This window comes from Equus asinus, chromosome 19 (assembly GCF_041296235.1).
Source record: "Equus asinus isolate D_3611 breed Donkey chromosome 19, EquAss-T2T_v2, whole genome shotgun sequence".
NCBI lineage: Eukaryota > Metazoa > Chordata > Mammalia > Perissodactyla > Equidae > Equus > Equus asinus.
The window spans coordinates 7053860-7125948 of record NC_091808.1 but is presented as its reverse complement, the minus strand read 5'-3'; the positions used below and the strand labels follow the sequence as shown (position 1 = coordinate 7125948).

The 72089-nt window shown below is 43.9% G+C and overlaps 2 long non-coding RNA genes across 4 annotated transcripts; one reads left to right on the top strand and one right to left on the bottom strand.

Moving 5' to 3' along the window:
* Positions 1-15086: 15086 nt before the first annotated feature.
* On the bottom strand, positions 15087-49993 carry LOC139041033 (uncharacterized). The gene is made up of 4 exons (XR_011495499.1): positions 49865-49993; positions 48541-49645; positions 48034-48125; positions 15087-31232 (listed from the first exon to the last, which is right to left on the bottom strand). It is a non-coding gene; the product is annotated as an uncharacterized lncRNA (long non-coding RNA).
* A 1249-nt stretch (positions 49994-51242) lies between these two features.
* On the top strand, positions 51243-59514 carry LOC139041034 (uncharacterized). Of its 3 annotated transcripts, none has more exons than XR_011495502.1 (3): positions 51243-51376; positions 55682-56297; positions 56620-59514. It is a non-coding gene; the product is annotated as an uncharacterized lncRNA (long non-coding RNA). The 3 variants fall into 3 exon arrangements; XR_011495501.1 differs by lacking the exon at positions 51243-51376 and adding an exon at positions 54682-55361 and having other exon boundaries at positions 55710-56297; XR_011495500.1 differs by lacking the exon at positions 51243-51376 and adding an exon at positions 54685-55361.
* Positions 59515-72089: the final 12575 nt, after the last annotated feature.

The window sequence follows — 72089 nt, the reverse complement described above, 5'->3', positions numbered from 1 at the left end:
TGGTGTTGGGGTTAGCATGATAGAAGCTCTTCCACGTAATAGTCCTGGGCGGGTGTTCAGGTTGGTGGTCCCTCAGAGACCCAGGCTGAAGAAGGCTCTCCCATCCTCAGCACACGGATTCCGAAGCCACCACGTTTTTTCTCGTCCCAGCCAACTGGAAGAGAGGAAGAGCATGGAGGAGGGCACTGAGGAACTTAAAGGGTCAGGCCTGAAGAGAGGCACGTATCTGTCTTCACATTCCACTGTCTAGAACCATCACATGGCCTCAGTCACTGCAAGGGAGGCTGGGAAATGAGGTCTGTTGGTATACCCAGGAAGAAGGAGAAATGCATTTTGATGAACAGCTGTGTTTTATATCCAGGGACAATGTTTAGTGGAGAGTAAGTACTCAACAAATGCTTGCTGAATGAAGGGGTCCTGTTAAGAATTTAGGAAGTTCGCATGGTGGTGGGCAGCACTAACAGGAAGATGGTCTTCCGAGACTCTGTCAAACGTTGTTGATTTTCTGCCCACAGTTCCTACGCATCTCACCAGTTATGAAGACATTTCATTGAACTCTTATTGTGTCCTCTCTGTCCTGGGCACTAAGCTACATGCTAAAGATCCCTTCAGAATAACAGCAAGTTCCCACCGTTGAGTTGGTTACAGCCTACGTAACTCAGGGTATCCAACATCTTTGTATTAAACTGGTTACATTTGCATCGGAGAGCCAGAGACTGTTATATTCATAACCAGAGTTGCATCCTCCTCAACGGATTCATCTCAAATCCTTTAGACACAGAACCATACGCTGAAACCCTCAATGGAATATTAATCAAAATTTTTTTTCTGGGCCTGGAGCCCTGATTGAAAATGCATCTGTATAAGTAGCCTTTTTTGCAAAATTTCATATCTTACATTGAAACAAGCAATCAAGTCTTCCCACTACTTCTCAACAGAAAAGCAGAGATGACAGCTTATCCAAATGAAAAGTAGGATGATTTTGTTCTAATGAGAATGCAAGGCTGGACCCATTACAAACAAGCGTGCAAAGTTGTGGAGTTCTTCTTTCTTCTGTTCTGGTGAGTAGTTATATGAAAATATCCTAAAGCTTTCTCACTGCCTTGTGAGGATCAGAACTGGCTCTCGATGTATTTGAATATAATCATGAGTACATCTTCCTGCGTCCATTTCCGCTTTACAAAGGAGATGTGTCCTCAGGAACAGTGAAGATGTGAAATCTGAGAGTCATGAGGAGAAGCAACACTCGGAGGTAGAAACGAGCTGACATCAGGGACGGCCCAGTACGAGATCATCTAGCACATTGCCTTTCTGCATAGACACCCCTTCAGGTTAAACGGGAAGCTTAATTCAGCCAAGAACTTGAAGAACGATGGAAGAAAATTCTGGAAGCTCTGCTACTCTTACTCATCTTTAGGAAGAATAAATTTGATTCACATTTATGCCTTCCTTTACGTGTCTATCTTAGCATATACAGCCGTCCATCTAGGTGGTCGATTTTAGGATTGGTGTAGGACTTTATTAACTTTGACCGGTACAAAACAATGCAAGGTTGGGCACACACATAAAATCCTTGGATCTACTCCTCACTCGGATAGGTGTTTTTTCTTTTTAATTCAGGGAGCCAGTTCAGTTTTGCCCAAGGATTGTAAAGTATCATCCCTCATTTTCATAGCGAGTTTCCCTCCTTGGCTGGAGGAGAGGGGCAAACAGGGAAGCAGAATTTAGTGTATAAAGTACATGATATTCTAGCATCCGAGAGATGTGCAGGCCAGACTTGAGCATGAAGCCGATGGAATAAACTAGGAAGAGGACCCTGAGTGCATTGACCACGCCCTAGTGGCCAGAACCTGGTAACAGAAGTTTGGAGGCAGAGTTATGAGACAAATTATCAACTGGAGAGAGAAGCGACTAGGCACGGGATGAGAATAAACTGCGAGCTGCAAAGACCTGAGGCAGGGTTGTTTTCCCCGGCTGCTTTGACTTGCTGAGGATCTTATGGCAGGTGGGAGGGTTGGCTCAATTTGAATGGCCAGGGATGGTGCAGGTGGCACCCACCTGCTTCTGGTTTCCTCCCCCCCCCCCCACCCCCCAGGTAAAGCAAGTGAGTGGAAGTGAGAGTTACACCCCCGCTCCAGGCTTAGGCCTTAAAAGGTGTCAGATGAGTTCAGCTGCCCTCTTGTGCCATAAGGAGGACATACCCTAACCATCAGCCAGGTGATCTGAGCAGGATGAGAATCACGTGGAGCAGAGCCAGACCCAACCTGCAGCTTGGAGCCGCCCAACCACGCCCAGCCTAGCACAGCTGACCCCAGTCATTGTCCTTGTTGCTCAGTAGGTTACTAAACATATTTGCAGGAGCGTACATGTGCTCTCTCATACCCATGTGGTTCATCCTTCACCTTGTACATACAGGTGTTCCAGCATGATTGCACTCAGGTACTTTGATTTATTTACCTGGACTACTTATTTATTCATGTGAGACCATCTGCTCGTTAAAGGTGGAAGCTATTTAGGGAGACTGGCACATAGAAAGCCCTTACTAAAAGGTCGTTGAGTGACTGAAGGACCTGTAGATTTTTGATAATTTAAATAATTTTTCCTTAGAATGCTGGAAAGAAACTTGTAACACATTCAGCACTTCACATTCTCTAAAGAGATACCAGCAGCATTTTGCATGTTTCCCCGATATGCAAAGTATTGAAGCATTGATAATAGATGGTATCCATCAGGGTTGATTTACTCATATAAATTATTGCCATGGAAGCAACTCAGTCAGAGACTGAAGTCTTTCGTTCCAGGAGCTCATGCCTATTTTGAAGTTTTAGAAACAACTTTTTGTAACAATATCAATGTTAATTATTTTCAGGCAAATTGCACTACTCATTTCTTACTATTCCACTTTTTTTTCTTTTTTTTCTTTGGTGACCAAGATTGGCCCTGAGCTGACATCTGTTGCCAATCTTTCTCTTTTTGCTTGAGGAAGATTGTCACTGAGCTAACATCTCTGCCAGTCTTCCTCTATTTTGTATGTGGGACACCACCACAGCGTGGATTGACAGGTGGTGCCAGGTGTGTGCCCGGGATCCGAACCTACGAACCCCAGGCAGCACAGAAAGAGCGTGAGAACTTAACCACTGTGCCACCAGGCCGGCCCCATTTTCTCGACAATTCATGCTTTACACAGAGAATTGTGTCTGAGGAAATGCATCCCTTTTCTTCATCACTTTTAGAAACAGCTTTGTATACTAAAGCATGATCATTTCTTCACCTTCATGGCCATTCAAAAACATGAAATCAAAGTCAGCAAATAAACGCAAGCTATTAATTCTTACTTTTATATGTAAATTTATGTCATCATTTAACTTTACATATCTTTGATACTCATATAAATGATGGAAAATGTAAAATTCATATCCTTCAATTTGAAACATTAGAATCATCCACAAAATGTGTGCAAATACTCGGCCTATCAAATTAGCTAAGATTTAAAACATAATACCCCAGCTTGGTGAGTACACAGGGAAATGAGCACTGCCACATTCTTTGGGAGTGTGCATTATTACACATCTTAAGAGGAGAAATTTGCAATATGTATAAAAATTTAAATCACGTAAAGTTTGAAAAATTTTGCTTCTAGGAATTTATCCTACATTAGTAAGCTTGGATATGCACAAAAATTTTGCTGTGTTGCACCAACTAAAAAAGTAAACCCACAAAACATGTCACAGGTGGGGGTTGAGTTAAATTATAGTAATCCACAGACTGAAACAAGCGCATCAATAAAAAAATATTTAAACCATATAATGCATGGAAAATTTTCATCAACTATTCAGTGGAAAAAATAGGTTTCAAACAGTGCAATCCTACTTTTGAAAAACAAAGATCTCCATCAAAGACTGACATTCATTAAAATGTTAACAGTACTTGATCTTGTAGGATTCTGAAGGATTTTGATTACTTCCATTGGTTTTTCTGAATTCTCTACTAAAAATGGTGCTAGTGATTCAAATAAATCTCAATTAAATAATTTAATTTAAAAAATAAGCATTCATGATGGAAGTGGGAGAGCTGAGGGAAAGATAATGGTGTGGGTCTGACTGCCAGCCGGAAATAGCCTGGTGACAAGAACAGGTGACAAAAACGGCAGACTGTGGATTAGAATCTCCTAACGTTTTAGCCTTTTAATCTGTAAATACGAATCTGCCGTGTCCATTTGAAGTCAAAATGTTGTCAGTGAAAAATGTCTGATTTGTGGAGGGGAAAGTATGTGTGTATGCGTGAATGTGTTTGTGTGGGGGGGGGAACTCGTGTCCCAGAGTTAGCATTAATATTTTAATTATGTAAGGGATTAATTCATTTTAAACGTATTTTCTGCCCCTGGCGTGTGCTGGCTAAGCAGCTGCTAATGACGCCAGGACTCCATTTCCCCAGGGGATCCACAGGCCTGCATCTTCAAAGTCATAAACTTCTAACCACAAAGATAGAAAACCATAGGCTGTTGGAACTCAAGTACTATGATGATTTAGAGTTTATCTAAAAGCGTTTGTTTTGTGCTTCAAGTTTTACTAAGAGATTCACACCTCCCCCACCCCTATATTTCCTATTGATGCCCGAGGAGCAAGAACCCCCCTAAAATATTCCTGAGAGGGAGAGAGAAGAGTGGAACTCATCTGCCCTAAATCTTTCAAACTCAGGTAAAAAAGAGACTTGGCTGTGTTTGGAGACATAACAAGAGCAGAGACTGCCCTCCCATACATTAATGGAGGGTCTCAGGGAGGCCACAGAGGCCGACCCCAGGCAAGGGCCACAGGAGCACGTGCATTTCACTTGGGCCACTCAGGCTGTCCTTGCAGGGCCATGCCTATGCCCACCCGTCCCAGAATTTCCTATAGTTGGGTGGGAATTAAAGGGATCTGCAAGGTCAGTACATAAGTTGAAGTGGAAAGGGAGAGATAAGAGAGTAGGGAGAGAGGGAGGGTGAGGGAGGGAGAGCATTGTGGTGAAAACAAGGTCCCTCACCATCACTGAGAGAGGGCGAGAGCCCACGGGAAGCTGCAAAACCTGCCTCCTGCTGGCCGAGGCTTTACTCCAACCCCTGGTGAAGAATTACTCTTGCCGCTACAAAGAATGTGCAAACTTGAAATTCTGGTACATGTCGTTACTTTGTAGAAAGTTTCAAGCAGCTAAAATTGCTCACACCAAAACTGAGTATCATCATTTAAAAAAAAAATCACTGGTTAATATGATAAAGTTCTTCTCATATTTACTATTCTGTTCGACTCTTTTTCCAAAGTGTCTATGCATGTCCTTTGGCAGTTTTTCTCTCATGGTGATTATCTCTTAATTATTATTTGTGAAAGTTTTTTATATAAGAAGGATATTAACTGTTGTCATTTTTGTTATAAATAATTTATCACTGACCTTTCAACTACTAACTGTGAGATATTTGGGCCATACAGAAATCACCTTATTATTATTTAATGGTTTATGTCTCAAATACACCCATTGTTTTCCTTAGGGGCTTCTGCCTTGGGAGTTAGACTTAGAAATTCATCTTCACTTTAAAATGACAGAATTATTCGTTTAAATTTTCTCCCGAGAGTTTCTTCGTTTTATCTGTTTAAATATATATATTTAAATCCTTACCGTCCGTGGACATAAGACATGAGTTTAGGATCTAAAGGGTTTTTTTTTTCCTCAAATGATTTGTTCATTTTCCGAACAACAAAACTGGATTTCTGTCTCATTTTCTGATTGATTTAAATTCACATGGATGCTTGGGCCTGTAAGTGAGCTTTCTGTCTGTTCCGGCGTTAATAGTTCTGTAGTTCTATGATTTTAGGGATGATTAAGGCATGTTCCAATCATTACTTTTCTGTTTTCAAAATTTTTTTGGCTCTCATATGTTTTCTTCTAATTAAATTTTAGATTTATATGATCTTTACTTTTTTCCGTGAAGGGCCCTTTGTGTATATGGGGTAGTCAGAATAATGCTCCTCAACCCCAAAAGATGTCCATGTCCTAATCGTCAGAACCTGGGGACATGGTAATTTACACAGTAAAAGCGACGTTGTAGACGTCATCAAATGAAGGATCTTGAGATGGGGAGATTATGGATTACCTGGGTGGGCCTGACTTAGTCACAAGGATCCTTTTAAACAGAAGAGAGAGGCAGAACAGGAGAGACAAAGGAGCTGTGATGATGGAGGAATGATCAGAGAAACGCGACTTTGCTGGCTTTGAAGATGGAAGAGAGAACCACAAAGCCAGGAATGTGAGTGAGCTCCAGGAGCAGGAAAAGGCAAAGAAGTGAAATCACCTCCAGAACCTCCAGAAAGAACTCAGCCCTGCCCACACCTTGATGTTAGAACTTCTGCTCTCTGGAACCGGAAGAGAATACATTTGTATTGCTTAAGCCACTAAGTTGGTGGTAATTTGTTACAGCAGCCATAAGAAAGTGTAACAGTGTACTTTCTAAATCCCTATATATGAGAATTCATGTTACCTTCACACCTACACAATAGCTTGATAAGTTATAGAATTCTTAGGTTATCATAATTTTCCCTCAAAATTGTAGAGATACTGATGTGTTGAGTTTTAGCTGTTTGGGCTGCAGAAAGTCAGTTTGATGCCAATCTGATTATGTGTTTACCTTTAAAATTCTTTTCCTAGATGCTAGAAAGAAATTCCCTTTACCCTTGAAATACATGGTCACTGGCGATGGGTCCCCTTCCATTTATTTTTCTTGGTGTTGGTGGGCCTTTCAATTTGAGACCATGTATCTATCTTCAAGCCAGCCCTGCTGGTCTAGTGCTTAAGATCAGATGCTCTCACCACCACGGCTGGGTTTGTTTTCCAGTCAGCAAACCACACCACCCGTCTGTCAGTTGTCGCATTGTGGTGGCTGCATGTTGCTGTGATGCTGAAAGCTACACCACTAGAATCTCAAATACCAACAGGGTCACCATGATGGACAGGTTTCAGGAGAGCTTCCAGACTAAGACAGACTGGGAAGAAGAGCCTGGCACCCACTTCTAAAAAGATGGACATGAAAATCCTATGAAGAGCAGCGGAGCATTGTCTGATAGAGCGCTGGAAGGTGAGAGGATGATGGAAAAGACCAGGCAGGGTTCACTCTGCTGTACACAGGGTCACTAGGAGTCAGAATCAACTCAATGGCACTAAGCTATCTTCAGTTATGAGAAATTTTCTTTTATTATTTCTGTGAGTATTGTTCTACTCCTTCTGCAACATTTCTGCTTCTGGAAATTCCTCTTATATTTAGAGTTGGTTTCCTATCTCTATTGTCTAAATCTCTCTTTTTTTTTCCCCCGTGGAAGATAAGCCCTGAGCTAATAACATCTTCCTTTTTGCTGAGGAAGATTGGCCCTGAGCTAACGTCTGTGCCCATCTTCCTCTATTTCATATGTGGGACGCCTGCCTCACTATGGCTTGATGAGCAGTGTGTAGGTCCACGCCTGGGATCTGAATCAGTGAGCCCTGGCCTGCCAAAGCAGAGCACGTGAACAGGACTGCTGCACCACCAGGTGGGCCCCTTGTTTTGTTATTTTTTTTTTAAAGATTTTATTTTTTTCCTTTTTCTCCCCAAAGCCCCCCAGTACATAGTTGTATATTCTTCATTGTGGGTCCTTCTAGTTGTGGCATGTGGGATGCTGCCTCAGCGTGGTTTGATGAGCAGTGCCATGTCCGCACCCAGGATTCGAACCAACGAAACACTGGGCCGCCTGCAGCGAAGCACGTGAACTTAACCACTCGGCCACGGGGCCAGCCCCTTGTTTTGTTATTTTTAATGAACTGCTCTAATACAGGGTTTTAGTACAGTTTAGTAATGCATGTCTTCCCAAACTTCCTAGGGCAAAATGAAGCAAGTTATCACAGAAGTAAAAAGCACACGAGATTACAACTCCTGAATCCATGGTATGCATGCTACAATCTAAGAGACACTAGGCTATTCTCTTACTTTCATGCCCTCCAAAATTCACTTCACATTTGCTTCATTTTGTACAAACTTATTTATCTTCAACCAATGTGATTACTAGGAAGCTAATTTCCTAATTTGCATGTTAATAGCTAAGTGAAAACAAAAATACACACAATGAAGCTGACTGAGCTTACTTTAGGCTTCCCACACAAGGAACTTCCGCCTAAAAGCATTTATAAAAGTCACATGTTCAAATACCCACTTAAATGAAGACAAATAATGGGAAATGGGAGACCAATAAAGGCATCAGGACTTTCCTAGAAATGACTCAGAAAAGGCTTCTAGGGTTTTTAATGGCCCCATGAAGTATGACCATCCTGTGACTAAGTTTGCTTGAAACCCCGCACAAGCACTTAGGTGGGCCAGGGTTCAGGATCAACTGAGGACTTGGTTTACTCTATCTAAAGGTTGGTCCCACAAAAATTATGTAGTAAATATTATTACTTGTATATGGCAAACAATCAGAAAATGCCACCTGTGTTTATTGAAAATAGACAAGAGTCATGACTTTAACAACCTCAAGTAAGCTGTGTTCTGGGGCAAAATTGTTTACAGATTGGATGATGAAATATGTTTCTTACAAAAGTCCAAACCAAATTAAACATGGGCATCAGTGGCATAAATATTACCTAAACTGTTAGGTTAGGATTTTGTTGACTTTGAAAACTTAATGCCTTCTTTTTTTCAAATCTCCCATGGAGACCTTCTAGAAACTTCTGAACCAACGAAGCATTTAGGTTACTTCAAATTGATGGAAATGTAATTGATGCACTTGTAAGTTTACAATTTAATATGGTTGTTTTGGCTCTAGGTGTGTTCCCAAGAGGGTACCAGATGTAGAAGTGCCATGGACAGTAGAGGTTGGGGCTGGGTGTCGGGTGAAGACTGGGTGCAAAGAAATCTTGTCCCCAGCACACCTCGTCCAAGATTTCTGTTGAGTCGTGTTAGGAGTGTTAAAATGATTAGGAGTGCAACTCATCTCTGAATGAACGCACTATTATCATCATTATCCACTCACACCAAAAACCTGATGGTCAGTCTTTACCCTGCCCTCTCTCACCCTCACACAATTCTGTTAGTTTTACCTCCTAAACATCTCTTGAATATATATTCTCCTCTTTATCACCACTATAACAACCTCAGGTCAAGTCTTCATAATTTCTCACCTGGCTTATTATGAGAGGCCTCTACATTAAAAATGGGTAAATGATCTGAACAGACACCTCACCAAAGAAGATAGACAATGACCAATAAACACATGAAAAGATGCTCAACGTCCTTAGTCTTCAGGGAAATGAAAATTAAGACCACAATATGATACCACTTCACATCCAAATTAAAATGAAAAAACATGGATAGCACCAAATGTTGGCCAGGATGTGGAGCAATTGGAACTCCAACACGCTGCTGGGGAGAGGGTAAAAGCATGTTCTAGAAGTGTCCGGCAATTTCTTATGAATTTGACCATAAACTTGCCTGTCTTAGCGAATCCTTTCCTAGGTATTTACCCAAGATAAATGAAAACAGATGTCTACAGGAAGCCTTGCACAAGAATGTTCGTAGCAACTTTATTTATTATAGCCAAAAACTGGAAAAAATCCAAGCATTCATTAGCAAGAGAAATGACAAACAGATTGTTGTTTATTCATACAATGGCATACATCTCAGCAATAGAAACAAATGAGCTACTGATGAATTGTGAAGACATACGGCGAGCAAAAGAAGCCAAACAGTTACATCCTGTGCAGTTCCATTGATGAGAAGTTCAAGAACAGGCAAAACTAATGTGTGTGAGAGAATCAGAATGGTGGCTGCCCCTGGGAGTAGGGATTGACTAGAAAGGAGCATGGAGGAGCTAACTGGTTTTGGAATTATTTTCTATCTTGTTTGTGTCAAAACTCATGGAATCAAACACTTAGGATCTGTGCATTTTTTTGTGTTTCACTAAAAATAAAAGCATTTATACAGAATACATTTACGTTTCTATTTTTTGGTAATTTGACTCTGTGCTCAGTGAATCTTTTCAAGGTCCAGAGATGAGTTTTTCTTAGATACAGGAATTTTTATTCTATCATATATTGTTCATCCTTTTCCACGGATTCTGATCTCTTCCACAGAAAGTCCAGTTACCCTGACATTTTCCACATTCTCCAGCGCTCGATGTTTTGTCCTTTTCCCCGCCTTCTGAGAGAACGCCTCCTCTGGTTCTCCACGGTACGGACGCCGATTCTTCCCCTTATTGCTTCCATGTGCAGACGCTAATTCTGAAACTTTATCTAGCATCTCTAAGAATATTCTTTCAGTATGCACAGCTCCCTTTCTATTTCTCCTGCTGATGTGGAAATTAAAAACACAGGCTTTGGAATCAGACAGATCTTACTCGCCTATAGAGGCACCAGCCTATATGTATGACTTAGGGCAAGTTAATTTAATTTACTAAACCTCTTTTCCTAATCTGCAAAATGAGGATCTTAGTTATAACAACTTCATAGTGTCGTTGTAACAATTTCCTGAGATACTGCTTGTACAATACTAAGTGCACTCTAGGCATAAGGTACTGAGTAAATCTTAGCCTCCATCAGCAGCAGCAGCAGCAGCAGCAGCAGCAGCGTATCTTCCACACTGTGTGCTTGCCTTCCTCTTGACAACCACGTTTCGGTTTCAAGCTATTAACTATTTACTTCTTAAGTGTTTTACACACTGGCTGACACGTGGTAAGCAACCAGGGAACATCTGTGGAAGAAAGAGATAAATTCGCTCCTTCACTTTTCCGTAGACTCTGATATTATACCACAGACTCACTATGTTTTTGTTGTCAGTGAAACTCAGTTAACGAACGCAAAAGCTGTTCTTGGAACAGATTTTAAAATAACGAATCAATTGCTTTAGACAGAAAAACATTGCTGCAATGTTAGCTTGACAGCTCTGGAACAATTGGCACATCAAGAATGGAAAACCAATGCAAGGTTAAATTCTCGCTCAGACATACGTTATAACAATACATTGGAATTCATGTTCACGAAACAGGAATTTGGGGGAAAACTTTGTGTCACTAAGTTATTAAAATTTTATTTATTTCTTAAAGATTCAAAAATTTATTTTCTAATTCTTGTTTTATTTTTTCTTTCATTAGATATCAAAATAAATTACTGGGGAGATGATAAAGAAAGGCCCCTTTCACTCAGTATGTTAAAGTTTAAGTAAATCCCAACCTCAAAAGGATAGGTACGTCTCAGGTTTTAATTTTCAAATTCCAATCTAAAGGTCCAACTTGGAAGTTCTCAACCTTTGTGGGCAGGAGAAATCAAGATCTCTCACCTTTGAGTTCACTCCATCAGTTTAAGCCTTGGGCATTCATTGGCCAATTCCTTTTAGTGCTTCGCACGGTTCTTTGCACCGTCATTGCCAATGCGCCCAGCACTTGGACTCCTAGACATTGTCTACCAAAGGCAAGGTTTGGGTGGAGCCAGTTGGAGCTGTCCCCGTCTCCCCCTGACCACCATAGCTGCTGTTACCAGGCAACCAAAATTAACACTGGTACTCAGGTCTCTCCACACCCCTATCACACCAGGATCTTTCTCTTCTGCAGCAGGTAACACACTCCTCATTGATGGCTTTCCCAGCACTACCTCCATCTCTGACACTTTGCCAACACACTGCTGCATCCATGTGGTCATGATCTCACCCCTCCTGTCTGTCTTCAATAGAGAGCTGAGCTGCAGGACCATTCCTGTATCTTGTGAGCTTCTTTCCATCCTCACCACCTCCCCAACAATTCAGTCTTACGTTTATAAGGAATTGCTTTTCCCCATCAGCCCAGTACAGTCCTAGCCACGTGGAGTCAGTACAGATCACCGGAGATGATTTAGGCATGGCTACTCTATGCCCTCAATAGCTCTGACCACTGTGTATATTAGTTATCTATTGCTACATAACAAATTATCCCCAAACTTAGCATCATAAAACAACAGGCACTCACTAACTCACACAATATCTGAGGGTCAGGCATCCAGGAGCAGCTTAGCTGGATGGTTCTGGCTCAAGGTCTACCATGACGTTGCAATCAAGCTATTGACAGGAGCTGTAGTTCCCGAAGATTTGACGGGGCTGGAAGTTCCACTTCCAAGCTCACTCACGTGGCTGTTGCAGGAGAATTCCATTTCTTGCCCTGTGGACCTCTCCACAGAGTGCTCATGACATAGCTTCCCCCAGAGTAAGCGACACAAGAGAAAGAGAGCACACCCAAGATGGGAGCTGCAGCATCTTTTATAATCGAATCTCACAGGCAGCCTTCCTTGACTTCTGCCGTGTTCTAGTTATTAGAACTGAGTCACTAAGTCCAACCAACACTCAGGGGAAGGAGAATTAAGCTCCATCTCCTTTTTTTTTTTTTTTTTTTTTTTTGCTGGGAAAGATTCACCTTGTGCTGACATCTGTTGCCAATCTTCCTCTCTGTCTCTTTTTTTTTTCCTCCCCAAAGTCCCAGTACATAGTGGTATGTTCTAGTTGTAGGTCGTTCTAGTTCTTCTATGTGGGATGCCGCCACAGCATGGCTACTGACAGACAAGTGGTGTGGATCCATACTGGGGAACCAGACCCAGGCCCCAGAAGTGGAGGGCGCAAACCTAAACCACTAGGCTATCAGGGGGGCTCTAAGTTCCATCTCTTGAAGAGAGGAATATTAAGAATTTTTGGACATGTTTTAAAAATCACCACCCTGGATTAACATCTATATCTCCTGAGGTGTACAAAAATACTGTCAAGTGAACTCATAATATGTGGGCTTTTCTTACCCTAGAATATAAGATTCCTGTAGAAAACTGCCCTCTCCTCAGAGCTGCCCCAGCCTCGGGCTGGGTTCACGGCTTTCCCATCCCTCTGATCCATTCTGGCTGCTCATTAACCCAATACAGGTGGGCCCCTGACAAAGCAGAACTAATGAATTATCTCAGTCCTAAAGGGCAAGCATATGACAAAGACCTAGAAAGGGGCAGAAATGGTTTATTTCTCCAGGCAACGCAATGGATTAACTTTTCATGGACGGAGGGATTCATCACCCTGCCACAGGCTCACTGATCTGGAAAGAAAGTCAGGTCTCTTTACTATCTTGGATGAGGGTCAAGCCAAGAGAGTCATGGCGTGTTTGAGCGTTGAAGCAATTGCATAGCGGGTCTCAGAGCTTTGCTGTGGATTAGAGTAGCTTGAGTGTTTTTGAAAAATGAGGACAATTTAAAAACACAAACCTTCCTATCTTCGCATGCTTTCTTCTTGCAAAGTGATTCTTTTCTGTTCAGTGCGCTGTGTGCCGTGTAGAATTTAGTCAGGAGCATTGACTCATGGTTTTATTAGAATGCATCCTGGGAGATGTAATATCCAGCCCGGCAGTTGCCAGAGGAAGTTAAATAGGGTTAATAAAAATAATATGGTTTAGGGGCTGCCCCGTGGCGTAGACGTTAGCTTCACACGCTCTCTGCTTCAGCAGCCCATGGTTCGCAGGTTCAGATCCTGGGGCATGGACCTAGCACCGCTCATCAAGCTACACTGTGGCATGTGCCCCATACATAAAATAGAGGAAGATGGGCATGCATGTTAGCTCAGCAACAATCTTCCTCAGCAAAAAGAGGGGGATTGAGGGTGGATGTTAGCTCAGGGCTAATCTTCCTCACAAAAACAGTAATAATAACATGCTTTATATGAAGTATGTTTGGGGTTGCTGTGGAACAATATTTCCCAAAGTGTGTTCCCCAGAGCACTAGTCCCACAAGTTACTCCATATGTAGGAAATCGTGTGATAAAATAAACATATGAAACATGTGTGAAACATCTTCAGCTAGAAAAGCGTGATATACGTGAGTATGTCAAGGCGTATGAGAACTCCTGCGGCAAAAAATCTTCTCCTTCTCCTCCTTATTATTATTAAATGTGATTTAACCCAATGTTGCCCAGATATATTTGCCTATGGAACACATTGTCTATGAAACACATGAGACTTTAAATTTTAAAAATATGCATATTTTAATCGATTTCTAACTAATTTGCATTGTTGTTAAAAAACATGATCTGTAAGATGTGGGTTTTTTTTTTAAGTTTTGAGATTTTCTTTATGGTCTGCTAGATGTTCAATTTTTGTAGATATTCCATTTGTATGTGAGAAGAATGTATATTTCCCCATTGTTGAATGCTGGGGTATCTGAACGTCAATTTAAACTGAGTTGGTTAAATAGTGTTGGACACATCTTGCATACTTGTACTAATGTTTTGTCTATTTGCTGTATCAATAATTGAGAAAGATGTGTTGAAATCTTCCACCCTGGTGAAGAATATGTCAATTTCTCCCTATAATTCTTTCAATTTTTGCTTTACGTATTGTAGCTATTTAGGATAATACAAATTTAGAATTGTTACGTCAATACACAGTAACCATTCTTATCCCCAATAATAATTTATTTTGTCTGATATTATTATAGCTGCTCCAGATTTCTTTCATATTTCCCTTGTATCTTTAACTCTTTTACTTTCAACTTACAGAATCCTCATGCTTTAGGTGTGTTTCATTTATAGGGAACAGTAGATTTTTAGCTTACTTGAAACTGATGCTCTCTGTATTTTCAGTGGAAAGTTTAATACATTTGCATCTATTGGGATTATTATATATGAAGGCTTCTTTTTCCATCTTCATCTTCCTCTGTGCTTTGTACTTGACCTGCTAATTCTCCATTTGGTTTTTCCCTTCTGTTTGAATAAGTTGATTTGTTGTTAGTGTTGTTGCTATTTTTCTACTGCTACTAATCGTTATTATTCCATTTTCCCCTCTTCTAGTTTGAAAGTCATACTCTCTATTACTTTATTTTATTTTATAATGTTTGCTTTTGGAATTCAGGCTTACTGACCCTCATATCTAAAGTTAGTCAATACCTTGTCCACGTCTGAATAACTGTCTAACCTCCAGACTTAGCTGCTCTTGTTTTCCAGTATTCTGTTCTTTGTTTAAATTATTATTATTATTTTACATAGACTTTAAAAAATGTATCCACTTCTTTCGAAGTTATTTTACTCATTATTTCTTCAAAATCGACCTTCCTTCGGGGATTGTTTCCTCTTCCTAGAGAACGTATTTTGGAGTCCTTTTGGTTAAAATCTCTTTGTGGTAAAACCATTGTTTGCCTATAAAATTATCTTCTACTTCTCATTGTTTTTATTTTATTTTTATTTATTTTATTTTTTGGTGAGGAGGATTGGCCCTGAGCTAGCATCTGTTGCCAATCTTCCTCTTTTTACTTGAGGAAGACTGGCCCTGAGCTAACATCTGAGCCAGTCTTCCTCTACTTTGTGCGTGGGATGCCTCCACAGCACGGCCTGATGAGTAGTTTGTATGTCCACACCTGGGATCTGAACAGGCGAACCCTGGGTGGCTGAGGCGGAGCACACAAGCTTAACCACTACACCACCAGGCTGGCCCCCGCCATTGTTTGTAAACGTCATTTTCCAGGGTTGACAATCCTAAGTCAGTGCTTTAAAGGCATCATTCCAATGTCTCTGGCTTCCCTTGCAGATAATAAGAAGTCTCCTGTAAGTCTAATTTTTACTTATAGATCACCGTTTTCCTCTCTTGGGCTGCTTTTAGGACCTTTTATTTCCCATTAGATTTTCTGTAACTTCACTATCATCTGGCCTGGTGTGGATTTCTTTTTATTTAACCAGCTTGGGATTCATTGTGTTTTCTGTGACTGGGGATTCATAGTCTCAGTTCTGGAAAGTTCTGAGCCATTATCTCGTCAAATACTTCTCCTTTCCCATTCTCAGTGTTCTGGAATTCTGATTAGACACATGTTATACTTTTGCACTCCCTACTTTGTATTTCTTCACTTCTTTTTCACATTTTCTATCTTCTTATTTCTCTGTACTAAATATTGGCTAATTCCTTCAAATCTGCTTTTCAGTTCTTTTTTAGCTGCATTTTATCTACTTGGAACCCATCCATTGAGTTTTTCATTTTACTAATTATAATTTCACTTGTAAAATTTGATTATTTAAAAAAATATTCCTGGAAATTTTGACTGTTATTTGTTTGTGGTCATTTTTATCCTTTCATTTCTTCAAATAAAAATAGTTACTTTGTAGTCTGCATATGATAATTCCAATAACTGAACTATTTGGAAAACAAATTCTCTTATTCATTGTTTGCTGCTTTCCCTCCTAGTGGCTTATTTCTGTGCATGTTTTGGAATTAATTCTGAATTCATATTCCTCTGCAGGTAACCCGAGGCAACCGCAAGGGTGTACGTTGAGGATGGTTTTGTCCATAGAAGATTTGCTTCTGCAGGGAGCCAGAGGCATCCACGCTCTGGGCCCTCTGCATCCCCTGCTGGGTTCCAGGCTTCCTGGAGCCTCCCACTGGTCTGCTTCCCTCCTCCCATCTTACAGAATGAGTTTCACTGATGAGAAGCTGAGAACATGGGAACGAGAGCCAGCTGCTCCTTGAACAAATTTCCCCCAGAGTGTTCTGTGGTTATTGGTGGGTTTTCCAAGACTTTGCTGGATTCAGTGGTGACTTTGAGTCCTGGCTGAGGCAGCATGATGAGCGAGTTACTGTTTTCCTGAGAAAGCCACACTTGCAGGATGAGACTGAGAGAAAGGGAAAAAATGCCTAAGTATGGTGAAACAACACATACAAACACATTCTTTATGTATGATGACACATTAATGGCATGACTCATAAACTACCTTTTTTTTCCATCTATGTTGTTGAAAGAAGCCAACATCCAGTGGAAACTCTCAAGTTTCAAGAGTTGATTTGAAAAAAGTTATTAAACATTAGCTAACCACTCAAGAGGATCTCAAAAATGTATTATACATCATTTCAATGTAGAAGACAATGTTATGCCCAATGCATATTTAAATCCAATCATATTAAATCTAACAATATGACAAGAGATGAAATAACCTAATGGAATTTCTGTTTATTCTGAGTGGCTTGATAAAAAGGACCATTTTTTTTTTCTATTTGAATAATGGACACGGTAGAGATGAGAAATTTTAATAACCACCTTAATTTTGTTGTTGTTAAAATAAGTTTGAGTTTCTTAATGAGTCAAGTCCAGGACGTAATACTCACGAAAGCAAATATTGGCTGACTGAGACCCGTGCTCTGACCTCAGCTCGGCCACGGACTTCTTGTGTGATGCAGGAAAACCACTTCTGCTCTCTGGGTCCTGGTTTGCTCATATATGAAGAGATTCTCTCTGGGGCTTCTCCCAGCCCTAGAATTCCAAGACTTTTGTGATAAATATATGTTGATCGTTGCAGTGTATGGAGTACTAAAGATTGGTCCAAAACTTTTAGTTTATTTCTGACGGAATCCAGACTTTGAAAGTTGTGGTGAGTGACTTGCTTAAAGTTACTCAGCTAGTTGGTAATCAAGTCACATAGAGGTATTTTGTTAAGAAAGAGAGAGAGAGAAGGAAGGAAGGAAGGAAAGGAGGAAGGAAGGAAGGAAGGAGGGGAGGAAGAAAGGAAGGAAGGGAGGAAGAGGAGCAGCCTTACAAAGTTGACTTAGAGATAGCACAGAAGGAGAGACAAGACCTCAACTCCAGTTGGCAGCTACTGATACCCATTATAAATATGCAAAAACCCCACTCTTCAGAAGATTGTGTTCAATGATGTCCATAATGCAAATTTTTTCAATTTCTATAAAAATGCAGTTTAAAAAGCTCCATGAGGTCGTATTTAAGGATATGCATAGTGCTCTTGCAGACAAGTGGTTTTAAATTATGTTAGATCCTAGACATGGCGATACAATAGTGCAGAATTTTTCGAGAAACTTCAATCTACAGAAAATGAGAGAAAACCAAGAAATGAAGGGACACTTTTTATAAAAATAAACTCATCGGGAGAAGAGAGGAAGTGAGTGATAAACAGGGCAACATTCCTACATGGATGAGCTTGTCTTGGGCTTTATAGTTTTTCCCAGTTAGGTATTCACATTTCTCCCATGTGTTTACACAATACCTTTTCTCTTTTCTTTTCTCACATGTCTTCTCCTGCCTCCAAAAATTCTTGAAATTCGCTTTACTCAAAGCTGCCTCCTTCCTACCAATGGCTATTCATATTTTTAGATCAATTACTCAAAACATCTACAAAAAATTTACATTTCTTTCTGTTTAACTGGGATTGGAAAAAAAATATGTTAGAGTTTTTAACACAACACAACTATATGTGTGAAAGATGCTACTAATATACAAATATACACTTGCTTTTTCTTCCATTCCAACAGACTCTGTTCAGAATGGCAATGGTCTCGTTCATCTTCTCAGCTTCCTTTGCAGCTAAGAGTGTCCGTATGACACAGTTCTGGTCATGCAATATAAGCAAAAGTCCCTGGGGAGGGCTGCCACACATATAGTTGTGTTGTGTTAAAAACTCTAACATATTTTTTTTCCAATCCCAGTTAAACAGAAAGAAATGTAAATTTTTTGTAGATGTTTTGAGTAATTGATCTAAAAATATGAATAGCCATTGGTAGGAAGGAGGCAGCTTTGAGTAAATGGACACAGTTCTGGTCATGCAATATAAGCAAAAGTCCCTGGGGAGGGCTTACCTTGTGTAATAAACAAAGCTTTGTGAGGTGAGTCCCTTTTCCCTCCACCTGCCTGGAATGCACAATGAGTGGGGAGGAACAGCGGCCATCTTGTAATCATGAGACTGAAAAATACACGCTAACGATGACAAAGATGACAGAGAAGGAAGACAAAAACAGCCTGGATCCCCAATGACTTTGTGGAGCTACCATAATATCTTTGGATGCCCTACCCTCCATCTTCTCATGGTCTGAAACGAGCTCTCCTAAGCCACTATTAAACAGATTTCCTTCACTGTATCTGAACGGAAGTTCCAACTGATATAAAAAACCTGCCTAGAAAAGACAGATCCTAAACTCTTTTAAGGATTGCTATACATGGTCAATTAGTCTTTTATTGATAGCAGGGAGTAATGGCTGGGAGGAAATTGGCATTCTCGTGGAAGTATAAATGAATAATCTCAAAATACTTCATAGTATTTGACTCTTCTTGGAACTTTTTCCAGAGAAATAATCCTTATCATACTTAAAGCTTCTGCATAAATATGTTTATTACAAAACTGTTTAAGTTACTAAATTATTGGAAATAACTTAAATGTTCAACCACACATAAACATAAGACAATTTGGTGCCTCAATAGGGTGGAATGGTTTATAGCTATTAAGAATTGTGTTTTCCCACTAACTAGAAAAGATACCTGCACCCCTTCATGTTCATAGCAGCGTTATTTACAACAGCCAAGACATGGAAACAACCTAAGTGTCCATCAATGGGTGAATGGATAAAGAAGATGTAGTGTATACAGTAGAATATTATTGGGCCACAACAAATGAGGAAATCCTACCATATGCGACAACATGGATGGACCTTGAAGGCATAATGTTAGGGGAAGTAAGTCAGACAGAGAAAGACCAAATGCTGTGTGGTCTCACTTATATGTGGAATCTAAAAAAAAAAAAAAAATCAAACTCACAGGAAAAGAGATCGGACTTGTGGTTAATAGAAGGGGAGGCTGGAGGGAGGGGGAATTGGAGGTAGGTGGTCAAAAGTTACAAACTTCCAGTTATAAGATAAATAAGTACTGTGGATGTAACGTACAACATGATGACTACAGCTAACACTGCTGTATGACATACAGGAAAGTTAACAAGAGAGTAAATCCTAAGAGTTCTCATCACAAGGAGAAAATTTCTTTCCTGTGTTCTTTCTGTTCTTCTATTGTGTCTATATGAGAAGACGGTTGTTAGCTGAACATATTGCTGTAATCGTGTCACAATATATGTAAATCAAACCATCATGCCGTACGCCTTAAACTTATACTTATACAGTGATGAATGTCAATTATTTCTCAATACAACTGGGAGAAAAAAGAATTGTGATTTTCAAAGAGATTTTAATGGCAAAAGAAAATGCATGTGCCATAATATGAAGCAAAATATGCAGGATACAAACTGTACTTTTAATATGATAACAACTACATTAAAATTCACTGGAAAATAGAAAATTCATTGTCATCGGTTGGTGTATGTATGCCTAATTTATATTTCTTCTTTATGTTTTCTTATATTTTCCAAATTTTCTACAATGAGAGAAAGCAGAAGAAAAAACTTTTTTCTTTAAGATACTTTTCTATTTCATCTTCCATTTTTTCTTCAGAAATACATCTTTCACAGAAACCCTGTAGGCTGGTCTTAAATAGGGCGAAATGGACTATTTTACAACTCATTCAAGAGTTTGTAAAGTCACAAAGTATAAGAAGGGCATATAAAATGTCCACTATTCAGCCTTGCCTAAATAAAACATGTCTTATTTGAGATGACTCCCAATTCAAGTGTCTGAGCCCAGATCTCAATACCAGCTCCTTGAGAAGTCCTGTCCAGTTCCACCTGCGTCCCAGTTCCTCCACTTCCGGTCTTTGGCAGAGCAGCCCTTCAGGACTCACTCCCGTGGGTCTCTTGGACATCTTGGTTCTTGTTCCATCCAGCTATGCCTCCTGACTCTGGAGGCAATGAAGTTGTCTTTGGTATCAAGTTCTTGGTCAATAGCTCCAAGCAACTTCAGCCTCTCTCTCTCCTCCAAGGAATTTCTTCCACCTTCCTTGGGGTACATACTGGCTGTTTCATTTGTTTTCCACCAGCACAGAGGGCTTTCTTTGGGCTGCTCACAGGTCTTCCTGGGACCATATCGAGAAAGCAGTTTCACACAAATCCACAGCAATCAACAGCACAGACTGGATGGTGCACATGGTGGCGATGGCTGGCGGGAGTGTTTATCGCAGAGCAGAGTCCACCTCACAGCATTTACAGAAGAACCTTGACTTGGCGGGACAAGAGCTTCCATGTGCCACACTACCTCCCGTCCAGTTTACGCATGGAAGCCACCTGAGGTTTTCCTTCCTTCTGTCAATCTGATTAGAAACAAGTGATGCCACCATATTTTAAAATGCGAACGAAGCCAGGCAACAGCACTTTCACTCATCAAGCATTTTTCTTAACTGACAGCTCATCCCTCAACTATTTATAGAAAAGGGCTCAGCCTGGACAAGTAAAAGCTATTCAACAATGAGAAACATTTTTAACAATAGGAAAGACAGAGTGAACCACTTATCAGAGCCCTGGGGCTGCTTGGTCCCTGGAAGCCTTAGAAGCATGTTGCAACTTCATTATTCACTTCCAACCGTCACTCTTGGTCCTTATGATGCCAACTCCAGCTCCTATTTTCCAGGTTGATTGTTCAGGTGCAGAAAATTGACCAGGACCCACAAGAAGCCTGACTTTTTAATCCATAAGCCTGCCATAGCTGACCCTAAAAACAATACTTTCTAAGGCTTGTTCACAAGTAAAACATACTTGAGATGGGGAAAGGATTCATGGAGAAGCACATGACAATATGGCTTAGGATCACTGGCTAACTTTAATCAACTGGTTTCAACACATATCAAATCAGTAGATTTGTTGATATATCATTCTCAATGTTTAAGGAAAAATAAGTGAGGGGGTAATGCAAGCATATCCACTTACCTCATTATCTACCTCCTGCCATGGTTCCTTGTCCTGGAAATGTTGTAGGTGAGGAGGTTTCTACAAGGGCGTGGAGGGGGGAAATCTGAGGATGCTGTGAGGTCACAGGATCTCACAGGTAGAGATGTCAGCCAATGCAAACAGTTCATCACAGCGTGGCCAGCCTCTAATGGGGAGCTGTGTCTCTTTTCTGCTAATGTTCTTTACCTCTTTGGCTCACAGTCTTCCCAAAAACCCATCTTCCTATCTAAGACTGAGTAGTGTAGGGAAGGAAGAACATTTCCTCTACCCATCCTAGGTCCTGCCGGCCGGGCTGCAAATTAAATTGACATGAGACAGAATAACAGGGGAAATTCAAACAAAGCTTTATAACATGTATACATGGGTGAGACCCAGAAAAACTGAGTAACTCGCCAAAATGGCGGAGGGTCTCGTCTTAAATACCATCTTCAGCTAAAGACAAAGGAGAATGTTAGGGTGGTGGTTTGGAACTTCAAGGGGGTGGAAGGTAATTTACATCGAGATGGAAATGTAAATGGGGCAACTATAGACACTGTGACCTGAGAGACACATTGTACATTACATTACAGTTATCTTACGGTAACAGCTCCTTCCTGGAACAGGCCCTCCTATTTTAAATTCTTTTAGGCAGTTATGGGGGAGGTCAAAGTTTGTTTCAGAGTCTTTTGTTCTTAAAAATAATCAAGCCAAAGAGACACATTTTGGGGTGGCCAATTCTGATCCCCCCAGTAGCATACCCCAATAACCAAGAAACTGGTGTCAGAACTAATTAAACCACTGCTGGAGGAAGTCTTTGTCAACGATTTGTCTACAGTTACAAAACAATACCAAGGTATGGTCCATTTCTGTTTGGAAAATGCAGATAGACAAATGATAGATGGAAAACAATAGGCATCGAAATCTTGAGTGGTTAGCTCTGGGTGGTGACTTGGATATGGTTCTATAAAATTGACCTAGATCTGCCGAAGTGCGTACAATACAATTAAAGCACAGTGTTTTTAAAAAAGGAGAAAATCGAAAGAGAAAAGAATGATCCCAGATCACCGTTATCACTGTTTGTGCCAATGCACATTCAATTTCCCAAGAACTGGCAGGATGCCCTGAACACTTAAAAATCCTCAGTGTCCCAGATTTATAACATTTGTTGAGAAGGACGAAGATGGCGCTAATTCCATCTGTGACCAGATTCACCTCAAGTCCAGTTCCATTTCGGGGCAATAGAGAGAAAGCAGCAGTCCACAACTGAATAGAGGAGAAAAGAGAGAAAATCTAGAGGTCTTGGGGAAAGCCCAGTGGCCATCCTCGACACCCCTGAATTACCAGAGAGTAACGAAAGTTGCCTTGTCACAGACCAGGAGGTGATGACAGTTTAAGCAGCCATGAGCCCTGCCACCTCTCACGACAGGCAGCTGTGGAACCTCCAGCCGGTGTGGGCTCCTGGTACAGTCCACTGCACCAGGCAGAGAGGTGGGCATGGTGACAAAGCCTGAAATCCTGGTTTGAATGGAGAATCAAGAGCCAAGGACAAAGCTCTGAGTCAGGGCTCGCCCCCGGACTTCCAGGCTCTGAACTGACAGGTAACCCCTGACGTTGCCTGCTTGCCCCTCCCTGCTGCCCTGGGGCTGCCCTGGAGTTCCTTCTTGAAGGGCTGTGGCAGAATCTTCTGTGCTCTCTGGCAGGGTCTAGCTGAACACACACCTGTCTGTAAGTTGACGCTGGTCAAGCACAGAACTCGCTCTGACAAGTTGACTAAAGAATCCCCAAGCCCACAGCAATTCAGCGCTCTCCCAGAAGGAGTTCCGTAGGTTCTAGAAGGCCCAGAGGGCCTGCCTTCCTTTGAAATAACTTTTCTTTAAAAAGAAGACCAAGAATAATCTTAAAGAAAATACCTAATTCGTGTTCTCAATAAGATTCAAGTAAGCATAACACTTATTGAACAACAAGAAATCTCTCTTAAAAATGCTAAAATATAAAACAAGGAATGATGACGTGAAACGGGAAGCTCAGTTGGTGGATGCAAATCCACAGTGACCACGGTGGGAAGTGAATCTGGACTGGCTCCCCATGTGACGTGCGGCTTTGAGGCTGGTTTTATGAGCTGCGCGTGACAGTTATAATCTGGTTACTTTACAATAACACATCAGAAACAAATCCCTGATGGCTTTTGAAAGGAGAGCACGGTGTGGAGGTGGCTGACAAGCAAGGTAACTTCTTTTCGATTTTTCTAAAATACAGCCTGTCACGTCCAAGCCCCCAGCCCTGGATCAGTGGCTTTCCCGGGAAAATGTAAACCTCTGACTCTGTTATTTCATTGCTTCTTTCCTTGTTTGTTTTCTTTCCGGCCAACTAGAATGTGAACCTCTGGTGTTAGTCTGGTTCACTTCCATTACCCCACCTGGGGAACCACTGTACATGGCAGAGGCTGGATGAAGAAATTGTTGTGGAAGCGGCCCGGCGATGCAGTGGTTAGGTTTGCACCTTCTGCTTTGGTGGCCCAGGGTTTGCTGGTTCAGATCCCGGGTGTGGACCTACGTACCTCTTGTCAAGGCATGCTGCATCAGGCGTCCCACATATAAAGTAGAGGAAGATGGGCACAGATGTTAGCTTGGGGCCAGTCTTCCTCAGCAAAAAGGGGAGGATTGGCAGCAGATGTTAGCTCAGGGCTAATCTTCCTCACAAAAAAAAAAAGAAAGAAAGAAATCGTCGTGGAATGAAAGAGTTGAATGCTGCTTCTGCCCATTCCTTATTCAAGAGCATCACTCAAGTGGGAAGCCAACCCTCTTTTCAACATCACGTTGCCCTCAACACTCATTAAACTGGCTATCAAACACTCGTGTGCACTGCAGAAGGAGAAATAGAGGAGGCAGCAGAAATTACAAACACACATTTAGAGATCTGAAGCAAACTAGCAATAAGATCTGCATGCCCAAGGGATAACCGGGTCTGGAAAGAGAGAGGGGCCTGGTCAACGCGGCAGGTGAGTCAGCCCAGGGGCTCCCCATCACCGCCTTTTCCTACCTTCCATTCCCGCTAAGCACTGGGCAACCAAGGCCCGCACAGAAAAACTCCAATTGTTTTAGTCTCGTCTCATTCTTGGCAGACAAACATGTGAAAATAGATGTGTCAGTCATTTACACGATTTCCAGGGTGGCTGCCAAGGAACCAGCAGGACCACGCGTGGGAACCAACGCGGTAAGCCCACACCTGCTATTTTCCCATTAACATTTCCCCGTGTGGGGGCTACAATTCTGCCAACTTGTCGGAAGATTTTATCTGTTTATATCATAATGCATGAATTCCATTTTTTTGTTGTGAAAAAAAAAAAACACACAGATGAGCCCCTCGTGATGATTGTGCCTTGGTCTTCTTTCGAACGTACATCTGCGTAAGATACAACGGTCCAGGCGGTAATTCACCCTGGCCCTAGGGTTCAAATCTGTTCTCATCATTCTTCACCAGAATGAACATCAGCCTCAACCAACTTGATAGTCATCCTCTTCTCCCGCTATCGGTATTTGGATCAACAAAAAAATCGGCGGGGGGGGGGGGGTGCTATTATGACTCCCATTTCACAGATGAGAAAGCCAAGGCCCAGCAAAGCTAGGTGCCTTGCCCAGGGTTTTGCAGCCGTAAATGGTGAAGTCAGGGTTAGACCCCCAGCAGTTTGTCCCAAGGATCCACGCTGTTAACACTCTCAACCATGCACGAGTGGAGCGTTTAGCAAAAACAAAAACCAAGCAAATAAAACAGGTTGCCCAGTTAAATTTGAATTCCATATAAGCAACCAACTTTTTTGGTATAAGCCTGTCCTATGGAATACTAAGGGCATGCTTTTACTTAAAACTTCTTGTTGTTTATCTGAAATTCAAGTTGAACTGGGTGTCCTGTGTTTTATCTGGCCACCCTAAGCAAGAGAAGCATTGGCTGAGGATTGCCAGTTTGGGGATCCAGAAGCCTAGGAGTTGGGGTGACCCGGGGAGGCGGTTGGGGTCAGTGAAGACAGACAGGTCAGTGGAGGCAGCCAGGGGCTTCGTCTCATTCTGCTCCCAGAGAGATGCTGATGGGAGCTCCAGGGAGAGTGCTCACGCCCACTGCACGCATGTGGGAGCACATATGCTTACACACACATCCCCACGTGACTGCACGCCCACATGCCCATGCCTACACACTCGCACACACGCCCACACACACACACATCCCTGGCCCTCTGCCTGAGATGCTAACCCATTAGGAGCAAGCTCCAGGCCATGGTGAAGTTTCATGGCCTCTGCTGGGCAGGGGGGAAGCAAAGCCAAATTAGGGGGCTTCAGAGAACCCCAGGTGCCCATACAGCCCATCTCCCAAGAGCCTGTGCTTTTAAATTAGAGGGTGCCAGTGGGCGTCGTCAGGGCCCAGCCTACCTCCTTAAAGGCGTATTTACCTCCGGCCAGGGAGTGTTTCTCAGCAATCAGTGGTTCGTCCTGTCTAGTCCTGTCCACAATGCGTTTGCAGAAATCCCTCAGGGATTCTGGCATGTGGCTAAGTTTTAATTTCATTTAGCAATGAGGATACATAGCGTTTCTACTTAATGATTTTAGATGTGTGCGTATGGTGGACATACAGACAGATATAGAGCTACAGATGTATAATTGTTCAAAATGATTCAAGGTGATACACATCGTAGTTGTTTAGATGAGAACAATGGTTTGTCCTCTTGTTCAGAAAACCCACATCATGTTTCATCAAGCAGACTATAAGGTCCCTAAACACGAGGACAGGTTTCCTCCATCTAATGCCCAGTGTAGAGTCTTCTCCACATTCATTCATTTTTCCATGAGTTGATTTGTAAAATCGGATTAAGCAAATACTCTTTGCTCAAAATAATTTACACTGCTCTAGGTAGCAATATTCCTCAGACAATTAATTAGATGATTAATAACTATAACTCATAATTGAATTCAAAGTCCATTTTTGCCATTCCCTAAACAGATGAGGTTTCATTGTTTATTATTATTGATGGAAAAAATTGAGTTACCTTGGCTAAACAAAAGAGGATATAGATGGCATTGGTTTCAACCACACAAAAGGAGCCTGGCCTGTGGTACATGCTCACTATGTGCCAGCTGGTTCTCTCTTGTATATCAGTGGAGAAAGGAGATGTTTATTAAAACGTTAAAATAAATATCAACAAAGTAGCAATTTGTCTTTCTATTAAAAAATTTGGCTTAGAACACAATCAGGATTTTGAGTCTGTTTGGGGCTGAGTAGAAATATATTTGAGGCCAAAATATATCTTTCTGGAAACTTCAAGAATAAACAGAGCAAAAGAAAGATTAGGATATGATTATCAGGAAGCTCTGAAATCGAAGGGATTAGACTTTCTACAATCTGTACGATATGATGAAAAAATATATACAATATGTGTAAGCCAAGAGAGCCTTCATGGTTAAACGTTGACATTTTTTATAAGAAAGCATTGAGCTTATCACTTCAGCAACTAATTATTGATACTTGAAATGCAGACTTGTGGGAACAAAGGAGGAAGAGCCACTCCTTCAAAATATAAGTATAGACATGAATTGCATTAACAATTCTAGATTCTTCTCCAATAACCCAGCCCAGTACCCCAGCATGGTCAAACTGGAAATTGAGTAGACATTGTTCATTGCAGAATACAATCAAGTGTGGCCGTTACAGAACCAATCAGAAACACCTCTGCAAGCCAAACTTTTTGGACAGATACCTGAGAAATTAGTCAAGTTTCTTGCTGAGATGTGAAAATCCTAAAAGCAAAGCAAATGTCCTGTTACAAGAGCTCCAAGTCCATCAGCCACGACCTTGTCCTTACTTCAACCAGGTCAGGGCTGGAGAAGAGGAGTGTTGGTCTAAGTGCTGGCCTTTGTTCCTAGCCTGGTCACTCTATGGCTGGATGTTGCTGGTCATTAGTTATATTGGGCAGAGAACTCTAGGTTCAGCAGGTGTGTGTGTGTGTGTGTGGTATTGTTTATACGTATATGCTAGACAGATAGATATAGATATTCATCTTTGATAAAATTCATTTTAAAAAGCCATCCTTGTCTAAGTTGAATTAAGAGACATAGAGACTGCCCACATGAGGTTCAGAAGACATAGCACCATGGGGATGCAGGGCGCGTCTAGCCCTCACCTGGTGCAGGCTGCGGGACTGGACTGAGGCATCCTGAGCCCCTGAGATGGCTGCTACAGTCAGCATGGGGGAAGGGCAGCCTGTGTTCCTCTCCTCTCAGGGCAAAGATCCCACCCTCGTGTGGCCCAGTTTGCTGATCCCACCAGGTGAGCCCCTTGTGGAGTTCTCGTCCTAGTCTAGCCACTCAAGAGATTGTGTGTCCCTCCACAAGATGGCGGGTACTATCTGTCTTGGGTTGGCCACCCTCATGGGTTTCTTTGTCACTGACTGTCAAAGTCACAGCGATCTTGCCTTCATCCCTGCTGAAACTTTAATGAAAAGTCACTTCTTTCAGGTCATCAGATGGGTGATAAATTTCACCTGTTGACAGATACCTAGGGATGGACATAGACTCTGCAGCCAGCAGGACCTGGGTTCAAACCCCTACTCAACCACTTATTGGTATGAGAACCTGGGAATCTTAGTTTCATTGGTGATATAGATGCAAATAATAACAGTGCCAACACCACAGGGTTTTACACAGGTTAAATGAGATAATCCAATGTGAAGTGTGTCACACTGGGTCTGGAATGTAAAAAGCATCCTTATAGTCATTATGGGGCAATTATATGGGTGGCTCAGGATGGGGAAAGTCAAGAGAGAAGGTTCCATTGCCTTTCTGAGCTCAGAATATTTAAAAATTAATTTTGACAAGTCAGTCAACAAAACAAATATCTGCCAAGCCCTTACCACACGTCGAGCATGATTCAAAGAGTTGGGCAAGACAGCCAGCGTCCTGCTCTCAGGAAGCTTACATTCTAATATAAATAAAGAAAAGAAAAGAAAATTAAATCACAAGGAGGTACAAGCACTGGGGCGTTACATCAGGAGTGATTTTTGCAAATCCCCTCTAGTAACCACGCAACTTAGCTTTGGTTTTGTCAGAAACCAGGAGCTTGTGAGCTTACATGGAATTCCTTATGGCTGAGGCTGGAAACGTGGACATAACATCCTCAGACCCTGCTAAGGGGTGGAAGCCAGAATAATCTCCCCCCAACAGAGTTGTTCCTCTTCAGGAAATCCCCACTGCCGCAAGCTAAGAGGGTGGATGTGAGAATGTCATCACTGGGGAAGAGCGAGCTTAAACTCAGAGACAGCATTTCTGAGGTCTCTGGGGGTCTCTGAAGGCTGTGAACACACAAGACTCTCAAGAGATTAGAAAATGCTGCTTGCACCGAGGCTTGCTCCGGCACGTTTTAAGGAGCATATGTGGGAACCGCCTCCTGACAAGAAGGCTGCCTGGCACTGGCCAAGCACGTTCGCTGTGGGACTCTCATGACTCAGATGCAGGTCCTGTGAGTCACAGGATATGAAACAGAGGGGAGGCGGGGGGCAGGGGGCAGGGATGGGGGAGAAGGAGGGAGGCAAACACCAGAGTTTGCAGCAAATGAGAGCGGGGAATATGGTCTTTCTTTTAACTTGCATCAGCCAATTTTCCCATGACATGGATCGGTTACCAAGTGGTTTTCCCTAGAGCTCTGGAAGCTTTGGGTCCTTTGATTGGGGGAATCCAAAGGCATTGAGATGAAAATCAAAGGACACGCATATTTCAATTTGTCATTTCTAATTTGTAGGAATTGGTCTAGGTCTTTGAATAATGGCGCAAATCAGTCACACGTCAGACAAGCTATAGTTTGCAGCAAAAGGAAAGGAGCTATTTGGCAAAAACTTCACCCACTTCGAAAAGAAGTAATTCACCCAGAGTCGTCTTCACTGGCAGGCGGTGAAATGTGTCAAGACAAGCCCTGGGCTGGAAGTCCAAACACGCAGATGCTGGACCTGCCCGGATGCTGATCTGGAATAGGAACAAGTCACACCAGAGCCCTCAGTCTCTCCCCTCCCCACCTGGAAATACCACGGGGACCAGTTGAAAAAGGATCTCTGAAATCCAGAGGACACAGTCGGGGGATGGAGGGCTTTTCACATTTGTGTTTTTATAACCTCCACTGAGGGCACGTTTGGTAGGGGCCCCCGAGGAGCACTGTAAACAGAGACCCGTGCACCGTGGCTATTCGAGGCTGACTCAGGGTTAGGGACAGACGTGGGCCAAAACCGACAGATTCAGATAAGAAGAAGTCGAGCCTTTCGATCGGGATAAAAACTAATTCTTTCCACCGTTATTGACACCTTCTGCACAAACTTCGTATAGGGTGATGTGCTGGGTTCTTGGGGTGACTGAGGCAGAAGCAGAAAGAGGTCCTGCTGTCAAGGAACTCAAGAATTTAGTAAAGAATATAAGATTCACGTGCATATCTATAACACAAAGTACCATGACCCGTTTTACTTAGGCCACTGCAACCAGGGATTAAAACAACCACAGCAGGGAGTGACCCTGTCTTGTGAGAGCTCGCCTCTCAGCGGCTTCCTCCCACATGGCACTGGGAGCCTCCCCGAGGTTCTCCTTGGGTGTTCTGAAAATTAGGTCTCCCCGGTCTCCTCCTTGAGATCCACCACTGTCCTCCTTTCCTGATGAGCTCTGTGGGGATGTTCCTGGAGCAGCTCTGCTCCCAAGGCCCGCAGGAGACACAGTGGTAGAGAACATCCAGTACTTTGGTCTGGAGCATCTCTGCCCACCACCCCTTCCAGTAATAGGATCCTCATTTTCTATGGGAAACTGCTTCCTCCTCTGTTGTACCCAGAGCCTTGTGGTGGGGCCATCTACTTGGAGGCCCATCCCGCTGGCCTCCTGGATTAGTCCGTGGGTGGGCACAGGGATCCTTGCCAAGCCAATCCCAGCCATGTATGTATGAAGGGTGGAGAAGGCAGTTCCTTCGGGGTGACTGGGCTAGGGGGATGGCAGGTGGAGCCAGCTGCGGCCCCATCTCCTGCTGCGTCAAGGAAAGCCCACTGCAGTCGAAGTGAATGAGCCCAGTGCAGAGAAGGAGCAGAAAGGAGACAAAACCACATCTGAGGATACCATTTGCAAGCTGGGATCCAAGCTTCTCAGAGGCTAACTCCTCCTCTGGCTTTTCTGGATGTGTGAGTCAATAAATTCTCCCTTTTGGCTTAAGCTGATCCAAGTTCGCTTTCTTCCATTTGCCAACATGGTCCCTGCTGCCTCTAGATGGCCCGGATGTCCCCACTGGAGCTGCCAACCCTGACGACCAGGCCTCTGAGGTCTGCACCCAGCTCCTGGGGCTGGTGTTCACACATGAGGTCAGTGCTGATGTGGCTGTGCATGTTTTTACAGATTCTGATGCCCAGATGTCTTCATGCCCATTGTCATCGACCTCTTGATGGGCCTCAGCTCTCTTCCCTCAGGAAGAGTTCTTGCCAGGAGGCTCCATGATCTCCCAGGGAAACAGATCCTTGAGAGGTTCACCCCTTGCATCCTGCAGACATGCCCAGGCTTGGCTGAGTGCTAAGGCGAGGAGGCTTAAGCTCAAGATGGGAGTCCTAGTGCAGACAGAGGGTTCAGAAGAAGACCTATGGCAGGCAGAGGGGAACGAGGGATGATTATGGATGACAGGAATCTGGTTGCACCATAGTTCTTGGAAGATGTGGCATTTGCAATAAGTTTGAAGGAAAGATAGGCTTCTACTACTTAAGGCATGAACAAATAAAGTGGAGGATATATGATAGCAACCAGAGAAAGAGCATGGTGGGAGACGTAGGAGCACCTGGTTACAGCTATGTCACAGAAGACCTAGAATGCCACTTGGAAGGGTTGGGTGGTGGTGTGTGGGCAGTGGGGAGCCATCAAAGTCTTTGGGGGAAGGTAAGCTTATCAGGGCTGTTTCAAGCAGACTTATGTGGGTTCCAGTTGCAACTTGACCTGAGTCTACCTCTGGCTGGACCCCTTTCCTCCCACCCCTGGACCATTCATCCCAAGCCAGCTGGCTCGGCCCCAGCCGAAGTCCAGGAGCAGCCTGGCAAAGATGGAAGGCTTGCACACTGGGACTCAGCATTGTCCAGCTTCTTCCTGTAGGACCAGGTGGACTCAGAACACAGGACACCTTTGGTAGGGCGACGGGGATGAGCGGACTCAGAGAAGAGGCTCCCAGAGGGGCTGAAGGGCTGGCATCTTTCTGGAGCCAGAGCATCACGGCCAGAGTGGCTGCTGGCTGGAGAGGAGCCATCTAGGTTGTCTAGGTTGGCATCCCAACTCTGCTCCCCATCCCCACCCCTCACCCCTCCTTGATTAGAAAAATAAATCTTCCACACTTTCTGCTAATACTTACATAGTTGTTACAGCATTTAGATCTCTGATCCAAGAGGAGATTGCTTTGCATGTTGTCTGAGGAGGGTATCTAACTACATTTTTCCAAATAGATCATTAACTATAACAGTGATATTTATTTGATAATTTATCCTTCTTTCCTTCAGTGTTTAGAAATGCCACATTTTCCCAATATTAAATTCATATATATTATAATTTTTTTGTGTATTTTCTTCCACTTACCGTCTATTCTTAGAATAGTACCGCCCTGTTTTGAACAGAATAGCTGAACACATACCCCTTGACCCCATAATGACACTGCCAAGAATCCATCCTATGAAAATAATAGCTCAGATATGTTCCAGGATGTTCAGTATTGTTAGATTGCTAGGAAATAAATGGGAAAAATACAGGAAAAAACTGGGAAAGCATCTCCATTTCTAACAGAAGAGGATGACGGAATAAATTACTATATAGTTGAATAGAAGAATGCTATGAAGCCATTAAAAATGAGGTAAAGCTGCACATACTGATCTAGAAATTGGTCCATGAATATTAAGTTGAAAAAGTTATATTTGTGCATACAACACACATCAAACACACACACCAGACACACACACATAGATATACTTATATATTTGTGTGTATATATATATATATATATAATGACTCTGTTTTATATAAATGTATCTGCCCATGAATATAAGTAGATCTGAGCCAATTTAGGATGAATTCAGGAAGGCTACACCTGTAAAGAATAGCTACGTACTAGGTGACAGATTGAGAAGGTAAGTGGTTTTTCTTTCATTTCTTACTTTCTATAACTAAATTTGTAAACAAGAATGGGTACAACAAGCGATCTTTAAAATAAAAGGACTAAACAGAAGTAGATGAAGATGGGGCTCAGGCTGGATGAACAAGTCCAAAAGGGGAGGGGCTGCTACACCTCGTGACAGCCGCGTGGGCCGCCGTCCGCTGCCTGCCCCATCAGAGGTGTGCCGCTGACAAACCCCACTCCCCGGGCTCTCAGGAATCAGGTTTGGTTTCCAAAGTTGGCCTGGAAGTTGACACACTACAGACCCCCAGTCAAGGCCACATCCGCCATGTCCAGAAGGACCTCAGCCTGTCATCGGGAGAGTGGAGGACACCACACAGGTGGGCAGTATGGCGGGAAACAGAGCTGGCATGAAACAGGGCTAGTGCCCTCCCTGAGCCGCATGTGGAAGCCTCCAGGATCTTGGAGGCTCCTTCAGCTCCTCCTGTCAAGTCTCCAAGGACCTTGAACCATAAGCAGAAGCAGCCTGTTGCTCATTAGTGAACATGAGCAATTCCACGCCCAAAACCACACGTGTGGATGAGCTTTCCTTGGAGAAATCCAGAAACAATGAAAATTTTCAAAGAATCTTTTTTTTCTTTTATGCCTTCATGCCACATCTTATCACAAGAAAACCCTAGAGTTTGCAACACCAGAAGGTTCTTTCTTGGAATTATTTTTTCCTCTCAAAGAACATCTTAAAATATCTCATAGCAGCACCAAACAGAAAAATAAACCCACACACTCAGCAATTAAGCTTTTGCATCTCCTGGAAGGAACTGGGAGGAAATGAAAATACAACAATCTGTAAAGCTGTTTCTTCCCTGGCACAGCCCGGATGGGAGATGTTGACTGTGGTCATCAAAGGGATGAAAGCTTCGCTTCTCCCGAAATCAGACTTAATGGCTGGCTTGTGAGCTGGGAGTGCTGCAAGGTCAGAGGTCATGTCTGTTTAGGGTACCCCTCTACCCAGAATCCTGGATGTGCAGGTGATCAAAACACCCTCCCATTAGAAGGGGTTTGCCAAGTGGAGCACAGCACTAACATGCACAGGAGATGAGACACTGGACTCTAAGACTCGGCTAATGGTACCTTGAATACAGCGCTTGATCATTTTGAAAATACAAGGGTGTCTGTTCTTCAGTTTATCCCCAATATGAGACTGTAACATGGGCAGGGAAGGTGTCCTTATCTCAGAAAAGTTAAATAAATTGCTTGGAGTCCCAGAGATAGTGAAAGCTTGATTAAGCTTTCTTCTTAGGACTTATCAGCGTCCAATTTGTTACGTAATCTTTTGTTTGTGGTTTCTCTCTCCCGCTAGAATGTAACCCACATCAGGAAGAGCTTTATCTGTTTTGTTGACTGCTGCATCCTCAGCATCTAGAGTGGAACCTGGTACTGGGGAGAGTCAACTTAGAAAGCAAATTTGCCTGTTATTTTATCTCAAAATGAGTTTTTTGGGGAATAGACTGAAGAAGTGCATTTCAGGATGTGCATACTATGGCAAATCATTGGCAAATCCAGAAAAGAAAGGAGGGGAGCTGTTTTTCTAGAGAAAAAGGGGGAGTAGGGAGGCGTTGTTCTATACAAAAGTCAATTGGGGGAAATAACAGTTCAGGGTACCAATGGCTTCTTTTTGGCGGAGCTGCAGCATTTCTCATTGACTGGCTTGTTGCCGGGTGGGGAGAGAAATCTTCCTTCAGTGGTAAAGTAGTTGTACTTCCTGTCTAAGATGAGAGATAGGTCTCTTCCTGTTTAGTGTAATTGACAACGTGTGATAGGGCTTGAGAGCTACCCCTACAGGTCTTCCAGACTCCAATTTAGTTAAGGTTTCTTTTATTAATTTCCACAGTAGCTATTGAATAAATAATTGTCTTTGTTGTCATTGTCGTTAGCATCCTCCAGGATGGCTTTCTGTGGAAAATCCATCTGAGCTGACATATGGAGGATGAGGAGCAGTGAACAAGATCAAATGTAGTGGCTAGAGAATTTCAGTCAGATAGAACAGCATGTACAAAGGCCCAGTGGCAGGAAGGAGCATGGGAAGAAAGAGGGGCTGAGAAAAGGCCAGGGCAGCTGGGGCAGAGAGAGCAGGGAGCACAGGGCCTGGAGAGGGGGACCGGACTCTTTCTGACCCATTCATTCCACAGCTACTATCACAACATTCACGGACTGTAGTAATAGCTGCCCACCTGGTCTGACCACCCCACAGACCCTGCATTGTGATTAAACCAATTTTTAAAAATTCAAATGTGTGCAAATCCACCTATTCCTTGAAGTCCTCGAAGACCTTCACAACACAGCACATGAGGTCCTGCCAGGGCTGCCCCTCGCCAAGAACAGCTGAGGCAGTCTTGAAGAAGAAAACTCCCACCTATCAAAACCTATCAGCTACAACTAAAAGGATGTAGTATTGATATGTGAAAGGATAGACAAATAGACTGATAGAGTAGAATAAGTCCAGAAACAGACCATACATATATAGTGATTGATTTATGATAAAAATGACATGGCAAGCAAGGCACTTGGGAGGTAAACAAACTTTTCAACAAATTTTGCTGGATTCATTGGCTCTCCTATATGGAAAAAACTGTATCTTGACTCCTGTCTTACACTTACATAAAAAATCAATCCTAGATACCTTGCAGAACCGTATGTGAAAGATAATGTAATAACACTTTTAGAAGAAGACAAAAGAGTGCATCTTCATGACTTTGGAGTAGGCAAAGATTTCTTAAATGGGACACAAAGGGCATTGACTTTATAGCCAGAACCCCCACAGAACAATCAATAAAACTGTATTAAAATTAAGAACCTCTTTTCACCAAAAGGCACTCTTAGGAGAGTGTAAAGATGAGGCAGAGACTGAGAGAAGATATTGGCAGTACATATATCCAAAAAAGGACTCATGTCAGGAATAAAGAATATTATAAATCAATAAGCTACATAGAGAAAAGCCAATAGAAAAATAAGTGAAGACTTGGATAATTAACAAATATAGAAATTCAAATGACACAGGAGCACATGGAAATATGTGCAGCTACATTAGCCATCCAGGAGCTACTACTACAGACACAACAGAACGGGGGGAACGACTGGAATACCGAGTGTTGGTGAGGATGTGGAGCAGCTGGAACTCATGCTGCTGGTGGGAGGGTAAATTGGTATCACAATTTGGAAAACTGATCATCAGTATTTAATAAGCTGAATATGCATAACTCATGACCCAGAAATTCCACTTCTCAGCAGATACTCAACGGAAATTTTCACTTACATTTCCCAAAAGACATAGACTAAAATATTCATAGCAGCACTATTCAAAATAGCCCCAAATTGGAAACTATACATGTGCTCAGCAGCAGTAGAATGGATCAACAAATTGTAGTATATTCACACAGTGGAAGACTATCCGGTTATAAATGAGTAATCTGCAGCTCTATGCAAGAATATTATTAAAATCTCACAAATACAATACTGAGTGAAATAATCCATACACAAAAGAGACTGTATCATATAATTCTATTTCTATTTTTTAAAAAAGGCAAAACTAATCTATGCTGTTAGAAGTCAGGATTGTGGTTGCCCTTAATGAACAGTGACTGATGGGGGTATGAAAACGCAGTCTGGGGGCTGGAAATGTTCTATTTCTTCATCTCTGTGTTGGTGACATGGGTGAGTTTCCATTTGTGAAAATTTATCTTCTTGGCCACTCACGATATGGGCACATCTCTGAATTTACATTATCCTTCAATAAAAAGCTCAAACAGTGTGTGAACTATTGCATGCCTTGACTTTGGCGGTGGTCAAAGAAATCTACATATGCAACAAAGTTGCACAGAACTAAATAGATACACACGGAAGGGAGGGCACGTGAAACTGAGGAAATCTGAATAAGGTCAGCAGTGTATCGTTGTCAGTTTCCTGGTTGTGATGTGACCGCTAGAGGTATGCAAGATGTTACCAGGGTTGGGGGGAGGGGGATGCAGGCTCTTACAACTCCATGTGAATCCAGAATTATGTCAAAATAAAGAGGTTTTGGATTTTTTAAAAAGTGTTTATGTGTGCCTAGAAGTGGCCTTGAAAAGATGTAAAGTATAATATTGGCAGTGGATAAGTCCAGGATGTGAATAGGATTAAACAGAAGAAGGAAAGGTGAGTTTGCCCTCTTGCTCAGTGTATTAATGTATCTTTGAAACTTTTACAGTAAGAATGTATTCATCTATTATTTGTGCATACTTTAAAAAACCAATTGCTTCCCCCAAAAATTGAAATAAAAATCGGTTTTCAACTTTCCCAGACCAACTGGGCTGTTTAGACACTGATGGATAAAACACATTTTCACCCCAGTGTCAAACATATAGTGGCTGTAATAAACACTGATTGATTACCTAAGAAGTTAAGGAGATGATAATTACACCAGCAGAGGAGTGTTTAAACATGCCTCTGGACATATCACAAAGACAGCCATGGAAATTTAACATGAGGTCCTTCCAGACGCCCATTGCCTCTGTTCCATGTGATCAAGTGTCCCAGTGTGGCCCCATGTGCCTCAGAACCAAAGGCATAGCAGGTGAGCCAGGGGTGCTATGAGTAAATCCCAGAGGAGAGCACTGCCAAAGAAATTTTGCGGTCAATTAGCTCAAAGAGAACCAGAATTTGTTTTTCCATGACCCTTTGCCCACATCTCATGTGCAAAAGTTGAGTGCTTACAAAACTAATATTTACGTTTTTGAAACCGTATAGAGCACCAGGTGTAACATGCATCAATTATTTCCCCTCACTCCTTTGACGGTTCAGAGACGCTCTGTTTTCCACAGCATCAACACAGCTCTTTAGAATAGTGCTAACATCTTCCACTCAGTTATGACTTAAAAAAATAAAAAGTTTTGCTTTTCTGAATTTCCACACGAAGCGACTTAGTGTACACACACATTTTGTGATGTGGCTTAGCCATGAATGGCTTTTTTATCTCTATATAAAACGATTTTGGGTCCTGCTTCATGTTTTCTGCCTAAAACTCTTTGTCTGATAGTAATTTTGTTATTGCTGTCTTTATTATTGTCGTTGTTGTTTTTGGTCCAGAGTTTATGTCTAACCTTCTGTTTCTCTTAAATGGATTTCCTATAGAAAGCCAGTTAATGAATTTTTAAAAATATGATACAGAACATGCCATTCAATAAGAGAACCAAAGCTCTTTTATTGACGTAATATTTTGCTAGGTCTTTTCTGATCTTGTATGTATTTTCTTGTTCTACCATCTTGCTTTTTCTCCATCTTCTGTTATAAACACTGTGTTTTATTTGCTTTCACTTCTTCAGAAATCAGAGGTTTAAAATCTGATTTCAGTTTTACTGGTATTTACTTTATAGCTTTCCAAAAAAGTCTTGAACCTACGTTTATATGTTTTCATGCTGAAAGAAAAATCAAGCACGTTTTACTTCCTTTTACAGGAGATCAAGATTATCAAACTTTGATTTATTATTCCAATGCCACCCAATCTTCTGTAATTTTATCTGAGACTGTAAACCACATTGTAACATTACTCAAGTTTTTATTATTCGTTTTTTATTAGTTTTATTATTTAAGTTATGGCTTCAAATTCACGTGCAAATTTAAGAGAAATATTGTGATTTTTCTATGTTTAGTTGATTCTAGTCCTCATCGCTTATCCAATTTCTTTCAACAAAACGCCATCATTCTTAAATATAATTCTGTGTCTGGAATCTTAAGAACATTTGTAAGTTACTATTTTAGAAATAGCATTATGATGCTGTGTTATAAGAATATTCTTCAGCTTTCTGCTTGCAAATATCAATTACAAATTCTCCAGATAAAAAATTATTAAAAATCACATCTTATTGCCTTTCCTTTTTTCCAAGCAAATCAATTTTCTTAGGTTGAACTTGCAAAGGAGTCTGTGAATAATCTGATTTTCATTTCTTTAAAGATAACACATTACACATTTGGAGGTTTTTTTTCTTCTCCTCTCTGAATATCTGTAAAATTCTTTGATAGCATTTGACTTTATAAAAAAGTAATTCAGGTAAGTCTGGGTGTTACCAGCTTTTAATGAAGTTTCTTAAGAGTCTGGCCATACTGCTTTTCATATTCAAGTCTTATTAGGTCTGAAAGCTGGTTTAAAAAAATTCTTTTCTATATTCAAATACTGTTTCTGCTTCGTTTATTCTTTTTCCCTTTGGGGAATATTATTAGATTGGTTTATTGTCAAAATTCTTCCACGTCTGTTATTTTAGCTACCATCTTTTCACTTCTCTATCCCTTATTCTGTGTTCTGAGGCTGTCGCTCAGCATTTTCCTCCACAAGAACTCATTTGACTCTCTGTAGGGAACAAATCTCTGTTCATTGCCTTCGATGTAAGTTTTTATTTAGCTGTTGTGCTCCTGACTCACACGCCGGCCTTATACTTATCTTTTTATAGTCATCATTCTGCATAATTAACATGAAAGTGAAATTTTCTTAAAATTTCTTTTGCTTTTTAATAAATAAATTTAGATTGAGAGGACGCCCTTTTCTTTGAGATCTTCCTAGATGCTACATAATCACTGTGACTCAGCTTTTACAAAAGGCTCCCGATTTAAATCAGTCCCCTTCTAACACCTGAAGGACGTCCTGAGAGTGACATGACCAAACATTCACATTCTATTGTCACCGCCGTCTATCACAAGGGATGCAGTAACTGCAGAGTTCTCAATTCTGTGTTTTAAAATTAATCTTTCGAGCAGAGGTCCCAGATCCTTCATCTACTTCTCTAGTTCTTTCTATTCTTGTTGGTGTCTGCACAGAGGAAGAGAACACCGAGATGTAGACCGTGAAATACAAATGAACTCAGCCACATGCTGCTTCTTGCGCCACTGCAAACGGAGGGGTTGGCAAATTGGTTGGTTCTCCCCACTCCTGCCTTCTTTTTCTCAGAAGTTATTTCCCCTGGTTTTCGGGAACTCTAAGACATCTTTCTCCCCAACCACTATATCAAGGGTTAAAAGCTCTTTGCCCTTGGGCATTTATCTCAGAGAATTGAAAGGAGGTGTTCATGCAAACCTGTACACAAATGTTCATAGCAGCTTCATTCATAATAGCAAAAAACTGCAAGCAACTCAAATGTCCTTCAGCGAGTGAATGGTGAAACAAACTCCGGTATATCCACGCCATGGAATACTACTCAGCGATGAAAAGGAATGAATTATTTATCCACACAACAATGTGGACAAATCTCCAGAGAATTATGCTGAGTGGAAGAAGCCAATCTCAAAATCTTATATATTATATGATTCCATTTATATGACATTCTTAAAATGATAAAATTACAGAAATGGAAAACAGATTAGTGGCTGCCAGGGGCTCAGAACTGGGTGGGAGTAGGAAGAAAGTGGGTGTGGCTATAAAAGGGCAACATGAGGGGTCCTTATGGTGATGGAAATGCTCTATATCTCGACTATATTGATGTCAATATCCTGACTACAATAGTACCCTGCAGTTTTGAAGGATGTCACAAGGGGAGGGCATTTTTTTCAACTGCATGTGAATCCACAATTATCTCAAGATATTTTTTAAAAAGACCCCTTGCCAGTTACCTTTCAGAGATTCCCCTTTTTGGTATTTTTATCCCCATTTTCATTGCGATTACCTTAAACATGTGCAATGACTGATGACTGGAACCAATATAATCCCGAGTGGGTCTGATTCGCTGGGATCCATGCCAACTACTCAGTCTACCTCGGCACGTCATGGTGTGCATTCTTTTCGCTCAAGATGGCGCTTTAGGAGGTGCAGTCTTTTCTCTCTCGAGGAGCTGACGTTATCAACAGACCACAGAATAAAGACATGAACCATTATGGAGCAGGTATCACAGGGGTGGAGTGTCCTGTCCCAGGTGTAGCCACCGCACAGCTGAGAGCAAAGGTTTCCAAACGGCTCACATCCTGAAATGGGATGCCGACTGGGGAGCCCGCCCACCAGGCTTTTAAAGAAGTCTAACTCGGTCGGCCACAACGGTGGGGTCCTGGGGGAATTCAGTTCTGGAAGAAGGGCTGTTGCTGCCACCTCCTCCTGAGGGCTGTCCTTTCCTCTCTCCTCCCAGAAGACTGTAGGGGACACAGGTCCATGACTGCCTCTGCTCTGGAGGTTAAGAGGTGGAACAACTTCCAGAGAAATCTATTCTAGCGGAGCCAGTAGACAACGTAAGACAGTGTGCCTGGGAAATTCAACAGGGAGGGAAGCCCAGCGGTTCTACTCCCCAATCTGCTGCCCTGAGCGGGAGGTGCCTGCAATGGGGCAAGGATTTAAGAACTTTAGGAAGAGGAGGAGAGCAGGACTCGTCTGGGCCACCGCTGTTCAGATTCAGCTCCCCGGATGTTGACAGATGTCCCCAGATGTTGCCCTTTGGTGAAAACCAAAGGTAGGTTGCAGACGAGTCAAGAATGGGAAGCAAAGAAGATGACTGCTGCCTTTTCTTTCCAGAAGTTCTTTTAATGACAGAAAACGAAGCAAAAGAAGTGAAGATTGAGGAATTGGATTTTCTGCAGAGGAAAGACCTGAGGATGTTTTTAAGGCTGGAAGACCACCCAACCTGGAGTCAGGGGGTGAGTTCTTGTTGCAAGTCTTAAACCAACCAGGCGGGAAGCCTTGGAGAGATCACCTGCCAGGGGGCCATGCGAAATCCTGTCTTGCATCCCTTACCAGCTTGTTTTAAGGATCAAACAAATAATGTGAATTTGTTTTAAACACTAGAGCGTTCTACACATGGGACAGATTTTATCCTTACCATAATCATTAGTTCTTCAGGCTTCACCAGCATCAGGAATATGGGAGAGGAATAATCTAAAGCCTGAATTTTAAAATGATAATTAAAACTAGACCTTGCTCCCCAGACAGTAACAGCAATGAGTCAGAGAGGTTAGTGGAGGAGCCAGGGTTTTTCATCACTGGGACTTTGTCTGGCAGAGCATAGGATGTCCCTTCTTTCACTGGTGTCCCCAGCCTGTCTCCCTCCGTTGAGTGGAGTCAGTTCACAAGCCATGTGACAAAGCAGGAAAGATGTGACACACCTGATATAGCCCGGGACGTGGTGTTCTAAACATTCCCAGGGCCTCTCAAATTCCTCTTTATTAACTTAAGATCTCCAACCTTCATGGACCAATGTTGATTTGATTAAGAAATGGATCTTTATGGGGCTTGCTAATACCCTCTCTCTCCTAGGCACCTGGGAGGATATGCCTTCAAAGTGTCAGAATCTCCTTCATCAATAGTTTACTTGGCTCTTGACTAAGGGTTATTGACCGTGAGTCTCCTCAAGGCCACTGACCAGGAGCCCAAGGACACTACGTGCCGTGGTGCTCTCAGCTGCCCTGTCCCTGGAGTGATCTTGGGCTAACTTCCACTCATACCTAAGTTTCTTCTTGCTCCTGCTTTGGCACCAGGACTAGGGTGAGATGGGGTGGCACCCAGATGCCAGATTCAGGGAGGTGCTCCGTTGCACGCCTTTAAATTTCACGCTCTAGGTCCCAGCCCTGTTTGACGTCCTTCCACCTAAGTCCACCTCCCCCTGCTCTCCCCCTCCACTTTCTGCTGAGCCCTCAGGAGCACTTCCTTGCCCAACCTCTGCATTTCAACTGAAACCAGGCTCCCAGAAAAGGACAGACACCTCCTCTGTGGAAGACCGTAATTTCCAAAGCCGGCTGCAGCACCGCCTCCCTCTCCCAGGGTCTGCTAGACCCCAGCCACTCCTCTGTCCCACGTGGAGCCTAATTTCCCTCCCCGTTGAGTGTGGGCTGGGGTCTGATTCACTTGCAGCTACAGGATGTGGTCAAAGTGATGCACAACTTGGAGGTCAAGTCCGAAAAGACAATGCAACCCTCACCTTGCTCACCGGGATGCTTCTCATGACCCAGGTGGCGGAGGGCTAGACTGACATCGGCTCCAATGTTACACAGCTGCCTCACTGGGAGCAGGTGCCTAGAGGGGCAGTCGCCACGCAGGGCAGCAGACAGACTGGAGAACCACTCGTGGATATTTCCCTCTTCTGCCTGGAAGTCACCCACCTCTCCAACAGCACCTCGCTCAGAGAAGGTGCTCAATATATTGTGCAGAATGAATGAATGGATCTTAACTTCATAATTCATGCTATGATCGGCTAAGAAACCTATTCCTCTTTTTTTTTCTTTTTCAGAAATGTCCTGGCTATTCTACACATATTTTTCCTACAAAGAAAACCTACTATTATTTGGTCAAGTTTCCAAAATTCTGTGGGGCTACTGATTGTTTCACATCTAACCTAGATGATATGAGATTAATTAACTTTTTTTATAATGCTGGATTTCTGATCTTTTTATCAGGTTTTTCTTTGAATCCCATCAGCAGAGTTCATATGCAGTTTTCTTCATCCAAGTCTTGTACATTTCTTATTTACCTTTTTCCTAATGATTCTGCTTCTGTAGCTACTGTGAATGGAATGGTCTTCTTAATATTTTCTGCCTGGATTTTGAGCTCAGTAATAAGCTATTGACTTGTGTGCCTATGGCTGTTGCTTTATATAAGCTCCCACGGGACAGTAATCACAGCCCGTCTTTATTGTTGTCTCCCCTCCCCTTCAATAGCCAGAAGGTGGGGGAAGCTTTTCCTTTGCCTGTGAATAAAAACCTGTGTGTTACATGCTCACTCTTCTGTGAAGACAACCCTGTGGCCGCCTTTAGTCACAAAGCATAGTCTTAATTCAGAATTTAGAGAAACTAGGCACTGGAATAGCCAAACACCTTGATTTAGAGACGACCTCCCCTCACCTATCCAGGCGAGTTCCGGTGCGTCTCCTGGGCTGCCGCAGGCTGCCTGTGTCCTCTGTGCCTGGGAGGTATTTAAGTCTGGCTCTCTCTCGGATGTTTCTCCTGAGTTCCCTTGACCTGGGAGGACACACCTCTCTTTTGGGAGGTCACCTGCATCCAGGAAGTGGGTGTCTCCCCAGATTCCTTCTGCTGTGGTCTCTTTACCCCACTGGTAGACCCCGTTATTCAGGACTCATTCTGGCTCTGGCTCAAGGTCAACTGAGGCCACCCTTGATCCATGGAAACACCTCCACATTCCTGGCTTCTACCCAATCTGAGAATCAGGCGGACCCCACTGCACCAGCAACTCTGAGAGTCACAGCCAGGGCAGCAAGGCAGCCTGTCACTGGCCATCTAGATGTCCTGGGAGGGAACCAAGCCCACAGTCCACTGGGTCCCCCAACTGCAGTGGGCTCATATTAGGGTCCATGGCTGGTCCAGTTGAACCCCCTTGGTCTTCTTGAGGTGAGCCTCAGGTCCTCCCCCAACCTTCTTCTCTCTTGAGGGGAGGGAGAAACGAAGCTCCCAGTAGGGCTTTCTCCAAAACCTGCTTCACACACAGCCTGACCCCTCTCCACACTCCTCGATTTGGATGTTGGTCCCAGAAGCCGTGGAGCTGTTTCTCACACCGTGAGTATGCCGGATTATTCTGTATTTTGGTCTAGCACTGAACTTTGTAATTCAGCATATATGATACCTTGGTGCTTCGGTCATAATTTCAACGTTCACATCCTTTTACTTGTGTTGGTTTTATATTTTGCATTATTTTTATAACCAGTAATAGGCTTGGGTGTGAGGCAGGCAGCACGTCCAACTAGTGAGGAGTAAGAAATACCAATTTGACCTTCAGGACTCAGATGGGTCAAAAGAACAGCATCCGAGTGGGCGTCAGAAATTCTGACATTCAATTCCTAGAGAAAGTCTGCACAGTGCTGTCTCCAGACACCGGAGGCTAGGTGACAGATATTAATACCCCCAGACTTTGAAATCATAAGGCAGAGAGGATATTGGACAACTCTTTGAAAAATACACCATAAACAAGATCAACACACACAAATGGACCAGAAGAAAATGTTTGCAAGACATATGGCAGATGAGTTAACAACCACACAGAAAGAATGCTTTCTTTAATGAGGGAATGTCACACGGTTACAAAGGTTACAAAGTTATTGGAAGGGCTGTAAGAACAAAGAAGACACACTGCGGGGGAAGGGAAAGATGCAGAAAAAAGAGAGATGGAGTGATGCCCAGCGATGGGAGGCTGAAGCCAGGACTGGCTCCCACTCCAGTGCTGTTTGAAACATTGATTGGTGGATTCTAGACCCACCGGGGGTGCTGCCTGGACCAGAGAGGGAAATATCTGCTGCCCGTGCCTGGGCTGCTGGTTTCTGGGATCACCCCATCCTTGCCACCAGCTCGGCAACCCCAGCACCTGCCAACTCTGGTGCATGTCTGCAGCCAGCTGCCGGTAGCTTCACTCTTCCTCCATCCTCATCCGCTGCCAGCATCTCCCAATGGCTAAACCCAACAGAAAGCTGGTTGGCAAGGAGCTGGGAAGGCGACTTCCCAAAATCCCAGCCTCAGCGACACAGAGCAGAGGGGAGAAGGGCAAAACGTAAGGCTGAGAGGTGAAGGTGACTGACTGGCACAAAAACAAGAGGGGGCGCAGACGGCCGTGAGCATGGACGATGCTCAGTCCCACACTAGTTAGGAGAATACGGATCAGAAGAGTATGAGAGCCTAGTGTTCAACAGATTCACCAAAATTAAAAACACTGATGACAGCCAATGGTGATGAGGATGTGATGAGGAAAAAAAAGTCATTTTTACACACACCTTGGTGGCATTGTATAATTTTTTTGTAAAATAAATGAGAGTTTATTTAATTGTTCGCCTTTTTCTTTGGATCTCAGGTGCACAGATTTAAATTAATCATAATCCTTGGTTCATGAGATATTTTCATCATTGGCTCATGAATAGCCTACTTTAATTAGTTATTTTTAATGTCTCGATTTATCACTGTTATTATTTTTGTCATCCTGCATTGTCTGGGAACTTGAACACAGTGTTAAACAGAAGTGGTCATAGGGCGTCCTGGACTCATTTTTTTAATTTAAAGAGAGTGCTTTTAACATTTCTCCATCTAGGAAGGTATTTGGTTGGTATTTTTCATAGATACACTTTACCACATCAAGGAAATCCTCTCTGTTCCAAAAATCTGACTTTTAAAAAACAGTGATGATTGAGTATCTCCTTTCATCACATTTTTTCTGAATTTACTGCGATTATCATATTGTTTTTCTCTTTGATTATTTATTTATTTTGGTGAGGAAGATTGTCACCAGGCTAACGTCTGTGCCAATCTTCCTCTATTTTGTATGTGGGATGTGGGACCCCGCCACAGCACGGCTCGATGAGTGGTGTGTAGGTCCGTGCCCAGGATCTGAACCTGCGAGCCCCAGGCTGCTGAAGCAGAGTGCACGAACTTAACCACTACGCCACTGGGCTGGGCCCCCTCTCTTTGACTGGTTAATGCAGTAAATTATATTTGTGACTTTTATCACATCAAACAATCCTTGCACAACTGGTATAAATGCAAATTCATTGTGTTGCATCATCTTCATACACATTTCATTGCTCAACATTTTGTAACTACGTGCAGGAGTTACACAGGCCCGAATATTCCTCTTCTTCCAGGTGTTGGACTTGTGTTAGTATTAAGGTTACAATGACTTCACAGAATGCGTTTGGAAGCAATTCCTCTTCTTCTGTGGCCTGACAGAGCTTATAAAAAATTAAAATAATCTGTCTCTTAAAAGTTTGGTAGAATTAGCCTATGGCCACATGGGATGATGTGTTAAAATTATAAATATGTAAGCTTTTTGATGCAGCCATCTCAATGTTAATAATCCATTCTATTGATATAAGAAGCACAGTCTATAGTATTTTGTGCATACACATATTTATTCCAGCACTTATTTCAAGTAAAAAACAAATGGAAACAACCTAAATGCCTATGAGTTGTGAAATGGTTCAATATAGTATATTCAACCGCAGATTATAAGACAACTGTTGTAAAAGATTCACTCAATTCTCTATGCTTATATCTGGAAATATGTCTGAATATATCGTCTAGTCAAACAAGTAATTTTGCTATAAAGAAAAAAAGGAAGAGGAAAGAAAAGAAAGAAAAGATGGTAGACTGACCTACATATGTTCATCCATGTTTACTTAAGCAAAGGGCATCAATGTAGCCATAATTTTTGCCTGAAAGGATTAGCAGAGTAGAGTAGTGAAGACTATGGGCTTGGGAGCCAGACATTAATGTTGAAATCCCAGTTCTGGTACATACCAGCTGTGAGCAACTTACTAACTTCTCTGTGCCTCGGTTTCCTCCCCGTGACACAAGGATAAGAATAGCGTCTGACTCAGTGTCATTTCGTGGATTAAATGAATTCAGCAATATTCCTGGCCCATCGTAAGCACTCCATGAATGGTGGCACTTATTATTGAAGTATTAATTATTTAAGTAATGTTATTCCAGTTATTTATTATTTAAGTATTTATTATTATTTTAAAAGGTTGATGAGAGGAGGAAATATCTGGCTATTAACTATTTTTTAAATACATTACTACAGTTTTTGAATAATTTCAATGAATATAATTTACCTACTTTGGGGCTGGGCCCCAGGGCCGAGTGGTTAAGTTTGTGCACTCCGCTTCGGTGGCCCAGGGCTCATCGCTTTGGATCCTGGGCATGGACCTACACGCCACTCATCAAGCCGTGCTGTGCTGCCATCCCACACAGAAGAACTAGAACGACCTACAACTAGGATCTAAAACTATGTACTGGGGCTTTGGGGAGAAAAAAAAAGAGGAAGATTGGCAACAGAGGTTAGCTCAGGGCCAATCTTCCTCACCAAAAAGCATACTTTAAAAAAAACAAATTTACTTACGTAAGTGAAAAAAACAATGAAATGGAAAGAAAAGGGGCCCACCATTGTATCAAGTAGGAGAACACTTTCTGGGAACAGCTGAGTCTCTAGCAGACAGATTAATCTGTGGGAGCTTTGATGTTTCTAAAACAGAGCATTAAAATGAGTCACAGTAGCTTTTCATCATTCCAAAGTTGGAATCTTATCATTCCACCAAAAATTATCAGCAATAACAGGCTCACTTCCTGGCATAGCAATTAGGAGCCTAGATAAATAAGCGTTTTTATTTCCCAACTGCTTGGCTCTACAAAGGGAGCCCTGAGCCACAATTGCTGACTGGGGTGACACGGCCTTTGAGGACACTGCGATGGAGTCAGACCACCCGGGCCCTGCCACGTCTGCGCTATTGGCCGCGCACGGCACCTGACAAACCTCGGTTTGGAGAATTATTCCTTCCTTCCAGGGGCTTCTGGGAAGATCTTACCAGATAATCTGCTCGCAGGTCTTGGCAGAACGCCCAGCACAGAGAACTCGCTCAAATACGACGAAGATGACGATGGTGGCCGATTCCCAGGACTCCAATGGCATGCAAAAAATGGAAGATTTGGCTAAATAATAATTTAAAACTTTCATTTTGTTCAAAAACATTTTATATAGGAGAAAAAGACAAAGGAAAAAAATGACTCAGGAAAGCACTTGTGTGTGTCAATCGCAACAGAAAAAAAAATGCAAAAAAAAAAAAACTGATAGAAGAAAATATACTTGGCTGATAAAAGCAACAGAGAAGTGCCTCATTGCCACCCTCCGAACATCCTAATTGGGGCAATTGTCTCCAGATCTACTGATCCCTCTGCAGCCCCTTCCCGCCCCTCCCTGAAGAGAAGACCGTTCGGAAAAGCAGACTTGGGGTGCTCCCTCAGCTGCCCCCTTTTTCCTTTTGGGAGCCAGATGCCTGCAGAGGGTAATCCTCTGCCCCTTCCTGCCCACTCACCAGCCAGCATCCACGGCCGGGAGGGTCTGTCACTGCTGTCTGTCCAGCCGTCCGTCCAGCCTGCGCCACCCGGGGGTGTGGAGCAGGGCATGTCCGGACTTCTTACTGTGGTTCACAGTCCGTTTGGCTCTCCCGTGAAGCCGCTTCCTCCACCTTCCTCTTCACTAAGCAGAGAGGCGATCTTTCAGCCCCTCCATCCCTCTTTGGTCTCACTTCTGAATCATTGGGGCTGAGGGCAGGGAAAGCACTGCTGTTGATCCGGCCCCTTCAGAGATTTCCACCATCATGCACCGGAAGATGCCCAACTTGACTGATAATCAGACAAACGCACATTGAAACAAAGAAGCAAGACAGCGTCCACCTGGCCACCTGTTCCAGGGGGAGCGAGAGAAGTGGACAGACATGCTCCCACCAGCCCATGGCACAGCTGGGCCACACTGTAGGAGCTTTAAAACTGTTCGGGGGGCCGGCCTGGTGGCACAGTGGTTAAGTGCGCACGTTCCGCTTTGGTGGCCCAGGGTTCGCCGGTCCAGATCCCGGGTGCAGACATGGCACTGCTTATCAAGCCATGCTGTGGCAGGCGTCCCACATATAAAGTAGAGGAAGATGGGCATGGATGTGAGCTCAGGGCCACTCTTCCTCAGCAAAAAGAGGAGGATTGGCAGATGTCAGCTCAGGGTTAATCTTCCTAAAAAAAAACCTTTTTGGATCCTTTGCCTGGTGATTTCACTGTCAGGACTCCACCCCAAGGACAAAGATTCACGTACAAGCTTTTCCTTGTTCCTTTTTCAAAAGAGTAAACTTCAAAACAATCCAATGTCCAGCAAGGGAGAACGGCTATAGAAATTATAGATGGATGACCAGCCACAGACCAGACTGAGATAAGCCCATTAAAAAGAGTGTTTGGAAGACATTCCATAACACGCCCGTAATGCAACGTCAAGCAACAAAATAGAATGTAATGTTACAGTCAAGTATAAATCCAACGATATACTCAAAATTCAGAAGGAGGTGCTGCAAACAAGAATGCGATTTATATCTCGGGGGCTGGCTTGCAGGTGAGTTTTATTTTTGCTTCTCTGTTTTTCTGCATTCTCCACGTTACCTGCAAAGTGAACATACTCTTTTAATAAAAAGAAAAATCATGAAACAGTCAACGATGAATCCTGTATGAAATATAGACTAAAGAAAGGCCTGAAGAAACATAGAAGATAGGGCAGCGGGCCGGGGTGGGTGGCTGGGACCCGCCGGGGAGAAGGACGTTTAAACACAAAAAGGTTCACCTGTCGGAAAAGGAGCAGAAGTATTCTGCAGGGGCACCGACCTGTAGAAAATACAGAGACGCACAGGGAGCAGGCGCGTGGGGGCCGAATGGTGTCCAGAGATTCAGATGCACAGGTCTCTGTCTCCATGGTCAGGATCCACCTGTTAGAAGGTCTTGTTTCACTTTTGCCCCACTTACGCCGCCCTCACCCACATCACCTCGGTCAAGCACTGCCTCCCCACACACGCACCTGCTGCCTCCATCAGGCTCCGAGCTCCGTGCAGCTGGGCCTCAGCCGGAAGTTTCCCCTCTGGCCAGAAGGGGGTGCTGTGGTGCAGGGCGGGGCATCCAAAACTTCGGAGACTCTGGTTCAAGTTCTCTTCTTGTCCTTTCCTTTCCTGTAATCCGAGAAATCCACTCCGGGAACAAGATCGTCATCACTGGCTGCCTATGGGGCCAAATAAAGCAATTCTACACAAATGATTGGAACCTGAAAAAAGATCTGAGAACGCTAGGGGTTATTATTCTTCAGTGTTTCTTTAAGGGTGTTAAACTCCCTGTGGACGCCAGCCAGCTTTATCCAGACTTTCTCCTCCAGATGCCTTGGCAAGAGCCTGCTTGTGTGGACTGTGACCCCCACCCGTGTCCTCCTCCTGCTCTGTGGGCTCTGGGGCCTGATTACTGCAAAGGCCTGCTGGACTCCGCACGTGACTCAGTTTGACCACTGGGCCTGGGTCTGGGGCTGCTTGCAGTTGAGGAGAGAGGACCCTGGGTCCACGGCCCAGGTGCTCATGGCTTCAGTGATCAGCGTCTTGAACCAGACCTTCCCTCAGGCCTAAATGCTGAAGGAACCCTCCTCTCTGTGGAAAGGCCCTGCCGTCTGCCGTCTACGCTCTGGGTCACCCTCCTGCTTTCATTTTCACGACCAACCCAGCCCAAGCAATGCCACCTCCCTGTCACTATTGACCTTTGCCCTGACTCTGGCTCAGAGCCTCTCTGTACAGTTGTGCAGTCTGTGCACTGCACACCCCTAGGTGGTGCTGTTCATCCTATAGTCGACAAGGAACGAGGCAAGGCCTGAACAGCCACAACCAGCAGCCCTGCTCCCTTGCAGCGATCAAGCTGGGGTCCAGGCATGTTGGCCCTGACTTGTTCACACAAGGGCCAGGATCTGAGTCATGGCCTCACCTCTTCCAGCTATGAGATGAGAAAGGCCTTAGAATCTCTCAACCTCGGTTTCTTCAACTGTAAAGTGAGGGGCTAGACTGGTTGATTTCTGAGATCAATTACCCAAATGCCCAACGGTACTATTTACCTGGTTCTAGAATCTTTCAAACCTACCTTAGTCCACCTGTACCAATGGGTTCTGGCCAGTGTCCTTGACGTTGCCAGCTGTGTGCCTGTGCCTAGCCTCGGGATTCAGGATCCCAGCTCTGTCCTTCTCCAAAGGCTGTTGCTGTTGGCCTTATTCTAGCTTCCTCCTCCTACCATCACAGGAAGCTCTTCCTAAAGGCCCTACTAACAGGCACTTACATCCTACTGGCTCGTGCCTTCATGCTGCAACTGCTGGAGGTGGGTTCAGCCTAGTCACCGGCAGGGAGGAGTGGGGAGAGGGTTGGGGAGGTTCTAGAGAGCCCAGCTGGACTGAACCAGAGAGCCCACGGAGAGAGCTGGTGGATGTTATGGCTAGAAATCTGTGCTGGGGTCATGTAAGTGGCTATGTTTGTCCTTGTCAAGGAAATTTCAGGTTTACTGGGTCAGGAGGCAAAGATCTTTTGGGTAGGTGGCCTCTTGGTGTGAGCTGCCTCCCCCACCCCATCCCAACAGTGATGGCATAAGGTCAACTCTGAAGCCAGGTACACAGCTATCCAGCAGACATGGTGCTCCAGACACCTTAGGAGGAAGTGAAGCCAGAGTGAGGACACCGACCCCAACTCCTAAGACACCAGCAAGGACGCCAAGCCAAGTGCTCCCGATTATGAACCCCTGGCTGCTCCATGGGGGCCCTTTAGGTGGGGTGACCTGTGTGCCTAGCACACAGAACTGGAGGGCGGCCAGCAGAGCAAGGATCCAAGAGGCTGGGCGGGCATGCGTGGCCAGGTCAGGGAGGGCCACGTATGCCACATTTTGATTTTATCCTGAGGTCCTCAAGAGTCACAAAGGCATTAAGCAAGGGAGTGATGTTAGGGAGAGCTCACTCTGGCTTCCTATGGAGAATGAATTGGAGAAGGACCAAAGGACTCAGGGACACCAGTTTGGGAGGCCGTGCATTGGTTCCAAAGAGGGACGGGTGGCTGTGACAGAGATAGAAAGCATGTGCATAGGGCACCAGGAAACCAGATCCAGCCAGCCAGCGTGTGTAGAGTGCCACCCCTGGGTCAGATGCCGGGGGATGGAAGAAGCCTGGGGGCCAGGGCCACCCATAGGTGCTACAGGATGCCTTGAGACTAGAGATGCCTTGGCAGAGTCAAGAAGAGGAGAGTGAGGGAGAGGAAGAGCCTTGGGTGAGATCTCTCTCTGCCCCACCAGCTCCCTGCCCTCCCCCACCCCCACCTCACTAGACCACAAGCCCAGGGAGCTGTTTCCACCATCACACAGCCAGGGCTGTGCCTCCGCAGCTGTCGACAGCGGTCAGGGGACCTCGCTGATTAAACCAGAGCCCTCTCCACGACGTCTAGACTGACTTCTCTCAACTAAGCAACCTCGTACCACGTCGGTGCACAGAGCACTCAGAAATGGTTCCTTTGTTGCTCCTTCGAAATGATGGCAAACTCTCTACAGACAGAACAAGCCACATCCGGAGAGGAAGTGAGAAAGCTCAGAGCAGGGGAGAGAATAACCATGGCGACAATCTCGCCACTCGGAGGCTGCTGCGAGTAAGAGGTGTGCTTACTTTGCTGGAACTGCAACTGAAAAGAGACAAGCTGCCAGGACAACACTGGAGCAACAATCTTCTCTTCTGGGCTCATCTATAAAGGAAATGCGGATGATGAACCGTTCCCAGGGCCATCTGTCAATCCTAGAGCTCCTTTTGATATTACCATGTAAAAGGTCCTCACTGAGGAAGATGACTCATTCAGGAGTTTTTTTAGCGGTCTCTTTTGAGGTCATTGTAAATTCACCTGCAGTTGTAAGAAATAATACAGGGAGATCCTATAAACCCTTGATGGTTTCCCCCAGTGGTAACATTTTGATAATACAGTGTAACCTCACAACCAGGAAACTCACATTGATGCAATGATTCAGTTTTGAAGAATTCTCAGAGACGTATTGTCATTTTTGAAAATATAAAAATGGAAAACTTTTGCATTAAAAAAAAAACCCTAAAATTATATTATAAAATAACCAGACAGGGTGAAAATACTTTTGTACTAATCTTAGCAAGGAGTTTACGTCCAGAGAGTGAGCATGTTCCCATTTATAAGAGAAATATTAAGTAGGCCTTAAAAATACTTGGTAGCCTGTAGAATTAAACCAAATTTACTACAATACAGGAATATCTAAGGAAACTTAGGAGGCAACATTGGATGAATTTATTTATTGAGAGAAGGTGGCTTTGAGGTATTATTGTTTCACTGTGTCTTTTCTAAAGTCCTTCACCATTAGTTTCTTGCATCCAGGAACTGGCCAAGATCCTTCTGGTATTACATTCTAAATCTCTTGCATCTTTTTACTGATTCACTCATTCAACAAATATTTATTGGTTGTCTGCTATTGGCCAATTATTTTTCTAGGGATTAGGAAAACAGAAGGAACCAAAAAAGCCCTTTAGGGAACTGACATTCCGATCAGTCCCATTTCATTTCCACAGTAATTGCCCTTGTTTAGGATTCCATCACTTCCCAGAAAGACCCTTGTAGAAGCTTCTGTATCCATCGGCCTCTGTACAATCTTTCTCCCACCCCCCCCCCCACCCCAGGTTATTCTCTGTGCTGCTGGTCTTTCCAACAGATTCCTCTTTCGATACATACATGATTATGTGATGTCTGTTCCTGAAATCTATCCAGTGTTCCATCACTCCTGCCCCCTCTGTACGGGACCAGTTCTAAACGCCTCCGCAGCCGTTACTGGTCCAGCCCCTTCCTTCCCGTCCATCCGTATCATCATTCATCCACCTCTTTCCCGCCTACACAGCTGGCTCAGGTTTCCTGTCTTGGCACATGGTCCTTCTTGGAACAGGGTCCTCCTCTTGCTTTTCTGCCTGAAAAAGTCCTGCTCATTAACCTTTTAGTCTAAACATGACCTCATCTGCTCAATGAAGTGGAGTAAATTCCGTTTAGTGGGAGATGTCATTTACTTGGAGATCACCAAATAACTACCTATTGATTGGCTTAATGTGCTGTCACTCAGTTTATTAGGAGCCAGAAGATATGTTCGTCTGTTTCCCATTGTTTGTATCTTACTGCCGTTGATCCTGATACCATGTGGCAGGATGGGTTCCTTTGGGATGGTACATGGAATGTACTTAGCATTTTCTGTGTGTTTGTTTTACTAATTTCTTTTTGTTGAAAATAAAAGTCATTTGGAAATTAGAAAGGTTTATAAAGGAGAGAACACCAAATACTGAGGGTGTAATGTTGCAAGTTGTGGGTATATATTCTTCATTTTCTATAGTACTTTTATTTACTTTACATTGATTATATAGACACAGTTTAAACCCTTGTGATTTTTTTCCGCTTAAAGTATATTAAAATGTTTTAAGCTTTTGGCATAAACTGCTAAATTGATTTTCAAAGAGATTGTAAAAATTTACTCTCTCATTGTTAGATTAAAAAATACACAGCTGATCCACCACATCTTCACAAACTCTATTATTAATTATTAGGTCAAGAGGCAAAAATTGGTCTCTTTCTTCAATTTTGCTTTTCTTTGATTCTTAGTAAGATTGACCATACTGTCATTTGTTGTAAGGTTCTTGCATTTCATCCTTCTGTATTTTCTAAGCTCTTTCTTTGCCCATTTACTTAGTGGAATATTCCAGCTTTTCTCCTTGATTCTTATGAACTCTTTAATTATCAACATTTTAAATCCCTTCTCACTCTAGTTTATTGCAGAAAAAGATATTTTTTCAGCCTATAATTTGGCTTTCATTTATTTGTGATGTTTGACAAGAGTTTTATGTGAATTCAAATCCATCTTCTCCTTTTAATGCCTTCCATCGGTTTTAAACTTAGAAAGTCCTTATTCCATCCAGAAACCAAAGAGTTATTCTCTCTCCTTTTTTTTTTCTTCTTTCCTATTTTTAAAAATAACTGAGCTTTGCTAAATCAGCAGTTTGTTTTGGTGTGTGGTAAAATTAGAAGAGGATATTTTCCCCAAATATCTTGCCAATTATTGTGTCATCCTTGATGGAGAAATCTTTTATTTCCCATTAAGGAGTGACACCCCATCTAACGTGTTAAATACTGATCAGTTTCTGCTGTTCACTGTCCATTGGTTGATCTGCCGCTTCCTTTGGTACCAGCGATGGTCAGAAACACTTGTTTTAGATTCACCACACGGTATAAAATCTGCCAGAGCGAGTTCCCCCTCATCTCTCTTCCTGTAGAATATTTTCGTAAGTATCTCCACTTGTTTACTCTCCCAGTTTCATTTGGGAAAGTTATTCACTCTAAAACATAGAATTTTCCATTCCAACACATAGGTGTCTCTTCAGAAAAAAAAATATTTTTTAGCTTGTTTTAGTTGTATTTATTTGGTCCTTGATATTTATTATTAAAGATAGTCTTAGCTTTCTATTTTGTGGGTGCTATTATAAATACGTTTTTTGAAACTCTATTTTAGCTGTTTAAATGCTTCTCAAGAGACAAGTTGCTTACTTTGGTGTACTGTTGGTGAGTCTGGTTATTTTATTAACTTCTCTTGTTACCTCTTCAGCTACTAGGTGGATCTCTTGGTTTCCTAGGTAGACTGCTAGAAGAAACTGAAGGTGGAGAGCTGGTGTGCCCCCCCGAGCCAGGCACACAGCATTCCATCTACATGAAGTTCAGACCTGAGCAAAGCTGGTGGATGGCGACAGAGGTCAGGATGGAGGCTGACTCTGGGGAGAAGAGGTGGGGATGTCCAGAGGAGGCGTCCGTGAAGACTACGGTTCCCATGTTCTTCTAGGTGATGGTTATACGGGCACGTTCCATGTGCAAAAGTTCATTGAACTGCCCACTTAGGATCGGTGGACCTTTCTGTATGTGTGTCTGTAGTGGGGTGAACAGTGGTCCCCCAAAAGATGTGTCTAAGTCCTAACCCCCACTACCTGTGAATGTGACCTTATTTGGAAAATGGGTCTTTGCTGAAGTAATTACGTTAAAGATGTTGAGAGGAGATCATTCTGGTTTAGGGTGAGCCCTAAATCCGGTAACCAAGGTCCTTTTAACGAGAGGAAAAACAGACACCCAGAAGAGAAGGTCATTTGAAGATGGAGGCAGAGGTTGAAGTGATGCGTCTGCAAGTCAAAGAATACCAAGAATTGCTGACGTCTACCCAGAGCTAGAAAAAGGCAAGGAAATATCCTCCTCTAGAGTTTTTAGAGGGAGCACAGCCCTGCCCACAGCTCAGTTTCAGACGTCCAGCCTCCAGAACTGTGAGAGAATCAATGTCTGGCTGTAGTAATTTGTTATGGCACCCTAGGAAACTAACACAATGTCACACTTTAATAAAAATTTTACTGAAACAAAAACAAAAAAAGCCAGTGAGGACCAGTGTTGGCAGGGGAGTGGGACCAGGCACTCTTTGGTGTGGTAGGTGGAAGCCCCTATGGAAAGCCATGAAATTATTGATCTGAATCATTGAACACATGCTTTCCTGTGTTCCATTCATAGGACTACGACCTAAGAAAGAATTATGGATGTCCGCAAGGATTCCCACCCCAACAATGATTATTCCTAGGCCTTTGGGGTCCCCATCTCTGACACCAGAGGCTGCTCTTCCTCTTCTGGACTGCCTTCTTACTTCCTGTTCTGGTTCTTTCAACGCCATGCCCCCAGTGGACTCGCCCTTGCTGCTCGATTCCTCCGTCCTCTGCATGATCCAGTCGTGGGCCAGCCCTGCCTCCTGTCGCCCCTCTTCTCCAGAAAGAGCCTCTGTTATGGACTGAATACTGTGTTACCCACCTCCCCCAAATTCCTATGTTGAAACCCCACTCCTCAATGTGATGGCATTTGGAAGTGGAGCCTTTGGGAGGTGATTCAGGTTAAGCGAGGTCAAGAGGGTGGGGCCCTTATGATGAGATCGGTGTGCTTATGAGAAGAGACATGAGATCTCACTTTCTCCCTCCTTGAGCACATAAAGAAGAAGCCATGTGAATACACAGCCAGAAGGCAGTCATCTGCAAGCCAGGATGGGGGCCCTCCCCAAGAACTGAATCAGCCATCATGTTGACCTTGGACTTCCAGCCTCCAAAACTGTGAGAACTAAGTCCAGTCTGTGGAGTTTTGTTATGGCAGCGCAACGGACTGAGACAGCCCCTGAGTCCTTGTCATCACTGGGAGATGGAGAGTTCCTGGGAGACTCCAGTTTGGGCAATGAGCTGGCGTCAGTTTCCCCTTGCTCTTCCCCTCTTCCAGCCCCATGCATCATCCTCTAACTCCCTCATGCCTCTCAAACAAGGCTGCTTCTCTACATTCCCACTACCAGCGGTTTCATTCTGACCCTCTCCTGGCCCATCTGGACTGTGCACACCACTTCCCACCTCCATCCTACAGGGCTAACAGAGGGAGCCTTTGAAACCCAGGAGTCTTGGGGCTGGCCCTGTGGCCGAATGGTTAAGTTCACACACTCCACTTTGGTGGCCCAGGGTTTTGCGTGTTCAGATCCTGGGTGTGGACCTACACAGCGCTCATCAAGCCATGCTGAGACAGTGTCCCACATAGAAGAACCAGAAGGACCTGCAACTAGGATGTACAACTATGCACTGGGGCTTTGGGGAGAAGAAGAGAAAAAAAAAAGGTTGGCAATAGATGTTAGCTCAGGTGCCAATCTTCAAAAGAAAAATTAATTTAAAAAAGTAAAATAAAACCTAGGAGTCTCTTAATGCCACCCAGTCATTTACTTTAATGGCCCTTTCTCATTTTGTAATTACGTATTTATTTACATGTATATCTACTGAGTGCCAATCTCTCCCCCACCCCAACCCTTACACACAGGCATACACACACACACACAGCTTTGAGGTCAGAAACCACACATATCTTAGTGATCAACCATCTGCCTCAATAAAGCTGGGGTACAATAAACTGCCCAGCTGAAGATCCTCTTGCTGAGGGTGAGTCTCTGAGGGGAAGTCGTCTTGGGCTGACCTTTGCCTGTTTTCCCAGCCTTATCTCCCTCCGTTGTTCTCTCACCAACGCTGCGGTTGGTTGTCACCATGCGACATCCCCACAAGTGTGCCGCCAGGCTTTGTGCCTGCTGCCCCCTCTGCGTGGGAAGTCCCTCCTCCCTGGCCACCTGGAAAACACCTATTTCTCCTGTTAGATTCTGTCATGTCACACAGGAAGCTGTCTCTGGTCTCTGGAGGCAGTGTGAAGAGGTCGTCTTCTATGCTTCCTTAGCACAGTTTTCATACCTCCGTGCAAGGCTGTCTCTACCCTCATCAGACTGTGAGCCTGGGGGACAGAATGTGCCCAGTGGCCAGCACACTGCCCAGAACAAGGAGACTTGATGAAAGTGTGTATTGTGAAGGAATGAATTTCAGATTCACCCTAGTTTTGCCAGTTCCCACCTAACCCTGATTTCTAGTGTCCATCTGCCTCTCTGGGTCCTCCTATGGTCTCCCTCATCCCAGCCTCCTCTCTGCGTCTGTAGCCCAGCATTCTGGTTTAGGCCAGCAACGGTTTGCATTTCTTCAAACAGTTTTCATTCACTGAGGAAACCTGAGTGGCGTGTTTACAATGGAGGCAAAAGCACGATGGCTCTAAGGACTGAGAGCTTGGGTTTGACCTCAGCTTCCCCCTCACCACTTGTGTGCTCTGGGAAAGTTACTGAGCATCCATGAGCTTCAGATGTCTCCTGTCCATCCTGGAAGGTGACAACAGTGCCCAGCTCCTAGAGTGCCATGAAGATGAACACAATCACCGGTGCATAGCGTTCAGCACAGGCCAGCCGCTCACATTTCCAGACTTGCAAGGCAGAGAGCCAGTCCCAGGAAAGGGTCTTGGTTCCTGGGTCACCGCAGAGACAAGATCCAAGATGACCATCTGCCTCCAGAAGAGCTCCGTGTGCTTCTGGCAAAGCCAGGTCTCCATCATCCAGGATGGATGAGGTGTCCATGCTAGAGGTGATAGTAATATCTCAGCAGAGTGGCTGCCCACTGAGATAACGCATAAGTCCCCATGGAGATGCTCACTTCTCCCTTCAAGAGAACCTGTGGCAGGTAGACATGCAGGTGGACCCACGCCTCCAGCCGCTGCAGCTGTGGATCCTGTGTAGTGTTTGCCCCAAGGCCACACTTTGGCCAGGCTGCTCCCAGCCAAAGACAACATGGTGCGAGGATCAAAGCTGGGGCTTTCCTGCCCCAATGCAAGACCCCTCCACTGAGCACCTGTGCCTGGGACCCGCCATCAGCCAAGACTGTGGTCTGAGGCCCTTTCTGCCGACTCCGTCCTTCCCTCTCTCCTTTCCCAGGTGTCAGACCTGCATCGAGACGTGAAGACTCTTCCTGCCTCCTTCTGCCCCTTCCCCATCTGTCCTTCACTGGCATTTCCTCCAATAAATCTCTCATCCACCTAATCGCATCTTGGCTTCTGCTTCTCAGACGACTCAAACTGACACACTAACTCAGCCCCAATTTGTGAGCTCCGAGCACCTGCCTATGAACCTGTAGTCCTCCCCCTCAGGTGTCGCAAGCCACCAGCATTCAAGACGAGAAAGCACACTCATTCCAAATGGGAGCTGGCTGCTTGAGTTAGCAGTCCTTGGACCCAGACCAACACTCTGTTCTACTCTGTCACACAAAGAGACAGTTTGACAAAACCCAAATCTCAAAATTTCATTAGCAAACTACTCAAGCTAATATTTCCTAAGGAGATGCTACGTCGCCATCTCTTGCCCTGGCTCCTCCCTGGCCATCCCTTATCCCCCTTGTCCCCTGCAACCTGGCAGGCCTACGTGTGGGGAACCGTCAGCAGATGCCCACGTCATGCCTGCCAGTCACATGGTGGTGGCCCCATGAGCCACACGCAGAGACTGCCCTGGGAGGGGACGGCATGCTACTCTCTGAGGGCATGGAGTCCTCATAGACCTGGTAAAAGAGGCCTGAAGCTTTGATGACTGGCCCATCACCTATTAAAAGACCGGTGGTGCCCACACTGATAGAAACAACCAAACCCGCACAGAGACAGCAGCGAGGCCAGGGCAGGCAGAGCAAGCCCAAAGACCTGTGATATGTCCCACTCATGTGAAAGGGACGTACAAGTTGAGATTTTTATCTATGCTTTGACTTAATACATATTCTTTTTTGTGTGTGTGAGGAAGCTCTATTGCCAATCTTCCTCTTTTTGCTTGAGGAAGATTGGCCCTGAGCTAACATCTGTGCCATCTTCCTCTATTTTGTGTGGGATGCAGCCACAGCATGGCCTGACGAGCAGTGCTAGGTCTGTGGCCAGGATCCAAACCTGTGAACCCCAGGGCGCCAAAGTGGAGCTCATGAACTCAACCATGATGCCAGTGGGCCGGCCCCACTGAATACGTATTCTTAATCTCCCAGTTTAAATAGTGAAGCTTGTGTAAGTTACAGAATTCGAGTTTCTGAGCTTGAAAATATTCAGCATCTAGAGGCATTTTCATAAAAGGCATCACAATTTCATAAAATGGTCACAATGTCAAAAAAGACTTAAAAATGATGTGGGAGGTGTTTTGTTTTTATATCTTTGGGGTGATAGCAGGCTCAGAGATCTGTGGAATGCTCCTACATCCTTGAGCATCCTGAAGTCTCTCCATGGGGACCTCTGGGAATATACAGACTCCAGTTTCCTGATCTGAAATCCATGTCCATGAAAATATATCCAAGATGTTTGGTTAAGAGAAAATAAAATATGTAGCCAACAGTATGTAGAGCTCAATCTATTTTTCCTTTCAATATTATGTATATAAATCCTTATCTGAGGGGAGTGAGGGGTTAAAGGATTTTGTTTGCCTTGTATTTTATATACTTCTAAACTTTTTGAAGTTTTTTTTATGAAGAAGATTGGCCCTGAGCTAACGTCTGTTACCAATCTTCCTCTTTTTGCTTGAGGAAGATGGTCCTTGAGCTAACGTCTGTGCCAGTCTTCCTTTACTTTGTATGTGGGACGCCACCACAGTATGGCTTGATGAGCAGTGTGTAGGTCCGTGTCTGGGATCCGAACCTGTGAACCCTGGGCCACCAAAGTGGAGCATGTGGACTTAACTACTACGCCACTGGGCTGGCCCCTGAAGTATTCTTAAAAATTATCTTGTTGAGGTCATATTGGTTTACAACATTGTGAAGTTTCAGATGTATATTATCATATATCAGTTTCTGTAAAGACTGCCTCGTGCTCACCACCAATAGTCTACTTTTTATCCATCACCATACATATGTTTCCCTTTACCCCTTTTACTACCCTCCCTTCCCCTCTGGTAACCACTAATCTGTTCTCTCTATCCATGTGTTTGTTTATCTTCCCCACATATGAGTGAAATCATACGGTTGTTTCTCTTTCTCTGTCTGGCTTATTTTGCTTAACATAATACTCTCAGGGTCCATCCATATTGTTGCAAATGGGACAATTTTGTCTTTTGTATGGCTGAGTAGTATTCCATTGTGTATACATACACCACATCTTCTTTATCCAATCATCAGTCAATGGGCACTTGGGTTGCTTTCTGCGTCTTGGCTATTGTGACTAATGCTGCAATGAACATAGGGGTGCATAAGTCTCTTTGAATTGCTGATTTCATGTTCTTTGGATAAATACCAAGTAGAGGGATAGCTGGGTCACGTAGTATCTCTATTTTTTATTTTTTGGAAATCTCCACACTGTTTTCCATGGTGGCCGCACCAGTTTGCACTCCCACCAGCAATGTATGAGGGTTCCCTTTTCTCCACATCCTCTCCAACATTTGTTATTTTTTTGCCTTGGTGATTATAGCCATTCTGATGGGTGTAAGGTGATATCTCATTGTAGTTTTGATTTGTATCTCCCTAATAATTAGTGATGTTGAACATCTTTTCATGTGCCTATTGGCCATCTGTGTATCTTCTTTGGAAAAATGTCTGTTCATATCTTCTGCCCGTATTTTGATCAGGTTGTTTGTTTTTTTGTTGTTGAGTTGTATGAGTTCTTTATATATTTTGGAAATTAACCCCTTATCAGATATATGATTTGCAAATATTTTCTCCCAGTTGGTGGGTTGTCTTTTCCTTTTGTTCCTGATCTCCTTTGCCTTGCAGAAGTTTTTTAGTCTGATGTAGTCTCATTTGTTTATTTTCTCTTTTGTTTCCCTTGCCTGAGTAGACACGGTATTCGAAAAGATGCTGCAAAGACCAGTGTCCAAGAGTGTACTGCCTGTGTTCTCTTCTAGGATAAACTCTTGGAAGTATTTAAAATAGCAAATATGTTACTTTTGTATTAATGGTTTCCAAACAAATAAACATTTTAAAAAGAAATGGTAAGAAATATGTTTCCAACAAACCCAAACTCTGACCCAATCTTGCATCTCTGATTGCATAAAGCAATGGGCTGTGCCACCATCCACCCCAAAGTGACCCGACAGCCAGCCGAGTGCCATCCACGGTGATTTCCAATCCTGCCTCAGCTCCCAGCTCTTCATCTGAAACACCTTCTTCCCCCACTGGCTACTGTGTGGCGAACTGCCTCCCAGGCTGATGTGGCCAAGGGCATTTGAATGTCAGGCTGGTCTCTGCTTTACTGAGCCGATTCCGTTGGGCCCCCTGCAATCCTGTTCTGACACCAAGATGCTGAATTCCTCAGCAGCAAACTTCCCTGCCTGCGCTTGAAGCCTCATTTATTCATTCCTTATTTATTAATTCAGACATTCGTTCAGCAAATATTTTTATAACACCTAATGTGTAGCGGGTTCTGTAGAAACAGAGAAATTAGCTGTAAAAGTTAAACAGAAAAATTCATCCAGCTGGAAATGAAGAAAGCATGCTCCTAACAGCTACTATGTTGAGAATCACATGAAAAAGGGTGTTTGTCACTAGAATGCAAAGAAATAAATGTGAATTAAAATAACAACGAATTGACACTTTCTCATGTCAATGATTAAGATAAAATTATAAAACTCATTGCTGGTGAAGATATGGTAATTAGGGCAATTTCTATCCGCTGTGGGGGACCGAGTATCAGTGTAGGTGTGGAAGGCTAATTTAGTGAGATATTAGTTTGTATTTTTTCCTTCTTAATTTTTCCTTTCTCCTTCAAAAAGAGTAAACAGGCTGTATCACTGTCCTATTGCTGTTCCACAAATACCAACTCATCAAAGAGGTCACAGTTCTGTATGCCGGAGATCCAAGCAGTGTGCAATTGGCTTCTCTGCTCAGAGTCTTGCAAGACTGACATCAGGGTGGCTGCCAGCTTGTGTTCATTTCTGGTGGCTCCAGGTGAGAACCCACTTGCAAGCTCCTTCAGGTTGGCAGCAGAATTCAATTCCTTGGGGCTGTAGGACTGAGGCCCCTGTTTCCTTGATGACTGACAGCCAGGGGCCACTGTCAGCTCCTAGAGGCCATCACCATTCCTTGTCACCTGGTCCCCTCCATCTCTAAAGCCAGCTTTGACCTCCCTCATGTTGAATCCCTCTCACGCTGTCTCCAGGAAGGTCCCGGTCTGTTGTAACAACTCATCTGATTGGGTCAGGCCCCGTTGTTGAAAATAAATAAAGTAATTTAATACAATAAATAATTGGAATGAGAGAGAAAACTAAACACTGAGTTTTGACATGATGCTTGCACAGTATTTTTGTGGCGTAACCTACAAGTAAGACCAAGAGAGCCTGGCCCCCAAACTCTGGACCTAAGCAAGAAGCTGGCAGAGAGGGCGGTAGGAGGATTTTTAGTAATGTGGATGTGGAGGGGTTGTTCTTTCTTTATCCCTCTGCTGTCTCTTGAAAGCTAATCCCTTTTGTGTCTCTCAATTTCTTCTCCTTCCACACAGACACACGCGCTTCCCCAGACAGAAAAACAAGGACTGGCAACATTTGAAAGGTTTCCAGCCCCTACTGTAAATCCCCAAAGCCCAGTGCAACCGAATCAGAGGCTCAGCATATTTTGGGGTGCTTTGTCTGCGGAGGTTAAACTCTCAGGTCGCACAGACGCAGGGCCGCAGAGAAAGGGGAAGTCTCAAGGCTGCTGCCTCACATGGGGACCCAGCTGCGAGGGCATTTAGGCTCTTCTCCCAGATCAGAGCTAAGGGACTGCGCCTCTGTCTCACTTCCTCAGGAGGAAAAGATCCGAGCTGGCCACGTGACGCTGCCGGCGGGGCTGTGGTTTCCAGCCACTGTCACAGCAAGAAAACCAAGGAATTTTTCCTTTGGAATCTGGCATCCTCCCCCTGAGGACACACTGCTCTGACTTCAGCCCTTGGCTCGATGATTCTCTTTATGGTTCTTTTTTGGCTTCCACACCCACCCTCCTTTGGCACATGTGTGCATACACATCCACATCTGCATGGGCACACATAGACATACACCCACTTACACACACACACACACACACAAAGCCAGACAGTCACACAGAAACACACACTTACACAAACACACTTCGCACATGGAGGCACACATGTGCAGACACACTCAGATACAGACTGACACACCTATCCACATACACACACACACTCATACAAAGCTAAACACACATACTATCAAACACAGACTCACCTGCATAAATATACACAATGTACGAATGCACACTCATGCCCACACTTTTTGGCAGAAATTCTAACCCACAATGCCCTCTCAGCTGTGCATGTGGAGTTTATTTCCCAATTGCTTGTTGACTCTTCCCCTACTTTCCTTTGAAGCGAGGTGATTATAGTTCTGAGGAAGTGAAAATTGCCCAACAGCCGTAGCAAGTGACGCGTGACCCAGGGGACTCCAGTGCCGGCTGTCAGGAGGACTCTGCTGACACAAGGTTTGGATTTAGATCGCAAACCCCTTGGGTGCCTTCATCTTGTTTGCATGTGCTCGTTTCCCCTCAAGGCATCTCCTCTCTCCCCACCAGGGTCCTTGGTTGTCTTCCCCGTGCTAGAAGTGGAGCACATCCTACTCCCCAAGTGTGCAGGCCCACACAGTGTGGGATACCGTGCAGGCCTGGGTGCCAGATTCTCTTCTCCAGGCACCTAACCATTATGTCTCACACCCAACTGTCTTTCAGTTGACGGTGGCTTTTCCCTCATTGGGATTGCCCCACGGTGGTTGGATAGAGTTCACTGCTCCCATGCTGTTGAGATGCACAGTGGCAAGTCGGGTACTTCCATCCAACTTCCCAAGGGCAGGGAGGTCAGACATTAGCCTCTGCACCTTAACCGGGTGATGCTTCACTTGGATGGGGAAATTTAAACAAGTATGGGTGGTTTTATACGAGATTTTCCTTTATAAACACAAGAGTGAAGTTGATGAAGCATCTGTGGCCTTGAGTAGACAGCACTCCTTGGGTGACAGTGCAGGTTGGCATTGAGAGTGGTAAACTGGATATTCATCTGAGGTCCATCTTTGCGTGGGCAAAGTCCTCCAGGGACATTTTCTCTAATGGTTATGCTTTTCAGGGACTGGTGCATTAATCACTGGTTTTGCAGAGGCAGTTATCAGGGCTTTCCACTTGGAGGTGAGGGTGCACCAGAGAGAGGTGCACACAGCGGGGACCCCGTCCCTCCTTCCAGGATGCACAGAGCACTGTGCACGGCCTTCCTCCCTCCCACTCGCACACAGCATTGCTATAAAGCCACCTGCAAACGAATTCCCTTGCCTCCTGGGCAGCCCCTTCCTCTCATTTCACAGCCCCTGAATCCCAGCTCAGGAAGACAGCTGGTCCAGTATAACCCTCTCTATTTTCCTTTCTCCACCCAAGCCCCCAGGACCAGGCAGGGGCCTGGTTCTCCAGGAGCTGGGCTCTCTTCCCAGCTCTTTCAGGCAGACACCCAGGCTGGTGGAGGTGAGTGGTACCCAGAGTCTCCAAGCCCTCTTCCAGCAGGTCCCCAGCCTTAAACACCATCCACTCTGTCCTCACCTCCTCATCTAGGGCATAGCTGCTTACAGCTTGGAAAGAACTCACCTAAATTTCGTTTTCTCAGCTTAAAATCCCCCTATCGCATGAGGCTCATAGAATGAAATGAAATAAAATATACGAAAGTTGTTTTTAAACCCACAAGGTGTACTCTTGTTTAGTTTCTGTTCAGCTGTCATATCATACAACAAACAGAGCATGGGAACTTGACACTCCAACCTGAGTTTCAAGACCTCAAACTTGACAGTTCCACGGGAGGGAGGCAAAGAGAAGACAGGTGTAGGCCGTGAGTGGTGCATGGGCTGGCAGACAAGACCCTCATTCTTATCCTCTGGTAAGAAACATCAAGGGCACCCAGGCAGGAAGGGTGGGTGGTTTGAAGGTGGGTGGACATAACAAAGAAGAATGCCAGAGAAGAGCATATATTATGATGCAGGCAGGCAGGTGCCATGAGATTTCTCAGAAATCAGTGGGTTAACCTTTCAGGGCTGGTTCCAAGACTTTGCAAGCCCCTCCTGACTGTTTCAAAGCACGGTGCACATCCTGGGCTGGATGCCAGACATTAACCAGATGGTTAGTGGGGAAGCAAGCCTGGTGAGCAGTGCTGGGTCTGCACCAGACTAGGAAAACTTGAATCCTTCTCACTAAGAACAGAATTGGGGCTGAGCTGAGCCTGAAAGTGCTAAAGGTGTGGGCCAAGGAGTGTGACAGGTCAGGTTCGTGGTCCCACTCCTTCACCTCCTTATCTCCATCCTTTGCCATGTGACTATGCAGGACCCTCTCCCCCAAAGAGGCAGAGTGTATTGCCCCACCGTGACCATGGTCTCGATCATAAGACGGGCTTTGCCCAACAGAATGAGGTGGCCATGACAGAGAATTACCAGTATCTACCCTGAGTCTCAAGGGGTCTTAATATTTGTTCTTGCCCTTTACTCTTCTGCCATCATCACTAGAAGGATATGCCCAGACAAGCTCACTGGTCCTGTGAGGAGGGTGAGAGACATGTGGAGCAGAGCTAAGTTCCCCCAGCCAAGTCCTGTCCAGAGCAGAGGCCCCAGACAGCCCCCAGGTGCATGAATGAGTCCAGCTGAGATAAGCCACATGCAGCTTAGATTAGCAGCCAACACCCAGAAGATGCACTGACACATGAGCCATAATAACACGTGACCATTGTCTTAAGCCACTGAGTTTGGGGTGGTTTGTTACATGCTAATAGCTAACTGATACAAGAGGCTACTACGTCAGGTTTGGGTGCACCAAAATGAATTAAGAGAAATATCTACCAGCAAGGAATTGACAACGTCTCGAAGAGGCAGTTACAATAAGATGGGCTAGGAACACCAGAGGAACTAAATAGCTGCTGGAAGAGTTCAAAGACACAGGACCTGAATCTGAGCTGGGGGGTTGAAGGAAGTCTTCTTGGAAACAACACTTGAGCCAAGCAGGATGAAGACAGGCAACTGGGCAGCTCTGAGCTCGCCCTACATTGAGCACAAGGCAGCATGCTTGAAGGTAGAACGAGAAATGACTGAGACCAAACCCCAGATCTGACTCACGTATGAACCACTTAATCTCCTAGACTCGGCGAGCTCAGAATGCTGCCTTCACTCCAGTCAGTCTTCTTGCAAATGGACCCCGCAATTCCTCTAAAGATGCGGTGGGAGCAGTCCACGCCCACCACCACTCCTGATGAGGGTCTTGCTGATGCAGAGAACCCAAACTTCATCACTGGGCAGGTATCTCCTTGTCCAAATACCAGGGACGGACAGCATCCGACCTATGTCCACCACCGGACACCATAACAACTCCAGAGAAAATGCTTGATGTGATCAACTTTTCCAGTAGTCCTTTAAAAACAAAGTCCTCTGTACACCATTCATAAGATTCTTTGTTTGCATACAATAAGAATTGGCACAGGACTAGGGACAGGGCCCCAGTATGGAAAGCAAAAAAAGTAGAGGAACCTGCAATTTCTAAGTAACTGACATCTTTCCACAATTTTATTTGAGTCTATAAAATACAGAATTGCTGGAACCCCAAAACAACTGATGGTACACGACAAAAAATCAAGCCACTGCTGTGCTCAGCCTGACATCTTGGGAAGTAGCCAATTGTACCACGTGCAAGTTCATTGTCTCAACATCTCCCTCGGGAACCAGGGCTTCTCAACCAGGGGGACACGGGCAGATAAACCAGGACTGTGGTTGGACCCATGTCGTTGTCCTTACCCACCAGCGACCTATTCAAGATTAGTTCCCAATCTGAAGGGCACTTTGACAAGTTCTCCCCTAAAACCTGATGCTGTTTTTCCAGACTTTTCAGAAGGAGACACAGTATACTGCTTAATTTTATAAGTCATTGATTTGAGCCATAAAATGTTTAGAGACATTTCTCAGGGTGTTACCATCAGTCACAAAAATATAACGTGACAGACAAAAACTGCCTTCCCTTTTTTAAAAATGGAGAAACCACACCACAGACTAGTGAGGTAGCTTTCGCCAGGTCACATGGAAAGATCTGCGTCAACCTCCAAGAAGATGACTCAGCTCCAGCTTGCCCAGGTTCGTGATGAAGAAATGGAAGTCTCTGTGCCACAAAACCCAAACTCACAAAGGCAGAACCCCATGTGTGAGCAGGAGAACGTCAAGCCTGAAGGACCGAGGTCCCATTAGAGAGCCAGTTTCACAGATCTCATGAGGTTGTGGCTACACAGAGAAAGAGGATGTGTTGTCACTTAAAAAAATAGAACAGTGGATTAAAAGGCTCTTACGAGGGTGCTGTCTTCCATCTCAATGGTTCACAAATTTAATTGTAAATAGCCAGAATAAGATCATAAGGTGTCTTTCCTAGATGGTCTCCAAATTCCACCTGGGTTTAATGGGTTTATATTCCGGCCGCCATTTTGCAGAAGGAATGGTGAGAAGCGGTTGGATTCTGCATATATATTGAAGGTAAAAGCAGACCTAATTTGCAGATGGTTTAGATGCAGGAATGAAAGAAAAGGGGAAGGCAAGGATGATGCCAAGAGCTTGGGCTGAGCGACTCCTTCTCTTTGCCTCCAGCTGTGTTGAGATGTGTTTGCCCTCACTGCTTCCAGCTGCCTGACACTCCAAATAACTCTTTGTCCGGGGAGCCCCTTGTCTACGGGGTTTTGCCTCCCTCTGTCACAGTCCTCTCCTTCTTCCTCCAAAACCAGAGAATGGGGGCAGTCGTGACTTTTCCTATAGAAAATTTTAGCTGCAAACTTCAATTGCTGCCACCAAGGAGTTGTTTGATAGTAAGAGACAAGAGACAGGCACAGAAGAAACCGCTACCGAGAAAGAGGGAGAGCTGGCTGTGCTTTCCAAATCTTTTCTGATTGTGACCCACAGTAAGGAAAAGCTTTTAGGGGCCGGCCCCGTGGCCGAGTGGTTAAGTTCGTGGGCTCTGCTTTGGCGGCCCAGGGTTTCACCAATTCGGATCCTGGGCGAGGACATGGCACCACTCATCAGACCGTACTGAGGTACCCTCCCACATGCCACAACTAGAAGGACCCACAACTAAAAATATACAACTATCTACTAGGGGGCTTTGGGGAGAAGAAAGAAAAATAAAATCTTTAAAAAAAAAAAGAAAAACTTTTATGTCACGAGCCAGTACACACATACACACACTCTCACACCGGACATACATACACATACTCACACATACACACTCACACACCACACATCGCACACACACGCTTGAAATCAAGAAGTCACGACACAGCACATACTCTTCCTCCGTGTGAAGTCTCCGGCATTTTGTATTCTCTCCCCTTCCATTTAGTTTGATTTTTCAAATAATGCTGCTCAAACCCCACTAAATAGATTCTCTAGCCTCTGATGGGTCATGACCCATGGTTTTGAAAATCACTCTTTCAGACAGCTCTGGACAAGGATGTTTATCCTGCCTGAAACCAAGGAAACAAAACCCCTGCTTCTGACCCCAGCCGCCTTTTGGAGGCACCTTCCGTTGGAGGGAGGCAGCAGGACCAGCAGCGCATACGTATACTCAGGAGAGGCTGGTTTCCCCAAATTCCTGAGCTTGCCCCGAGATTTGCAAGAGAAACACCCAGGAAATCTCCTGGACTTTTGCTGAGCTCCCAGGATCATGTCCTTGGCCTCAAGGCATCCCCCCCACTCCCCCCAACCCCCCCCACTCCCCCCAACCCCCCCCCCCCACCTTCTGTAGCAGTCACTGGGCTCAGAGAGGACTGTACCAACCGCTTCTCTGGGGTTGGCTGTCTGCATGCTGAGTGAGACATCTTGTTACCTGTCGTCTCATCTTGGGGTGGCCAGAGGACCAGCCCATAGATAGGTTCTCTTAGTTTTTTTAAAGAGAGAACCTCTGTGGAGATACAGACAGAGGGCAACACAAATAATCAACAGAGAGAAAAGTTTCAGAATATTAGAGTCCATTGCCTTGGGCCCAAGCCCATTCTGACTCTTTCTTCTATTCATGAAGAGTCCAGCAAGGCCCCCACTCTAACCCACCACTGTTTTATCAGCCACCCACCACTAAGACCCTCGAGGACCTCAACTGAGGCTGTTTTTATGTCGAATTTATTATATTTGATAACCTTTGAAATTTATGTTCATTACCCAAAGTCTAGTCTTCTTAATGGACTCTCCTATTAGTTTTAAATTTGTAACTCTTGAGTTTTTTAGGTACACAATCATATCACAGGCAAATAGAGATAACTTCGTCTTCTTTACTCTAAAAGCTATACCTTTTATTATTTCTAGAACTTCCATAGCAGCGTTAGGTAGCAGAAGATGGCAGGACTCCAGTTCTGATTTTATTGGGAATGCTTTAGCTCTTTACCCTTCAAGCTGATGCTGTCTATTTGGCACGAGATGCTGTCCCATGACACTTAGTTCCTTTAAGAAGTTGTATTTTTTCCAATAAGAATGATTGTTGAACTTTATTAAATGCTTCTTTGGCATCTATTGATATTTTTTCTGCTTTTATCTTTTAATTTGAAGTATGAATTAATAGATTTCCCACCATTAAATTCCCCTGTCTCCCTGGAATAAGCCTTCATTGATGTATTGAAATATCGTGATGAATCTATGAATATATTTGCACATATTTTATTTAGAATGTTTGTAACTGTATTAATAACACGCTATGTTTGACAAAAGTACTGATATTAGAAAAAAGGTTATTTACATAAAAAGAAAAGTCTCATTTTCTATCTTTGTCAGAGTTTATGAAGTATGAGAAGTCTCTTTTCTTTGAAAGTTTAAGTGAATTCCCCAGTGAAACCTTCTCAATCTGGGACTTGGGGAGGAGGCAATGCTTTGATTTTAATTTCTGTTATTTAACTATGTTTTAAAATTTTTTTCATTGTTATAAATCTAGTCATATTTCCACTTGGATTATGGCTTTTTATTTAATACGTGGGCAGGAAAGAAATGTCTCTTATTGATGGTTTGAACTTCGTTGACTTATGATTGTGTCCAGTTTTGTCATGTAGCTTAAAAGCCACATTTTTTCATTTCTGATTTTCATGTATAATTTTTCTTGATGAGATTTCCCAGACACCTCCCAGACCAACCCTCAAAGACCCAGCTTTGGGGTTTATTTATTAATTTGCTTTTATTCTGGTTATTGTTTTTGTCTTTCAAAAATAAATGGATAAAAAATTTCCTATAAAATGTTTAAAGAACTCAGGAGTATTCAGAACAAGAAGGGACAGCCTCCCCACACTGCTCCCGCCCCCCTCAACGGTCATCGCTGGCAGGTGGTGGGGGGTGCCCCCTCCTCTCCACCCCCTTCCTAGGCATTTTATGTATATATATGTACATATGTGTGTATAGTATACCCCAACATAACAGGTTACGCCATAGAGATTGCTCTGATTTGCTAATTTCACTTACTACGTTGCAGAGAGCCATTCTCTCCATCAACATTTATTAAGAGATAGCGATGTGTCCATTTCTGTTCCAGGGTCTTGGGGTGCCCACGTGGACAAAGCAGAGGTCTTCACCCTCATCCAGCTTACATTCGGCTGTCCTTCCACGTCAGAACTTGTGTCACCTAATTCTCTTTAACGGCCGCATAATTGAT